Here is a 72,089-nt window from a genome sequence, read left to right as displayed (position 1 = left end):
GATGGTAAATGTCACTTGCTGGCGGAAATGCTGCCAACTTCGCTTTTGGCTCTGTTTCCTTCTTCTTCCGGTGAACATCAAAGAGCAAAGTCGAAAAATAATCGACAGCGACAAAAAAATCTTAAAATAAATTATCAATCGTATTATTTTAAAACACAAGATTTCAATTTTTAAAAGTCCGAGTTTAAATAGTTCTATCGGACTCAAAAAATAAAAATCCGAAAATAATTTTTATCTTGATCCAAATATATTTAAAGTCCAAAATCAATAGTTTTGCAAGGACTTATATTATAAAAGGAATAACAGTTTCAGTCCCTGCTTTTTACCGTAGTTTAAAATCATGGTTCAATTATAGTTTAAAATTAATATAATTTAACTATTTCGTGTCTGCCATTATTAGCTGCGTTCCAATGAAACGTGATCCAGGTACCGATAAAAATTTACATGCAAATGCAACAACACTGTGATCCTTATATGCATTGTGAATTCATAAAAGTGGCGAATATTTGAAAAAAAACGTTCACAATAGTAAGCAGCCTGGATCATCTGTTAAATCGTTGTTCGATTACTTAAATCATTTGCTCAATGGTGTTTTTCAAACATTTTTGTAGGTGACTAGTATATTGCATTATCCACATATTTTAAAATGTTTGCTTAACTGGCTGCTCATATTTTCTCTATTAACTAGAGTTTTTAAATGAATATTAACATGTACATAGTTTGATTTTCTGTAGACACATAAAAAAAAAGTTGGTTTGAAACACAATGGCACTTCAATAAAACAACCTTTCTTCGATTCTCTGGCCATTCGCGACAGCCGTTCTCCCTGTTAGTTATTATTTGACAGGTAGGTATGGCAATGGAGGAATAGAAAGATTTGTCACTTGTATGAATTCACAATAGCCATCATCCGGTGGCAAGATCCTGAGCCAGATAAATAATTTTGCATGTAAATGCAACAACAACGATTTGAGCCAGATAAATCCAGATAGAAGTCTGGTTCAATTTGTGAGCCAGATAATTTGTTCATTACTTATCTTTAGTTTAGCAACGCTGCCTTTAATAACCTACTTTTTCAAAAAAAAAATGTCGCTGCTAGCCTTTCGCCGTATGAGTTAAATGAAAAACAGCGCCGACATCTGCCTATCACATTTCATGTGTGCGAAAATATCACGACATCTGCTTCTCAAGTGTCTCAATGATCCAGAGCATCCCGTGAGAACTGAGCGTGAGCCGGAGCTGTAAAACTCACTGGAATGATGAAAATGACAAAAATTTAATTAAACATATTTAAAAATACTTACGAATTGTGCGCTTAATCTGTTCATCGTAAAAATATGCAAATTGTGCAAAAAATAAGATTCATTTGCTACCGGGCAAAAATCCTAAAAAACATTAAAATAAAATATGCACTTTGTGCTAAAATATACATAAAAGTGCTATCGGGCAAAATCATATTTAACATTAAGATGTTAATAAATACATGCAACATAAAAACAAATCTAATTAAAAATTAAAAGCATAAAAGTAAAACTTTCGTTTTACACATATAAATAACTTTTATGACACCATCATCAAAGTGCAATAAACGGAACATGTAACGGGATAGAGAATACCGTATATATAAATTCAAAAAATTCATATAACTGTACCGAAGACAAATAACGGGATAGAAAATATCCTTATATTTTAATGTACAGTCATGTACATATGACTAGAGTGAATATAATTTCTATAAAATATAACATTAAATAGACAGGAAATCCTTTTAAAAAATAATAAAACTGAAAAATAATTACCATAATTTAATGAATAATAAACAACTAAAGACAAATTGAATATAACCTGGCGTGGTGCCATGAAAAAACAGAACCAAATTGAAAATAAATTGAAAATAACCTGGCGTGGTGTCATTTTAAATACCATTTTACAAAGCACGGAGAGTTAAATACAAATAGCAAGCTGCTACACATGGTTCTGGCCATTTGGTATTGTACTAGTGGAGCCAAAATTACATACACACTTTGGAAAGTTAATCCAGAAATTAATTATTTTATGCATTGGACAATAACCTGGAACTGGGGCTTTCAAAGATAAGAAAGTCCTCCTCCATGCAATCAAATCTCGAAAAAAAAATCAACAACCCCTAAATTTTAGCTTTAAGTCTGAAAACAAACTATTAAGGTCTTATAATATTAATTATATTTATTTTAAATCATGATAGAAAAACTATATTTTTTTATTTGAAAAATACAAGAACCACAACATAATATGAAATTGCTTTTTGCACAAAGCTCCTGACGAAGGTTGAATGTTTAATATCAGCCTGAGAACAATCGTTATTTTGTTCACAACACTTAATTTGGTATCTCTTCCGACATTTTTGGACGTGTTTTACCTGCCGACCGTTATGTTAAGTTTTCTGTTTTTTTTAAGTGCGAAATTCCATACAATTGTAAATGGAAAATATATCGCATTTGTGGCATGGTTTAAAGAACTAATAATAGCTGTGTTTTTTTTTTTTTTTAAATCTATAGACGTTTACGCATAAACTTTATTGCCATCATCCGGTGGCAAAATCCTGATGCAGATAAATAATATTGCATGTAAATGCAACAACAACGATTTGAGCCAGATAAATCCAGATGGAAGTCTGGTTCAATTTTTGAGCCAGATAATTTGTTAATTACTTGTCTTTGGTTTGGCAACGCTGCCTTTTATAAACCTACTTTTTCAAAAATAGATGCCGCTGCTTAGCCTTTCGCCGTATGAGTTAAATGAAAAACAGTGGCGGCATCTGCCTATCACACTTCACGTGTGCGAAAATTTCTCGACATCTGCTTCTCAAGTCTGTCAATGATCCAGAGCATTCCGGTGAAAATTGAGCGTGAGCCGGAGCTGTAAAACTCACTGAAAGACGGCATATATGGACTGCTAAGCGTCAAACTTTAAATACACCTCTGAAATTGCTGCGCATAAAATTTGTACTACTAAATTTCAATACGCATTATACTCAGATGTAAACGAAATATGTTTCTATGTTTCACGCTATACACTAATTCTATGTATTCTATGCGTGTCCACTATTCATCGCAACTGATTCAGCTATATATTATACATTGTGGCCACCAGAGGTTTGTGTCTCCGCTTTTAGGTATACCCTGTTCTGTAGCTAATTATTTAACCACTGTCGCTAGATGGGTCTCCTAAGCATCATCGAAGCGAGGATAAGCGTTTCTTTACGCGCAAACGTCAACGTATACGCTTGTAAAAACAAAACACGGCTAATACTAGCTATTAGTTTGATAATTTCTTTTAATTTTGAATATAAAGTGTTATGGAGCGATTTGGGAAAAAAAAGGTTGAAAATAAAAGGCATCCTATCGTGTGTACACATTAGTTGAGTGCTGCCAACTCTCATTACACTGATTCGGATCATTCCAATGAGATTTCATTGTGTTCCAGGGGCCCTATTCGCTAACTGTGAGTTTTAAAATGTACACAAGAGATTGTGTAAACTTTGAAATTCTGATTCTGTAAAGCAAAACTGTGAACAAAAAAACTCACTCATAAAAACTTCGTGAGTTTTTTTGGTAGCCAATGTACACTATTCTGACATTCAAAACTCATACGCACTGTTGCAGAATGACTTTTTTGTTTTCCTGGCGTTTGATGAATATTTTCTCACTGACATAAGACTTTTACATTCAGCGCTCATTCAGCAAAACAATGTACACAATAATTTCCAGAATCGCATGAAAATTTAAAGTGTAAATTGTGTGTGCAAATGAGTTTTCAATGAGTGTACATTTTTCAGTTTTTCACAGTTACGGAATTGACCCCCAGAGCTCGATGACCATGAAAAATTTTTTGAATGCACCCCTGCGCTAAAGAACTGCGTTGCCAGCGATCTGCCTTACCAACATTGGGAGCTTTTACGAATGTCATAAACAGCCCTAAAATACCAGCTGTCAAATGTACGGAATACCCCACATTTGCAAATACTAGCAGCATTGTTTACTGTATAGTTTGGTAGCTTAAGTAGAGGTTATGTTGCGGAAGGCAGTGGACTAGGTAGTCGAATGTCATATAATGAAGGAATGGTGTTCGGAATTTTTTCAAAGTTAAAAAAAAATTATAAAAGCTTTAATAATAAATAAAACTATTGATTTAATAACAACAAAAACGCCATACATATATATTCTGTATACAAAAATTTGTACGGATTATCCAACTTTAAAATTTTAATTAAATAATCTAAATTTTTTTTTTGAAACTGAGTCGAGAACTGTGCGTGTGAATGTGCGAATTTTCATCGATCAGCTGTTAGTTGCGCTACTTGGTAAAATTTACAATGACTAGCAGTGGGCTGTGGTTGGTTAAAAACAGATTTTCGTTTCCAGTCATTTCTTCTCCTATCTCTAACACCCAACCAAAAGCTCAAATACGAAGTACACAAATTCCTTGGATGTGAAATATCGATTTGCAGCGCAAGAAAGTCCATCGGCGCATTAAAAACGTTAAAAAAGATAATTCCAACGTAAAGAAAGCGGAAAATCAAACCAGAATCCACTTACCTCGTGCAAAGCAAAAAACGCAAAGGTTGAACGGTTTTTAGAAACCAGATATACGCGTAATTAAGCGCTTAAGTGAAATTCGTTTTGTGCATAGGCAAGCAGCCCCAAGTGAAAAAAGCAAAATTAAAAAGGATGGCGTTCGCAGGATTGAAAAAACAAATTAATAAGGCGAATCAGTATGTAACGGAAAAAATGGGTGGGGCTGAGGGCACAAAATTAGATATGGATTTCATGGAAATGGAACGTAAAACGGATGTCACCGTTGAACTGGTCGAAGAGCTACAGCTGAAGACGAAGGAGTTCTTACAACCAAATCCAACGGCACGTGCAAAAATGGCAGCAGTCAAGGGCATATCAAAATTGTCCGGCCAAGCCAAGTCCAATACGTATCCCCAACCTGAAGGTCTACTGGCCGATTGTATGCTCATGTATGGCAAGAAGTTGGGTGAGGAGAACAGTGTATTCGCGCAGGCGCTCGTCGAATTTGGTGAAGCGCTAAGACAAATGGCTGATGTAAAATACTCATTAGACGACAATATTAAGCAAAATGTATTAGAACCATTACACCACCTACAAACTAAAGAACTGAAAGAAGTAATGCATCATCGTAAGAAGTTGCAAGGACGACGCCTCGACTTCGACTGCAAGCGTCGCCGGCAAGCTAAAGACGAGGAGATTCGCGGCGCCGAGGAGAAATTTGCCGAATCGCTAGCTTTAGCACAAATGGGCATGTTCAATTTGCTCGAAAACGACACCGAACACGTGTCACAATTGGTAACTTTCGCTGAGGCGCTCTTCGAATTCCACTCGCAGTGCGCAGAAATACTGCGTGGCTTGCAGGAGACGCTTCACGAGAAGCGTGAAGAGGCCGAATCCAGACCTAGAGCTGAATTTGTACCCAAAACATTAATGGATCTCAATCTCGATGTCGCCGGCATCAACGATACGGATAGTGTGAGCACACCGGCACATAGGGCATCCGGTGCATCACCGTTACCCTCGCCTTTGCGTTCGCCAGCCAGATCGATGGTGCCGGGTGCCACTACACCACAACGTCAACAGCAACAACCATGCTGTCAGGCACTGTATGATTTCGAGCCAGAGAATCCGGGTGAGTTGGGCTTCAAAGAAAACGATACCATAACATTGTTGAGTCGTGTGGATGATAATTGGTTTGAAGGCTCCTTAAATGGCCGCACCGGCTACTTCCCACAATCATATGTGCAAGTGGTTATACCACTGCCAAATGGCAATTGAAGTGGGAAATGTAAGCACGCTTAAGCTACATTTGATGAGAGCAAAACATTTCATCACTCCATTAAGGAACTCGTTGGCAAACAATAATTAATTATTTAATATTATTATTAATTAACGGTTAATTAAATTTAAAGCTACTGCTGCAGTATAACAAAAAAACGTGAAAAGTTAAGTAAAAAACCCAAAAAAAAACTGCAAAAAATGTATAAAAATGTGTATTTATAATATGTAATTATTAAACTCGATGGACAAATTAAGATTTACTAAATTTCAATGATCAATTCATAAATGCTTCAATTAACGAAATTTACATTCGATTTTGTGATCTTGTAAAAGTTTTTAACACGGTTGTAATTTATTATGTACGTTGGCCAAGAACATTGATTGTGCTATGAAAATTATGTATATTTATGTAATTTATATATCTTATTGCCTACCTACCTAACTATCAACTCTTTATTACATACATACAACATTTAAGTATTCATCACAAACATAATTATTATTGTTGCCATTATCAAATCGCATCACCGGCTAAAGCGCATCCATACAAAGAGTGCAAACCTATTCGCTGTTCCAATTTTTTGATCTTAACACTTACCTATCATTGTGTGTGTTGTTTTGTTACTTATATTTATATATATTTATAATATATGTATATATATTTATTAAGCTTAAAACAATAATATTATGAGTGTACTATATTTATTATGACTCTTGCATTAAACTTATATAAAAAAATATGTATTCGATGCGAATTGAAACAAAACGAGAAGAAAAGAGAAGGGATGAAATAATAGTAAATAATAAACAAATAAAAAAAGAGAGTGAAAGCTCCTAAATTCCTAAATACCTTAAATATACCTTATACATACATTTATTGATAAAAAAAATTAAATAAAATTAATAACTGAATTTAAAAGCTAGAAAAACAAAAATTATTTCAACTATATAATATAATATGTAAAAGAAAAACCACTAATTTATAAACCAAAAAAGTGTCATAAGAAAAAACATTGACTAAAAAATATAAAAAACCTGTAAACAATAATAAATTTGCAAAGGTCGAGAGAAGAAAACGGAGAGGTTTTTAAATGTTGCTGTGTTAAAAGAAATTTTTTTTGTTAATTAATTAATATTGTAACTAAGCTATTAAAAAGTAAATAAAAAATAATATATAAAATAGACAAAAAAAAATAAAAAATTTACAAATGCATTTAAGTTGCCAAAATAAAGTCAGTCTTATTATTTGACTCATGTAAAATTACTAGATGCACTAAACGTATAACATACACCGATGTGCACAAAAATAGTGGCAAAAATTACAGAATGAAGGAATTCTATAACAAAAACCAGAATTAGTTGCAAGGATTACGATTATAATTATGACAACGATTACATTAATCGTGATTTCAGCTTTTTCAAAATAACAAATTACAGTAATGGTAATCGGACGAACGGAATCGATACATTACAAAATCAAATGTCTTCATAAAAATGACAAAATACTACAAATTTTTAAAAATTCTTTAGCATGTAGTTTTGTAGTCTACTTAACTTTGCGTGACAAGTTCGTAACTTGAATTGTAATTAAAATAAGATATAAAATTACACACTTTGTATGGAAGAAAGTCTAAAACACCCTCCAGAAATTTGAATTTCCGAAAATGCTGATCATAAATTTTTGAATTTTCACTAGGATTTACAAATTTTTAAATTGTTTTGGATACTTTGTACAATTCATTAAATTTTTATTTTATTTTAAATAGCGAAAAGTCAAGGTCGCTCTTCATTCCGTGTAAATAGCTTGCAACCAAAAAAAATAACAATTGTAATCTTTAATAATTTATACCTGGGCAATTTTCTCAGTCCAGGAAATGTAATAAACGTAGAAAGTATTCCACGTTTTATATAACAATTAGACAACGGTTTCGTAAAAAACAGATAGTTATATATATATGCTTTCAAAAACTTATAAAACTGACACAGAATTTTTTTTTTTATTTAAAATTTCATTTCCAGCATTCTTGTCACATTTATAAAATGATTGAGTATGGAAAATGATGAAACCGAAGAAACCGTAGAAAATTTTGCTGCGTGTATGAAACTTGGCAGTAAAATTGAAAACTTGCTACGTTTTCTATGGTTTCTAGGTAAAGAGAATGCCCTTACTGCTATTTTTGTTCACACTAGTGTATAATAAAACCAACAAGCGGTTCTTGGCAAACTTTCAAACCCTTTTCACATGCAAACTGATTAGAAGAGCTTGTGAAATCAACTTAAGTAAACGTGCTGTTTCCCTGCAAAAAAAGGGGTACTCCGTTCAATCTCAAAATTAATACTCCTTAAGGAATATAAAAGTGCCCAGGTGATGATGAGTTTGCGATGTCCTCGGAAGGCTCACCTACCCCAGCTCAGAGTAATGTATTTCTCGGTTTTATATATAATTGCAAGTTTTTGACAGATAGATTATAGAAGTTATGTCGAAAAGCTCCAACTAAATTTAAAACCTATTTTATTTTGACTATGACTATGAGCCATTATCTTTAAAGTCACTTCTCTTGCATTTAAACTAAATATCATCATCTCGTAAGCGCTATTACAACTAAGTTAGTGAATAGAACAATGGAAAAAAAATCATTCGTTATAAGTTAGTTTATTTCACTTCTGGAGTATATCATACATATGACAAAAAGCTATTTTTGCAGGGCCACGCGATGGCATTGTTTCGAAGTTGACTTTAAATGGTTCTGGGGCCTTATTCTGTAACTCCATACAAAAAGAAAAGCGATTCGAATCTGCCGAATTTCATTCGAATTACAGATAAAGACTTCTGGGGGAATTGATGTTCTTTGAAGTTATAAAATGAGAGGAATTTTCATACATTTGAACAAATTTTTGTTTGATATTTTTTTTATTTGATCTCTTCACAAAACGTGAATTGCCATCTACTATTTAAGTAATCGTACAGAGTTATATGTAAATATGTTCATTTTAAGATTTTTTTAGATGTCAAAGCTGTTAAAAATAACTTTGTATACCTACATACATAATTCTAATAATTTTGTGAAAGTTCTGCTGCCTTTTATAAAGAGCTTCTAAGAAATAGTTGGTGACAAAAATTGCGAATAAAGTCATTTAAATATATTTTTAAATTTTATTTATTTGTTTTTATTATATTTATTTTCTCCGCTTTATAGCTGTTATGTTTTAATTCTTATTGTTTTTTAACTCTATTTTACAGCCACTACTAAAAAATTTATAAAATCATTCAATAAAACTAAGGTAGTCACGAACGAAATGTACAGCAGCAAATCCGACCGTTTATGAAAAAAGTGGTAAAGTTCAAAACGAATCTTTTTCGATCTTTCAATAGTTTTCATAACCACATTTTAAAATATTAAGTCATAATTTGTTAAGGTAAGCTGATTTTGTGTCGATAATGATTCGTGGCATGAAATGGCGATACCGTACCCGATATTGAAGAAGGCGCTATCGATAAAATAAGGATATGTGGGAAAAGCAGAAACCATTTGCTTGACTACTATGGTATAGTTATGACTAAGAATTTATGGTATGGCACGAATATATGTATTCTCATGAAGTTTGTTAGATCAACTCTTTGAGATATGTTAAAGGTGAGATTAACTTGACTTTAATTATAACGACAGAGAGATGTGAACTTCACGAACAACGTATTTCGGGACTCAGTTAAGTACCGTGTGGAACCCATTTTACTTTTTAATTGAAAAAAAATACCCTACAAGAAGACATTGTCATTCAATGCAGCATCTGTTAGTCAGTGCCGTGAAGCCAACAATCAGTGCTCATAATCTTTCTTTTTCTTGAATCATTGCTGACACTTAAAATATTGCAACTGACTATTGTGAAAGCCTGTCAAAAATTATTATTTTCTTTTTATTTCAGTTTTGACATTAAGAGTATTACAACTGAATATTTTCATAATTTACTAAATATTTTACAATGTTCATTGTTTTTACATATTGAGATTTTATATGATCATTTTTATTATAATATATTTAAATATTTTTATTATTGCCTATATGGCAAGGGTTTATTTCCAATTGGATTTCAAGTTTGACATACTCACGAAACAAGTTTTTGTTTATTTTTGAAATTATATTGAATCTTTTTTTTTTATCACACATCTCATTTTTATGTTGCATGTTTTGGTTAAGTAACTGTTCGCTATTCCAAAAATTACTCTAAAATAAAATCAGATTTTTTACTCTCTATAGGCATACCCTAAACTTTTTTATTTCCGTTGCACCGATATATTTTGAAGGGAAAGGAAGTTTTCGGTTTCTATTTATTTTATGTGACTGGTTTTACTTCGAACCAATCTGTTTTGTTTTTTAAACACAGTATTTTAATTCTAGTTTTAAGTTTACTTTTAATACATCTTTTGTTTTAATCTTAGTGCTACATATGCTTTTTTTATATACCGTCCGTATCGCTAGAAAAGCTTGTCTGTTTTATATTTTTCGTGAATGGCACTGCCCCGATAACTACAAGCAATTTATAAAAGTTTTCTGGATCAAAATAAATTATAAAAAATATAATTTTTTAAATAATGGACGTTGGATAAATTTAGAAGGATTTGAGTTGCGGTTTAGTAGTCTCATGTTGGAAAACCAAAAATTGAAGAGGCAATTTAAATAACAAAGTATAAATTATGTATGTAAATACATATATACATACAAATATAGATGAAAAGGCTAAGCAAAACGAAAAACAATAAACAATAATTAAATTTAAAAAAATATATACATATACAGTAATACATACATACTTACATATATGCAACTTGATGCAATTACGATGAATTATAACAATAATTGTAATGGAAAATTTACAAAAGTAATAATGTAACAATTGCCTACCCCTTAACATACCTATTATGTAATGAAAACTACTAAAGAGCTAACGCAAAAAATTAGTAACAAAAGGGAGAGGTTAGAAGGCGAGTCAAAATGTTTATGATATGCTGATATTTAAATGGATATACATACGTACATATATACACAATATTAACAACGTTATGCTAACAAAAAAGACATACAAACATAAATGCAGAATTATTGACGCAAAGCGAAAAATATTGAAGGCTAACAAGACTCAAAACAAAGAAAAAAAAAAGAAATTAATAAAATTTTATTTTTAATGTGTCTTTTGTTCCATCGTAAAAAGATTTTATTTATAAAGGTCTGTTACTTTCTCCTCGCATATTCTCTATGTATTTTTGCATGGTACTTATAAGGTCGTTCCATAATTATTTGTTAGCTTTTGAGTGGACCGTATCGTAATCTTCAAAATAGCTTTCCAATAATTGTACCTATTTTATGGTAGAACGTTAGATTCTCTACAAAACCATGTCTACAGTAACCCGTACGTGTCTGACGACACCAACTTGCACCCACAATTTGTATGTAAAATTGAAAAGTGCGATGCTGACGTTAATATTAATATAAGGTACTCATAATTTTAGACATTTTTTTAAGCGCTCTGTGTTTATGTTTTATGTATTCTTAACGAAGTCGTTGATCTGAAAATTTTCAATCTGAGTATTTACTAAGCTGTACTACCAGCTTTCATTAGTGTTGTCTACCTATCTATTAGAGGTTTACGCTGATCACTATCGGCGGCGGCGGCGGCGTTATTTTGAAAAACTTAATTTTTCCGTTATAAAATAATATTTAGGATGGGTTTGGTTTGTATGTATTTAGACAAATCGACGTTTTAGCTATTTCGGAAAGATCCGTAGGTTTTGCCTTAAAATCTCGAGGATCATTCAAAAAGTTTCAGGAGTGGCTCCTTGCGGAGGGACTGTCCTTCCTTCAGGTACCCCAGGGAGACTTCGAACCTAACCTCGGTCTTAGGGACTGGTACTTAAAATGGTCACACTTTTGTCTGTATGTCTCGTTCAAAGCGTAGTTTCACCGAATGAGATGTTCTGGGCTAACTCCTAATACTCGTCGTCAACACGCCTTCTGTAACCCCCAGCGGGTTAGGGGGGTCAGAATATACCCGCGGTAGGTATGCCTGTCGTAAGAGGCGACTAAAATACCAGATTCAAGGGGCTGTGTAGCGCAACCCTGCAGGTTGCCAGCGCAACATATAGCTTCTCCAAACCCAATTGTCAACCTCACCTATCCGCGGCGAATCCTGTTTCACTAACAGACGAGGCTCTGGCGACTCTAAGCTCCTTATGGAACTTGGGGTTGGGGAGGGAGGGGATGGCCTGAAGGTTTAATGTGGCCACATAAATCGTTCCCGAGATGGTCGGGCCAGCACCTTAATTGTGCTGTGGTACCGGAGCGTACCGGATCTGTATCCGGCAAAGGACCATCACATCGATAACACTCCCCAAAGCCTTCGGAGAGCAACCTTATCGCTACAACAACAACAACAACAACAACGACTTCTGTACATCATTTGTGGATCCTTGCTGTGCACGCAAAAAGTCGGCTTTCGGCAGCTATTAATGCTCTATTAATAGTCATGGTTCTCGTGGCACAGTTTTAACGATTAGCATCATTGCTGACCTATTGCTGATCGCGCCAATGGTCGCCTCCACTTTTTTCGGCTGTTTTTAAGAGCGAACAGTAGCAACCCTGACCACCACCACACATATGCCAACACAGAAGCTAATGGACTGCGACTTCGAACTCTTACCTTCGTCGACGTCACTTTCCTAGAAGCTCAAGGTGTAGCTCCCAGGTTTTTCTGCCACGCTATACTGCCAAGCTACAACAGAGAAACACTTTGAGATGTTAGGGAGCAACTATTCGGCCAAGGATGCCGCCCTTGAAATCATAAGCTCTCTAAGTGGATATCATTGCGTAACTCATGGGTGAAAATCGTATAATCCTCGGAACATCTATTTGGTTTCAATTTTACAAGGATCCTGGATACAAATTTTTAAAATGCAGGCCACAGTTTGCATACGTTTGTGTTCGAAACATTGATTTCCATAGTCTTCGTTAAATCAAAACGATATTTTAAAATGAACGTCAACCGATATTAAGTTGAAAGATGTTAAGGTTATATGCTCAGTCCAAATTGTTGTTTTCCGGCCCTATGATATAAGAGTTCATTATGGATGACCACTTAGTTTCAGTTTCCGGTCATTTGTTGACTGTCTTGGGAAAGCTTTTGCCTCACCACTTCTTGGGATGGGCAAAGCCTCACCTGGTATATATATGTACCTACATATTCACATTTGACACAGGAGCCGTAACGTGTAGGTGATATTTAAACTTGGAATGTGATTCACTCCAAAGGAGTAGTAGGGGATAGGCCCGCCAACTTTAAGAAATGTCAAAACGGAAGACTTAGGTGTTGTATGATGAAGTGTGAAAATCAAAATTATCATTTCAGACGCTATCTTATAGTTTCGAAAATAAACAACAGAGGTTCGAATAAAAGGCCGATTGATTTTTTCAAACCCTTCTCATACAAACTTATATATCTTCAACTTAAGTATGAGGTGCGAATCATTTCGAAGGAGTATATAAGCCCCTGGAAACATTTTAAGGATTTTGCATAGGACTTTTGAAAAAATCGGCACCTTTTTTGGATAAGTTGCTTTTTTAATAACTCGAGGACATGTTCCACTTGTGTCATTATATTTGAATTCATTGTTCCTTATTAATTTTTTGAAAAATTATTCAGAGTGAGCATTTAAATTTATTATATAACTTTTCTTTTAGTGTTTTGTTTTAATAACTTGGTGAATTCGGTGATGCAAAATCCTTGTTGAGCTGGCGCCTGTTTTTTAAAATAACTTTATAAAAAGTTAAAATTCTTTTAACTGGCAGCAGTGATACGCATCCGTTGATACCCCTTTTGACCATATCGGACCAATTATCGACTGAGTAGAAAATATAAAAAAAACAAGTAAGGAAGGCTAAGTTCGGGTGTAACCGAACATTGCATACTCAGCTGAGAGCTTTGGAGACAAAATAAGGGAAAATCACCATTTAGCAAAATGAACCTAGGGTAACCCTGGAATGTGTTTGTGTGACATGTGTATCAAATGAAAGGTGTTAATGATTATTTAAATAAATAAATAAAACGTAGTGGACCTTAGTTCTATAGGTGGACGCCTTTTCGAGATATCGCAATTAGGGTGGACCAGGGGTGACTCTAGAATGTGTTTGTACGATATGGGTATCAAATTAAAAGTATTAATGAGGGTTTTAAAAGGGAGTAGCCCTTAGTTGTATATGTGAAGGCGTTTTCGAGATATCGACCAAAATATGGACCAGGGTGACCCAGAACATCTTCTGTCGGGTACCGCTAATTTATTTATATATGTCATACCACGAACAGTATTCCTGCCAAGATTCCAACGGCTTTTGATTCCGCCCTGCAGAACTTTTTCTTTCTTCTACTTAATATGGTAGGTGTCACACCCATTTTACAAAGTTTTTTCTAAAGTTATATTTTGCGTCAATAAACCAATCTAATTACCATGTTTCATCTCTTTTTTCATATTTGGTACAGAATTAAGGGATTTTTTTCATTTTTCGTAATTTTCGATATCGGAAAAGTGGGCGTGGTTATGGTGGGCCATATTTTATACCAAGATAAAGTGACTTCAGATAAGTACGTGAACTAAGTTTAGTTAATAAATATCGTTTTTTGCGCAAGTTATCGTGTTAACGCCAGAGGGGAAGGACAGACGGTCGACTGTGTATAAAAACTGGGCGTGGCTTCAAGCGATTTCGCCCATTTTCACAGAAAACAGTTATCGTCATAGAATCTATGTCCCTACCAAATTTCACAAGGATTGGTAAATTTTTGTTCGACTTATGGCATTTAAAGTATTCTAGACGAATTAAATGAAAAAGGGCGGAGTTACGCCCATTTTGAAATTTTCTTTTATCTTTGTATTTTGTTGCACCATATCATTACTGTAGTCGAATAATTTACTTTTATACTGTAAATATATTAAATTTTTTGTTAAAATTTGACTTAAAAAATTTTTTTTTAAAAGTGGGCGTGTTCATCATCCGATTTCGCTAATTTTTATTTATTACACATATACTAATAGGAGTAACGTGCCTACCAAATTTCGTCATGATATCTTCAACGACTGCCAAATTACAGCTTGCAAAACTTTTAAATTACCTTCTTTTAAAAGTGGGCGGTGCCACGCCCATTGTCCAAAATTTTTCTAATTTTCTATTTTGCGTCGTAAGGTCAACGCACCTACCAAGTTTCATCGCTTTATCCGCCTTTGGTAATGAATTAGATTAGATTAGATTATTTATTACGGCCAGAAGCCTAATTCGTAAATTTGAAAATATTACAGTTTGTAGAAAATGTTCTGTTGATCAATTTCAGTTCTAAAAAACGGCAATTTGAAATTACGTTTGCTCCTCGTATTTATGTTGTGAGTCTGCTCAACTAATGCTATATTTTTATTTAAATACTCAGGTCCATGTTTGATATTAAATATGAATTTCATGGAGTGGAAAAAAATCTTTTGTTTCACACTTAACCAGTCTAAAGTCTTCAACATGTCAGCCGTTCGTGTATCTCTATGTTTCTGAAGAATAAATCTCATGCATCTATTTTGAAGCTTTTGTAGCTTGTCTACTTCTTTATCCGATAATATGAAAAGAATAGACGGGCAGTACATGAAGTGCGGTTCTATAACTGATTTATATAAGATTATTTTGTACTTTTTTTGAATGAATTTAGTTGTTCTCTGCATCACTCCTATTTTATTAGCAACTTTTTTAATTGTATAATTTGAGTTTATTATCAATTATTATTCCTAAGTATTTTATACTGTTAACTCTTTTGTATGATTTCATCATTTATTTTTAGCTCGGCTATATCCTCCTCATTGATATTCCTCCTTGTTACTATCATATATTTAGTTTTATTTATGTTTAGTTTCAGTCTATTACCACACAACCATTTATACAAGTTATTTAGCTCATGTTGCATTTTGGAAAGTGCAGTATTAATATTATTTTCACTTATCATAATTAATGCATCATCCGCAAAAAGTCTAATTTCACAACCTTCGATTGCATTGACTATGTCATTTATGTATATAAGAAATAATATAGGTGCCAATACTGAGCCTTGAGGTAACCCTATGGGTACCTCTAATTCATCCGACGTCACAGCATTTATAACTGTTTTCTGCTTTCTCTGCTTCAAATAGTTGCGGAACCATTTAAGTTCAATATCAGTTATGCCAATCCTTTGCATTTTTTTTATTAATCAGCCCTATTCTGCATTTCGACTTGGATTGGAATTTTTCCGATTTGGCAATTTTGGTATTCTGTGTTCCAATCTCTTTCGATCCAACTTCGAATCGTTCGATTTTTTGTATTCTGCATTTCGATCGTAGTTCCGTTTTTCTAAGTTGCAAATTAGTTGGCGGAAAAATATTTTCTTTTTATTTTTTTATTAATTTATAACAGAATTTTAACAAAAATGTAAGTAAAACTTGTTAAGAAACGTAGAAGGCTTGATGATGATTGTTTTTTATATGTTTCCAGGTCAAAAACAACATGTCGATGTCGAAGTCCTTGAACGTATTTGCGCCGCAAAAGTATCTAACACATACTTGAAAGCATCCTTGTTAAGTCGAAAGTTTTTTATGAACCTAAATAAGAAAATAAGTCATTAAACTATACCACTTTTAAGTTCAATTTCTTACAATTCGTCACTCATCTCAAATGGATTACACAAATCTCGCAATATTTGCCTTTCCATCCTCGCCTGGCAATTTTCGTATGCGTTGCTTTCCAACTCCATAAATAATGCCGCGACCATTGATTCCATTATAATAGACAGCTATAATTTGTGTCTGTTCGTTGGGTCCAGATATATGCCAAAGCAAGCTGCCGGAGTAGAGGAAGGTGAATCGAAAACGTAAACAATCCTTGCGGAAAGAATAAATAAATCTTCATAAAGTATTTTAGGGCAGTGCAATGAAATTAGCATCCTTAAAATTCAGAAAATGTCAACTATATTCGTGCAGGAATCCGTTTTAAAAAAACTTGGTGGCCACGGCTGGGAATTGGCCAAAAGAACGACAAAAACACACTTACAATTATGAAAGCACTTCACTCGAAAAATATAACACTGCGGCAATATATTCTATTGCTTTTTTTTGTACAAAATGGCGTGGATAATAAAATATAAACGTTTTTCAGTATTTTTTTTACAAATTTTCTTTAATTTATTTTGTTCCAATGTTCACACATTCCGTACCAACAGCTGATTTCGAAAAAATCATTTGCTCTTCCTCTTCTCTTTACAATTCCGTTGTAATGCAGAATACCAAACTTCGATTGAAGCGGAGCGTAGAACGGGAACGTAATCGAAATGCAGAATAGGGGTGAATATCTCTCTATCCACCGTTTCAAAAGCTCTTTTGAGGTCAAGGAAAACTGAAACCACTACTTTTTTGTTGTTTAGCTCTTCTTTCCAATCAGATATCACCAAGTTCAGCGCTGTCTCACAGGAATGTTTTTTCCTAAATCCTGACTGTTGGTAGACTAGTATATTATTTACTTCAAGATGATTCACCAACTGATTATTAACAACGACTTCGAGAATTTAAGCATCACTTGGCAGGGTATTTATAGGTCTAAGTTCTTCAAGTTGCATTGTCTTTTTAACTTTTTCCACAGGTATTATTGTTGACGTTTTCCACATTTCAGGTACCACACCATCTTCTAAGCTGTTATTGATTATTTGAGCATAGAAATATCCGGTATACGATATACAATCTTTTAGTACACCTTCGGATAGCAGTTTTCTTCCACCTATTTTATATTTAAAGTCTGTTAGGATATTAATAACATCATCGGTGGTAATTTCAGCAAAATTTAATTTTGAATGGACTTGTGTATCCTCTAGTGCTACTTGACAGGTTTCGATGTTATTATTAATTTCAATCACACTGTTTACAATAAATCTATTTAGACCATTCGCCAGATCGGTTTCGTTTTCAACCAGTATGCGGTTTTTCGAAATTTTCGATATCGAAAAAGTGGGCGTGGTTGTAGTCCGATTTCGTTCATTTTAATTAGCGATCTGAGATGAGGGCCCAGGAACCTACATACCAAATTTCATCGAGATACCTCAAAATTTACTCAAGTTATCGTGTTTACAGACGGACGGACGGACATGGCTAAATTAAAATAAAAAACCTGTTTCTCTCAAAGGATAAATACAAAACTCTCAAACAATTTATTAAAATGATAGTAAATTGTATATCTAATACGTGCGCATATTCCATGCTCCAATATGTCGCTAATCAGATTAACCTTTTTTGAGCTATTAGGATTGAAAAAATTGATTTCGATCACGGATCGTAAAACACGATATGGGCCTAAGCCTTCTTGAATTGATTCGCAAATAACGTTCGGAAAAATCATTATTTTTCAGGAGAAAAAAAAACTTTATGACGGAAAATATCAAGTTTTCTTCGTATTTCTAAAGCAAAATCATGATAGCAAAAACTTGTATACAAAAAATATTCAGTTTGAATTTGAAATCATATCTCATTTTACTATTCCAAAGCGTTGTCGGTGGAAACACATTTTATGTTCAACGCTACGCAGAACCAACACAAAAATCGCTCAGAAACTTGCATTTTCGCTTTCGCTGTTACTTTGTTTTGATGTCTCACAATTTGTGAAAACTCTTTACATTTCTATATTCCCTTTACACTTCGGAAGATATCTGTGTCGTTGAAATTTAAAAATGGATTAAATGTTTATACATATGCACTTCAACTTGTATGGACTGCTGAGTGCATAACTTTATCTACACTTATGAAATTGTTACGCAGGAAATTAGTACAGTTAAATTTCAGTTTTCATTATACTTAGTTGCAACTGAAATGTGTCTCCATTTAATCTCGGATATTTTGTGTGTTCGAGAGATATTTGTAAAAAGAGTTGTACTTTGATTTTGATGTAAACATACTCTTACGCAGAAATTAGTTCTGCGGAAAATTTGTATCGCGAAAGAAAAATGAAAGGTGCTTTTCCCAAGACTCTCCAGATACCTCCCCTGATTACGAAGCGCCCCGGAGACGTTTTCTATTCTTTGAGAATAAAATTGCAAACAGGGGTTGACTGCTTATACCCGTCCGAATACCTATAATCCGTAGGGGGAAATAGAAAATTGATGAAAAGATATTTACAAAAAACCGAGATATATTTTTGCGCAGGACACCTTCCGGTATTAGAGGCATTCTGTCGGTCTTTCGAAAAAATACCCTGGATAGGTCCAATACCGGTTTGCAAACCAAATTATATCTACGCAAAAAAAAAATGTTTTCTGTGGAAAAAAACATCGAAATTCCAACAATCAGATGTAAATTTTTCATTCTTCCTGCAAATATCTCTTGACCAAGTTAAAATCCTTCCTTCCATAGGCGGGTTCCGATAGAAACACTTTCTTGGTCGGAGCATCATCAATCATTCGCATAACATGGTCTAGCCAGCACAGTCGCTGCGTTTTAATTCGCTGGACTATGTTGATGTCTGCGTATAGCTCGTACAGCTCATTAAATCTTCTTCGGTACTCGCCATCGCCAACGCGTAGAGATCCATACATTTTTCGAAGAACTTTTCTCTCGAACACTTCCAAAGCCGCTTCAGCTGCTGTTGTCATTGTCCATGCTTCTGCCCCATATAGCAGGACGGGTACGATAAGTGACTTGTAGAGTAGGATGTTCGTTCGCCGAGAGAGGACTTCAATTGCCTACATAGTCCAAAGTAGCATTTATTAGCAAGATTAATTCTTCGCTGGGTTTCAGTGCTGATGTTGTTGCTAGTGTTGATGCTCGTTCCCAAATAAACGAAGTTTTTTGCTATTTCGAAATTATGGCTGCCAACAGTAGCGTGGTTGCCAAGGCGCGTATGCTTTGCTCGATGACAGCAGGTACTTCGTTTTGTCCTCATTCAACATTCTTGCGAGCTAAAGTAAAGAATTCCCCTGGATTATTAGGCTGTCTTTGTCGAATTGTTCTTGTGGGGTTTGTTTTGTTGTATTTTGTAAAGTGAAATTTGGTGGCAGCGTCTGACGTGAAGAAATATGGCAACTATAGTGCTGTCAAATAGTCCAATTGGAAATGTCATTGCAAAAATGCCGATGACGTTTTATTCCTCTAATTTTCTTATTGGAGGAGGAACAAGGTTGTGCATATTTGTGGTTGCACGGAGATAAAAAATTCAATGTAAATATTCGGTTCTTAATTTAATAAAGTTTGTGTAACTTCAAGGGCTTTAATTTAATGTTGCGTTTGTGTTTTTGAGATTCAGGAAATGCACCCGTAGTGGATTTATAGTGCATTATATTGGTGTAGAAGTACAAGGGCGGTGGTGAATAAATTGTTGCTTTGCTTGTGAAAGATCGGGGCGGAATAGCTATACAAATAGTAGACGCGGCATAGTCTAAGTACATAACCGTGCAAGTGGAAGAGAAAATAGTGACGGAATTTTTCCAAAAATAAATTTGTATGCGTGTGTGACTCAAAGCAAAGCAGTATTGGATGTGCACTTCCAATCCAAATCAAATAATTCAAGTGATTTTGATTTTTTATCTCATAAATAATTACAGCCTTTCGTTTGAAGTGAAGACGACGTCGCCGTGTGAAATTCCAGCTGCTAAAAAAGTATTAGCGGTTTGCGTTCTAGTTGTTTAAAATAGTAACAAAATGTTTAGTTTTCTGAAGCGTGAGAAAAACCATCAAGAAGTAGTAGAAAATGTTGTGGGTGAATTAAAGAAAATCTATCGCAGCAAACTTTTGCCTTTGGAAGAACACTACCAGTTCCACGACTTTCATTCGCCGAAGTTGGAGGATCCCGATTTCGATGCAAAACCAATGATTCTGCTTGTCGGTCAGTACTCCACTGGCAAAACGACATTTATACGTTACCTGCTAGAGCGTGATTTTCCTGGCATACGCATTGGTCCCGAACCAACAACAGATCGTTTCATAGCTGTAATGCACGATGAAAAGGAAGGCGTCATACCTGGCAATGCGCTCGTTGTCGATCCCAAAAAGCAGTTCCGTCCTTTGAGCAAATACGGCAACGCCTTTTTAAATCGTTTCCAATGCTCCACCTTAAACTCACCGGTATTACAAGCGATATCTATTGTAGACACACCCGGTATATTATCAGGGGAAAAGCAACGTATTGATCGTGGCTATGACTTCACTGGTGTATTGGAATGGTTTGCAGAGCGCGTAGATCGTATTATATTGCTATTCGATGCACATAAACTGGATATCTCCGATGAGTTCCGTCGTTCCATCGAAGCACTAAAAGGCCATGATGACAAAATACGTATCATTCTTAATAAAGCTGACATGATTGATCACCAACAATTAATGCGTGTATACGGCGCGCTGATGTGGTCTTTGGGTAAAGTGTTACAAACACCGGAAGTAGCGCGTGTATATATTGGCTCGTTTTGGGATCAACCACTTCGTTTCGACGCCAATCGCCGCCTCTTCGAAGATGAAGAGCAGGATCTCTTCCGTGATCTGCAATCACTACCACGTAATGCAGCGTTACGAAAACTCAATGATTTGATTAAACGCGCCCGACTTGCAAAAGTTCATGCTTTTATTATATCAGAACTGCGCAAGGATATGCCTTCAGTATTCGGTAAAGATAGTAAAAAGAAGGATTTGATTAAAAACCTAGGACAAATTTTTGATCGCATACAGCGTGAACATTCTATTTCACCCGGTGACTTTCCAGACATTAAGAAAATGCAAGAGGTCCTGCAACATCAAGACTTTAGCAAATTCCATACTTTAAAACCGCATTTACTGGATGTTGTAGACAATATGCTAGCCAAGGATATAGCACGTTTAATGGAGATGATACCACAAGAGGAAATGACACTTGTGTCAGAACCGGTGGTTAAGGGTAAGTTGCAGATATCAGTTACATGCGTACTACACATCTATGAATGTAAATGCTACTTATGTGTTATTCATCCTTTATGGTATGCGGTGTGCCAGTCTTTGCTTTTAGCACTTCATTGTTTTAAATATCCTTTTAATTTAATCATTCATTTACTACTACTAATTTACCTTTGTACAAAATTCTTCTACATTTATTTTTTAAACACTCAATTTAATATATTGAATTTCTTATGTTTATTTATATGCTGATGTATGCGATTCACTCACTATACTTGTTACTAATCAGAACTCAAAGGTAAATGACACCTTAATATTTGGAATATCATTTTTATATACCTAGGGAAGCTCAACAAAAAACGCCCTCCACAGTGAATAAGTATTTAAATGCACTATAATTACGTTTTATGTATATAACTGCCCAAAAATTTTGATTTTACGCAAAGCTTATTTCATATCATGACATGAAGCCTGCAATTTTTAATATGACTAGGTTTGAATCGGCTTCAGCATATATCATTACTTATGTTCTTCCCTGCAAAAATCGCGAGTACTCCATGCATGCATGTATGGAGTACTCGCTATGGACCAAGCGAGTGCTCCAAAATTAACCACAATTCATACAAAAAATATGGTCCAATTAACATTGCGATGTCCTAGGACCGGACCATATACTCCAGCTCCGCATTACATCAGAGTAATCCATGGAGTACCCACAGTCCAAAAAACATCGTGTAGTGATTACAATCGTTAAAAACGAGCAATGATCGGCTTACAACATGTTCGTGTAGAAACATGAGTTGGTCCATCTCTGCATTACAGTGGAGTAGAATGGTAAGTACTCCAGTGGACCACATGGTCCAACGATTTTTGCAGGGTTATTACAACTCAGTCCTATATAGCATATGCTGATTGAGCTAATGCTCTGTTGTATCCTCATATACACTACCCCAGGCATCATTGGAATTTTGCGTATAGGGAAATTGATATCTTGTCGTTAGGTTTTTGACAAGGCTCATACGGTTGAGCGGAGCTTACCAGCACGAGCAGAGAGGTAACAGTTTTTGAGATGCTCTACCCACGTATTTCGTTTGTGTTCCTCTACAAGCTATCTGATCTCCGAACTAAGCTCACTCATTTGAAGGTCTTGTGGGTTTAGTAGTGGCACAAGAGCAAGTTCTTTCTACAAAGCTGCAAATTTGGCTGCAAAATTTGGGATTTACGGGATCCTTCCAGCGGGATTTAAAGCGAACCAAGACTGGGGTCCTCAGAACTTACGATCTCCTTGTGAACGAATGGGAAGACAGATGCTTTCAAGTGATCATGTTTCGTTTTTTCAAAGTTAAGGGAGGTAGTTTATGAAATCGGCTGGTCGATCTATAGTGAGAAGTTTTTGTAGGTGGTCGGTTGTAAATGTTAACTTGAGTTACTAGTCAACGCAAATAATGAATCCTCCGTTCTGCATGGTGATATCCGCTTGGATTATAGGATTTTTACCTCAGAGTAATGCACATAAAGGGTCGACATCAAATCAGGCAACATGCATCTATCACGATCCAAAAGCGTATATATACCGGTAGTGCCTTATGTGCTCTGAGTATTGCAGGTCCGCCAAAAAAAGTTCAACTTATCTGTCACACCAATATAAAGCTAGAATAAGCCATGTGATTTGTCTCTCGTTTGCCAATTTCTCGCAGACTAGTTGATAAAAGCAATTTCCTCATATCGCTTTTGCAATAATCAAGAAAACTTCAAATATTTACACATCTAAAGTAATTGACCCAGTTTAGAGCAAAAAAAAAAAAAGAGAATGAAGGCAAGACTATTTAGTGACAAAAACAACAATCAAGCAACTCATTGCTGCTTACTCATCGTCGTGATTTACCAAGTCGACAAAATAAGCTTTGATTGTATTTGTACTTCTATACTGGTATTGTGACTACCGGCAAAGTAAAGCACGAATTTTCATCGATAAAACTGAAAAAGTACCCCATGGCATACATATCTATTAACGTATACCTAAACATGCGCCGGTATGAAAAAAAAACGAAAAAGTGCCACTGTGTTGAAACAAATTATACTTTAAATGTGGAGTTAGTTAAACAAAAATCTCTACAACCTAAAAAACGGATTTGCAATAAAAAAGGAAGAGCAAAAAATCATGATGAGCGAGCACAACACTTTTTCCAAATCAGGCAGCCATGCTTCGATAATTTTGTGTTTTTAAGGCACATGCTATATGTTTGGTTGTGTAAACACTTAATGATTTAGCATTCATTAAACAATTTCGCACTAAATACTTTTATATATGTATATACAGTTGCAAACATGAAAAAAGCAGCGCCAATTTTTATTAATAAAAAAACATTTCGTGAATTTTGTTACTGAAACAATATAAACCAATTTCAGAAACGTTTTTGAAAAGAATCGAAATTTCGAGGAAATTTAAAGAAAATTTTAAAATTTTCAATTCGAGTTTTAGAATTTTCTTCAGTAGTTATGCAGTTTTGTAGCCTAATCAATTCTCAAAATTTGGTTTGATTTTATAAAATTTTGTTTCCTAAGGGTGTTTCAGATTTTTTTTCTATATTCTTTGTCATCATTAAAAAATAGTTTTTAATTGCATGCAAATAACTAATTACAATAAATTAATATAAAAGGACTGGAAAAAGATAGTCAACAAAATCAATAAAGTTCAGTTTAAATTTGGAAAATTAAATAAATAAATATTCATTTTCTTACATTAATGCCCGGTTTTCAGTGCGAGTTTATTCTACAGTTAAAGTTGACCTTGCCACTTTGTCCAATAGCATAAAATTTTGGAAAAAAAGTTTCGTAAATACTGATGTAGGCAAAGAGCTACCCATATACCAAATTTCAGGCAAATCGAACAGAGAATAGAATTTGTTCGAAAAGATCGGTCCCTGGTCCACTTTCGGGAAAGAAACTTCACAGGAACACTCTCCGGATTGCTGTGAAGCTATCCAGCAAATTTTAATAAAATCGGCGAAGTGCTTTCGGAGTTCATAAGTTGCATACAAACATATGATAGATTAAATCTCCTTAGTGCACAAACATTATCATACATGCACCTTAGAGCGGGTCAAATTGTATGGATGGATTTTTTCCCATCAGGAGTATAGCAAAAACGTAATCTATAGATGATTCTAAGAAAAATTACTGAAGACACCATAGCTCTAAGTCCGATTTCGAGGTCCCCACTTTTGCAAAATAGATATTTTGCATTTGAAGTTGGGTTTGGCCAAAAAATCTTCATAGATTCTGATAGAATTATAGGAAAAATATCACATTGGGCTTACTTTAAAGGTATTTTACGTACATTCCAGAATCTGTATTATTATCTATAGTGTTTTTGAGTATTAGTAAAGCTATTAGGCTTAAATTGTGAGAAATTAATTTAAAAAAAAAGTTCCACTACGCATAACCCAAAAAATTATTTTCAATCCTGCGAAAAAAATGGCGAAAGGGTAAATTTTTCGACCAAAACAATCCCCAAAACCCAAAAAATATTTTTTTCAAACAACTGTTGTAAAAACGTTGGCGATAACAGTTTTTTGAAAAAAAAAAAATATTTTTTTGGGTTTTGGGTAGTGTTTTGGTCGAAAAATTTACCCTTTCGCTATTTTTTTTCGCAGGCTCGAAAATTATTTCTTTGGGTATGCGTAGTGGAACTTTCTTCCTGAGCCCACATCCCATCGAAAAATAGATGGCGCGATATCGGTTAATAAATCGACCCAGTCTAATGCTCGTACAGCTCAAAGCAAACAACCACACGAACTGCATTTTCAACCTGTTAGTATTGTGTTACAACCTGTTAATTTTGTGTCACATTTTAAAATTTAACTCTAATCATTTTTTCATAACGCGCCTTAAGGAGTATAGACTCAAAAACCAAAGTTAGGCGTCCTTCGTGTGGAGGAAAACATGTAAAACGCTCAAAACCCGTCAAATAACAATACGCGTTTTGAAAGACCTATAACTTCTACTTCGTATTAAAATTGGTTGGGCTACAAAACTGCATACTCAAAATAATTTTGAAAAGTGAATAAAAAGTTCAAAATTTTATTAAAATTTTCTCTGAGATCTCAGGTGCCGTATTTCCTCTAAATGATTGCGGATATGACTTCCAAAGTACCTGGGAGGCTGGGCCTATTCAGTTGGCGTGCCTAGCATCTGGGTGTTCAACAGAAACTATTTGGTCAGCATTTCATTTGCCTTCCTAATGGATAGTATTCTCTCCCCACTATGTAGGTGATGTTCTGCGGACATAAGGTACCCCGTAGCGGTTCTGAGAGCGGTGTTTTGGCAGGCCTGTAGTTTATTCCAGTGCATGCTCCCCAAAATGTAGATCCTTATCGAACTTCACACTCAGTATTTTTGGATATAAGACAGCGTAATTTCATCGACGTGGATGTCCAATATGGTCGACGTTGCTGTGTGTATGCTGTAAATAAGGTTGTTCACCTCAACTCGACATCCAATGTGGGATACGAATTGAAAAAATGAGCTGAATATAGACTTGAGAATTATACATTTCTAAAAATTTCTGAAGAATTGGATAAGGAATGGAGAATGATGTGGGATATAAACTTTAGAACTTTATATTTCTCGAAGGCTGAAGGTTTATTATTTCGCTCTGTTTTACGAACTGATGAAAGATGACGATGAATACAGGGCGTATGAGTAATATTAGTTGGATTTTCGATATAAAACTTTTTTCAAAAACATGAAGAATAAAAAATGTTTATAATTCTACGCACTTCTATATCAGCTTCTTACATGACTTATACAATTTATAGGCATAAACAGGTGAAATTAATGAACACGTATGTATATGTTAGTCTTCTCTAAAAGAAGTGTAATAACTTTGTATTAAATTGTTAGCTCATCTTTTTTTTATTTCAATACTCTCCGTTTTTAGACGCCAAATCCCCGACTCTGATAAGCTAAATAGTTCTGCTGCTGATATAAATTTATTCAACAAATACCTTAGTAGTTCATACTTCTATGTAGATACATGCGTAAATGTGGATATGAATACCCATCAAAAAATGATATCTTAATTTTATTGTTCAACATAACAATTTGTTATTTATAACTGCTTAGTTTCTAATATAGCACAAAGAAATATTATTGGCTTTGTAACCACAAAAACCCTCACCGAAGATTTATGAGAGTGTTACGTATGTGGACAGTAATTTTCCTGATATGGATCTGGCACATTTCGGTGCAACTAGTCTGTGGCCCTTTTTGGTCGGTGACGGCAAAAGTTATATGTATATCTGCCATCATCCAGTGATTTTTACAGCTCCGGCTCACGCTCAATTCTCACGGGAATGCTCTGGATCATTGAGAGGCTTGAGAAGCAGATGTCGTGAAATTTTCGCACACGTGAAATGTGATAGGCGGATGTCGCCGCTGTTTTTCATTTAACTCATCTATTTTTGAAAAAGTAGGTTTATTAAAGGCAGTGTTGCCAAACTAAAAAGAAGTAATTAGCAAATTATCTGGCTAACAAATTGAACCAGACTTCTATCTGGATTTATCTGGCTCAAATCGTTGTTGTTGCATTTACATGTAAAATTATTTATCTGGCTCAGGATTTTGCCACCGGATGATGGCTATCATCTCCGTCCCCTTCATTTTGATCTTCCTTTTCCTTCCTATGAATGCAGATGTTTGCTTATCAATCTTAAGACTCTGAACTGCAGGAGAACTTTTCTCTCTTTATTATTTGTTTTTAATTTAATACGTGGGGCTGTTGATTGTCCCTACCTTTTAGAACGTATTTTCCTTGCGATTACACATACATATATGCCTAAGAAATAATGCGTATTTTTTTGTGGGATTCGCAAGAACTAATTATGCTGCAAATGCTCCTCTTTCTAGAGCTCTTAAAGATTTTAATTTGCTCTCAAATTCGTCAGTTTTGGATTTTTCCTACTCTGAAAATAGTTTTAAATTGTTCCTTAACCAAATGTTAAATAAGTGCGTAAGTCTTTATATATGGCATTAGTCTGTAAGAAATGTAACAATTTCAAATAAATAAATAAATAAAACTAAACTCCAATTCCAAAACTAAAAATATGTGATGTCAACAGATTTTCATTGGAAGAATTAGTCTTTTCCGAAGTTCACTATAACTGATGTTAATTTACACTATGTCTCTCTTAAATGGGAGACGATTCCGTACATGGTGGAAAAGTAGGTTAATCACATAACTGTAGCAGAACCGCTAAAATTTATAAAAACAAAACCTGTTAGTTCCAACAAAATTATGAGAAGCTGATAACCCTATAAAATATCAAGTCAATTTAAAATGTGGAATGGTTTTAAAATAAATTTTATCCGTCGATAGAGACATGGATGCAAAGGCTGGAATTATTTCTTGGATAACAGCAAGTTCTTCGTCTTGTTCTCATTTGACGCAAGATCCACTTGTTATGCATCTTTAACAAATATATCTACCAACAATATGAATTTCAGCAGCTTACGCCAGGAAATGTACTCTTCTTTAATAAATAGATTGTACCATCGATGTTTAGATTTGTTGCTAGAAGATAGAAGATAATCTCCAGCAAGTTCAACCTAAACCTACCTAGCAGCATTTATCGTGATCATCAACGATATATACTATTTACACTAAAGAAAAAACACCACCAAACAAGAAATTGGGTACGATTTTTCGCCATGCAAATTAATTAATCAATTATTTCGCAATGCGCTTTATGAAAGAAATTTTCCCTTATTTTTGCATTATGTCCTTTGAATAAAAAGTTTCCCATTTTGTAAACACTGGGACTGTAGCGTGCTACACTATCCGTGATCGAATGCCACAATAGCTCCGAAATGATAAACCGGAATAATGAAATATGTTAACTAAGAACAAAGCGTACTCAGTAGATCCATAATTTATTATTTTTTTTTAATAATTTGGCAATCTCATTTCGTCGACGATGCGGTAAAACCTGATAACTCCATCCAAAAAAATGTTACAGTAGAACGAAAAAGATATATCGAACGACAACGTTGAAATTTTTAAATGGTTTGAAAATATATGAAGTTAGTAGCTTTTCATTATTTTTTGAAGCTAGCTTGTTCTAATTTACGTAATTTTTAGCGACTGTGAACATTAAATTCACATTTTTCTTTTACAACCATGTGCAAAAATCGTCCCTCATACTATCTGTATCAAAAGGTTGTTTCGATTGAAAAGTGGAGTTAGCCGCCTTTACAGCGCCGCTGACGATATTTACCGTGTAAGTGAAATGATTTTCGATAGGTAATCGTGAGTGCCAATACGTACCCTGTTTTTTTTTAAGTACATATCACAGCTTAGTAAGCAGCAAGCATTATAAGAAAAGTAAAGGAAGAATTTAAAATACTGAACTAAATATCTCAGTAAGACTACTATAAGTTTGACTGCCACTGTATGTTTGTTAACCTTAAACATAATCATGAACCGTTGTCCAGTTTTTTAAGTAGAAACATGCTCTAGAAATGCTGGCCAGGAGCAAGTAGGTCAACGGCAGCATAATGAAGATCTAACGTAGGCTATTTTTATTTATAAGCGAGAACTTATCAGAGTAAATAATCTTCAAATTCCAACTGAAATCGGTTGAAGCCCTACATTATTGAGACCGGTTGCATTCGTTTTTTTTTTTAATCTCAAATACATATAACCAAATTAATTACTGTCATACTAGCGCTTTACGGTTCCCTCGCTATTTTGTGTTCGGTTTTATTTTGTTTTTATTCATCAAACCTGTTGACTAATTTCTACAATATTTACGCAATTCACATTAAACTGGCAACAATTCAACTCTGACTCAGTTTATTCTCTTTAATCCAAAAAAGTACAAATTCACACTTCAAAACGTGTGTAAATTCAAGACGGGAATAAACTAAATGTACAAACTCGACATATACGTTGAATGTAAACGTATTTACCTATATATTTAAGCCGTCCTGCATTAGAGTGTCTCAATTTTCATACAAAATAAAAATGGCTCAAATCTGCAGTTTGAGCTCCAAATTCTTAGTACGTACATACATATCGTTTAATTCATTCATTTATTTAGGAAGTATTTGTGTAATTAAGCCCAATTGTGGTTATTTTTAGAGCAACCTTTATATATGTTAGCATAGTCTAAAGAACTTTCCTTTCCTACACACTTTTTTCTACATATTCTTAACTTTGACTCCTGTACGACAAGCCCAAAACCGTCCCCAATCGGGACCAAAATTTAAATGTGAATTCTGCATTTTTGACCGTAATTTTACTTTGAGGACGAGTCTGAAAAAATCGTTCCTCTACATTTCAAAGGCCATTCTAATGTATATTCGTAAGTATATGTAAATGCAACACGTGAAAGTACATGAGCTGTTTTCAAGCAAACGTGTAATAGCAGTTAATTTGACCGGAACAATATGCCCGGCATACATTTTTGTTTGATATCATTACCGAAACGGCCAAATTACATATTGTTAGATTGTAGCTTTCGCAATGACAAAATAGCAGTGGTCTAAACTGAAAATATTGTTTTAATGTAGTATTTTTTAGTTACTACTCCCAACGTCTCATGGACAATATTTCTTTGCATTTCTTGGTAACCAAAGTATTAAAGTGCATACGAATGTGTAGCTCCTTCATATATGTAGCTGGTACGCATAAATACAATTCGGTGGTTTTGAGCTCTTTTTGAAAAGGTGATTGCCATGGGAAATGATTGCGAATATACTCGACATCTACCGATAGAATTCATTCAGGACCAGATGCAGATTGAATATCAATAAAAACAAATTAATACAGTACTTAACTGTAGCCAAGAACTGGTCTTATTAAGTCAGTCATCGCTGTACATACATATGTACTTGAATAGATATGTTTATTCCATTATTAACAATTTGTTGGTGTTTGGGGTTGAAAGCGGAAGTAGAGGCCAACGGTTTTTTTTAAATTTTTTTGTTAGTAACGCAGTACTAGTGGGAGAAATTTAACTTCATGAACAAAGCCACGTTTCAAATAAAAGCAAATTGTAAAGCTAGATAGGCCAAGTTGTAATTTATATTAAAATTTTAGTTTGTTTAGAGCATAATCAGGTACAGTGGACTGAATTGGTAGTGCATTGAACATTCCACTATCCGTAAAAAAAAAACAGGGAAAATATGTTAATTATTTCAAACTGTGAAACTGTCAACAATATAAAGTTGACCTTTAAAGGGATGTTCACAGTTTTAACTTGATTATGTGGTAAATTTTTATCATTTTAATATTAAAAGCGTGTCGTTGAGTACCTAATATAGCTAAATATGACAACAGCCATGATATAAGGAGTAGGGAACCGCTTTGCGTGTCGAGAATCCTAGATTCTGTTATCAGAAGTGATTGAATACATTGAAATATCAAATACATCAAACGATTTATGTTCATAACTTCTAAATAGGCATTATTATTCATCCTTCGCTAATTATTAATTGTTACATCGAAGCCCGTTTTTTATATTTCGCCAAACATTTTTGACCGCTTCTTGTCTGTGTGAGTTGTTCTGGCTCCCGTTTAATTACATTCCAGCTGAAATTCTGGTTTAAAATGAATTAATAACCAAACGTATAGTGCAAATAAACTTAAAACACATAAAATTTTGTGAATAAATGTTATGAAACGCATTGGGGTACAAGCTAATAACAATAATAGCAATTTTAGTAGCTGAAATATTTGTTAGGTGACGTAATTATAAGATAACAGGTAATATGTATGTTCTCTATTGTATGCACTGATCGTCAAGTCACCGCCTTTCGCAAATTAAACGCTTATCTATTGATAAACTTTTGACAGCAAACAAGCGATATTGCCAAAATGAATAAACACATGGAGGGAAATATTTCCTTAAAAAACTGTACAAGACTGCATTTCTTCAATCATGCCTACAAGTACTTTGTACATACTCGTAGACATATGTATGTACTATGTATGTACATTTCAAAATGATATTGTTTCAACAAGCTATCCATCTTAACAACAAATACTTATAACATGTTTGTCATTAATTAAATTTACATTTTTATTGCAACGGAATTTTTTTGTAAACTTTAGGGTGAGTCAGAATCTGAATAGGTTTCGTTATATATTTGGACAGGTGCAAGTGGCTAAAGGTTAAAAGTACTTTCATGAAGCATATTTACCTCAGGGCCTCATTCTCTATTACGAAACGAACGTTCGTTTCGCCTCAGATACGAATCGATAGTGTATTTGCACTATGTTAAACTATGGCAACATATCCTTTGACACTTGCCTCGCCTTTCTGCTTTACATAAAGTTACAAACGTAAAGGCCGAACGAAAATGATAGGGAATAACATTGCTAAACGAAATGGTTTGGATGCGAATCGTTCGTCTGAGCTATCGTTCGCAATACGGAATGAAACCCTTAATTTTAAGTTCACGAACTGAACTATTTTTATATCGTCGACGAAGCGGCAAAAGTTACAAAGTCCATTCAACAAAGTTTCACAGTAGAACCAAAAACTGTAATAAAAGTAACTCAACATTCTAAATTTCGATATGTATTGAAAATGTATTTAAATTTAGTAATTTGTAGATATTCTGGACAACAAAAAAGTACTTTCCTTTTACCAATACGTGCAATTAGTTAATACTTATGAAACAGGTTGTAACCTTAAAAGAAGCTCATTGTTCTCTAAGTACTCGTTCCTTATTAATTGGCGCTTTAACATTGTTTTTGCTGTTAAAGCTGGTTCCCAAATAGACGAAATCCTTTACATTCTCGAATCTATATCCGTCAACAGTGACGTGACTGCCAAGGCAGCGATTATTTCTTGGATGACAGCAAGTACTTCGTCTTGTCCTCATTTACTGCAAGACTTAATCTTTTTGTTTCTTTATCTAATCCCGAGAAGGTAGAACTCACTGCGCGTTGTTCAGGCCAATAATATCAATATTATCAGCATACGCCAATAATTGTACGCATTTATAATAGCTTGTACCATCACGGTTTAATTCTGCTGCTAGAATTATCTTCTCCAGCATTACGTTAAAGAAATCGCACGAAAGGGCGCTCAGATTTCATATATGAGGACATTTTGGTGACAGACAGAGTGGCAGAGGGTGTGGGAATGGGAGGGGGAGTGGTGCTGGAAGCGGGATTGATAGTGGGATAGGGTTTGATAATGGGAGGGATATAAATGAAAAATAGTATGGACAAGAAGAAAAATAGAAGATCAAGTATAAGAGAATGGATTAGACAATGAAGTGGGGAAGTGATGTTCACTTTTTAAATGTGGGCAAAACAATTTCCGGTAAGAACAAAGTCTGCCGGGTACTCTAGCTCAATAAACTTGCGCATCGACACATAACTTCTATCTATGAGATTTTGAATCGAAAAAATATATTTTCTCATGAATAGCTTGACTTGTATTACAGGATCATCGCCTAAAAATATTTCTAAAACACAAAATAAAACAATTGACAGCTTTAGCATGTGCTCAAATTGCATCGACTTTAGCACCGCTATTACTCACAACACATTTAGCATTTTAGCCGCATTTTTAATAAACTGGTTTGCGCACATCGACTAACAACTTGCATGCAGCAAAGTTCAAGGTCTCGAACAAAAAGTGCACCTCCACAGCTGGCTAATACACAAGTATGCATATATTAAATCAATTCAAATAAGTTGTGTATTTGTGTTTATTCTCTGCTTTCTTCGGTTATTACGCCGTTTTGCACACAGTCATATTTGAAAAGTCGTTTTTTTTACACGAATCCATAAACCATCGATAATAATTACAACTTAGGTTGAACTTTCAAGTATCATATATATTTTATCAACCATTCTTACTTACTTACTTACTTACTTAATTGGCGCTTAACCGTCTAAACGGTTATGGCCGTCCAACAAGGCGCGCCAGTCGCTCCTTCGCTCCGCCAACCGGCGCCAATTGGTCACACCAAGGGAGTTTAAATCGTTTTCCACCTGGTCCTTCCAACGGAGTGGGGGCCGCCCTCTACCTCTGCTTCCATAGGCGGGTTCCGATAGAAACACTTTCTTGGCCGGAGCATCATCTTTCATTCGCATAACATGGCCTAGCCAGCGCAGCCGCTGCGTTTTAATTCGCTGGACTATGTTGATGTCTGCGTATAGCTCGTACAGCTCATCGTTAAATCTTCTTCGGTACTCGCCATCGCCAACGCGTAGAGGTCCATAAATCTTTCGAAGAACTTTTCTCTCGAACACTCCCAAAGCCGCTTCATCTGCTGTTGTCATGGTCCATGCTTCTGCCCCATATAGCAGGACGGGTACGATAAGTGACTTGTAGAGTATGATTTTCGTTCGCCGAGAGAGGACTTTACTTTTCAATTGCCTACCTAGTCCAAAGTAGCATTTATTGGCAAGATTGATTCTTCGCTGGATTTCAGTGCTGATGTTGTTGCTAATGTTGATGCTGGTTCCCAAATAAACGAAGTCTTTTACTATTTCGAAATTTTGGCTGCCAACAGTAGCGTGGTTGCCAAGGCGCATATGCGCTGACTCTTTGCTCGATGACAGCAGGTACTTCGTTTTGTCCTCATTCACCATCAAACCCATCTTTACCGCTTCTTTTTCCAGCTTGGAGTAAGCAGAACTAACAGCGCGGGTGTTTAGGCCGATGATATCAATGTCATCAGCATATGCCAGTAATTGCACGCTTTTATAGTATATTGTTCCAGTGCGGTTAAGTTCTGCAGCTAGTATAATTTTCTCCAGCATCAAATTAAAGAAATCGCACGATAGGGGGTCACCCTGTCTGAAACCTCGTTTAGTTTCGAACGGCTCGGAGAGGTCCTTCCCAATTCTGACTGAGCTGATGGTGTTGCTCAACGTCATTTTGCACAGCCGTATAAGTTTTGCGGGGAAACCAAATTCAGACATAGCGGCATATAGGCAGCTCCTTTTCGTGCTGTCGAAGGCGGCTTTAAAGTCGACGAAGAGGTGATGTGTGTCGATTCTCTTTTCACGGGTTTTTTCCAAGATTTGGCGCATTGTGAAAATCTGGTCGATGGTAGATTTACCAGGTCTGAAGCCGCACTGATAAGGTCCAATCAGCCGGTTCACGGTGGGCTTCAATCTTTCGCACAATACACTTGAAAGGACCTTATATGCGATATTAAGAAGGCTGATTCCACGATAGTTGGTGCATTTTGCAGTATCCCCCTTCTTGTGGACTGGGTAAAGAACACTTAGATTCCAAGCGTCGGGCATGCTTTCGTCCGCCCATATTTTGCTAAGAAGCTGCTGCATGCGCCTTACCAACTCCTCGCCGCCGAACTTGAATAGCTCCGCAGGCAATCCATCAGCGCCCACGGCCTTGTTGTTTTTCAATCTGGTTATTGCTATTCTAACTTCGTCATAATCGGGCGGGGGGACATATATTCCATCATCATCGATTGTGGGATCGGGTTTTTCATCTCTGCGCGGTGAATTGCTGCCTCCATTTAGGAGAGCAGAGAAGTGTTCCCTCCATAATCTAAGCACTCTCTGGACATCAGTTACAAGGTCGCCGTTTTCATTCCTACAGGAGTTTGCCCCGGTCTTAAAACCTTCCGTCTGTCGCCGTATTTTTTGGTAGAATTTTCGGGCGTTATTCCTGGTGGCTAGCAGCTCAAGCTCCTCGCACTCACGCCTTTCTGCTTCTGCTTTTTTCTTCCTGAAAAGGCGTCTCGCTTCCCTTTTCAACTCACGATAGCGTTCACACACTCCTCTTGTCGCGCTCGCTTTTAACGTAGCCTTGTAGGCAGCGTCTTTTCTTTCGGTTGCAACGCGGCATTCTTCATCATACCAGTGGTTTTTTCGTGGCCGCCGGTAACCAATTTTTTCCTCGGCGGCAGTATGAAGTGCTTTGGAGATATGCTCCCACTGCTCCTGTATTCCTTCAGGATGAGTTGTGCCCTCAGAGAGCAGGTGTGAGAGTCGAGTTGCGAAATCATTGGCAGTCTGTTGCGATTGAAGCTTTTCGACGTCTAGCTTTCCTTGTGTTTTTTGTTCCTTGTTTTTAGCCGCGTTGAGGCGGGTGCGTATTTTGGCTGCAACGAGATAATGGTCCGAATCGATGTTAGGTCCTCGGATCGTTCGCACATCTAAAACACTGGAGGCATGCCGTCCGTCTATCACAACGTGATCGATCTGATTGCGAGTATTTCGATCAGGAGACAGCCATGTAGCTTGATGTATCTTTTTATGCATGAACCTCGTGCTTGATATGACCATGTTTCGAGCACCGGCAAAGTCAATCAGCCTCAGTCCGTTAGGAGAAGTTTCATTGTGTAGGCTGAACTTTCCGACTGTAGGGCCAAAAACACCTTCTTTGCCCACCCTGGCGTTAAAGTCGCCAAGCACGACTTTTATATCATGACGGGGGCAGCGCTCGTATGTGCGTTCTAATTGTTCATAAAAAGTGTCTTTCACCTCATCGTCTTTCTCCTCTGTCGGCGCATGGGCGCAGATGAATGATATATTAAAAAATTTTGCTTTTATTCGAATAGCGGCGAGACGCTCGTCCACAGGCGTGAACGCCAGCACTTGGCGACAGAGTCTCTCTCCCACCACGAATCCGACGCCGAAACTGCGCTTATTCGCATGGCCACTCCAATATATGTCACAATTTTTGATCTTCTTTCTTCCTTGCTTCGTCCAACGCATTTCTTGGATGGCGGTGATGTCAGATTTTGCTTTGACGAGGACATCAACCAGCCGGGCATCTGCACCAATCCCATTCAGGGAGCGGACGTTCCAGGTGCATGCCCTCAATTCATTGTCCTTCAAACGTTTGCCATGGTCGTCATCAATAGAGAGTGTATTTATCCGAGGCTTGTTGTTATATTTCATTGGAGTATGGTTTTACGTGGCGGGTCCCAAGCCCAGCGCACAACCCGCTCAGCGGGGGTGAAAATATTACTTGGCACGTTTATATAGCGAGCCGCTTGCTCCAAGATAGACGCCCGCTTGCAGCCGCACCTAGAGGTGTACAGACGCTGCCGATGAAATCGCCCCCGGCTAGCCCTTAAACCGATTATGTCAGAGTGGCCTAGCCAGGTTGTCGCCTTCTCACATTAGCTCACCGCTAAACGGGTGTTTAGCGGCTACCCAGAGGATACTTGGCCGCAAGCGACCGGCAGTAGTGAGCTGCTTGAACCGCATGCAAAAGAATCGCTCTGGCCATTCCCAGGTGAATGGCGGTCAGAAGCTTTCCCCACTTTCGTGGACTTCTACACACGGCCCCACCCTCCAAATCTATCAACCATTCATTCATATTAATTTATGTAGATATAATTTGAACGTATATAGCCAAACTTGCACATACCGCGAAATTATTATTTAGCTATTCTTTATCAAAGTGTATTCAACTGTTTCATTTGTGCTAATTTGATAATATTTAAGTGCGAGTGGCTGTATAAATATTTCTAACAAATAGACTCACATGCGTATTGACATATTGACTACACAAAATTACAATAGCAACGTCTACTTATTTTGTGACTTAATGAGTCCAATGTGCATTACGATTATGTAGTTATACTTATCGCGAGAACTTTTTTAGCACGCTTTTATTAGCTTGGCCTGTATGTAACGGAATCTTTGAGCTTAATTTTCACCGGTTTCTAGAAGTCTGATTAATTTGAAACTTTGCATACGTATGAAGGATCGATGACAATGCATTAATGTGATGGTGTGGTGACATAAGGTCAACGGCCATAAGGTCAATTGGCCTTATTACCACTTTGAATGGCCATAAGTTTGATTGAAACTTTGCACACGTATCAATGCTCGATGAAAATGCATTAATGTGATGGTGCGGTGACATAGGGTCAACGGCCATAAGGTCAATTGGCCTTATTACCACTTTGAATGGCCATAAGTTTGATTGAAACTTTGCACACGTATCAAGGCTCGATGACAATGCATTAATGTGATGGTGTGGTGACATAAGGCCAACGGTCATAAGGTCAATTGGCCTTATTACCACTTTGAATGGCCATAAGTTTGATTGAAACTTTGCACACGTATCAAGGCTCGATGACAATGCAATAATGTGATGGTGGGGTCACATAAGGTCAAGGGCCATAAGGTCAATTGGCCTTATTACCAATTTGAATGGCCATAAGTTTGATTGAAACTTTGCACACGTGTCAAGGGTCGATGACAATGCATTAATGTGATGGTGTGGTGACATAAGGTCAACGGCCATAAGGTCAATTGGCCTTATTACCACTTTGAGTGGCCATAAGTTTGATTGAAACTTCGCACACGTATCAAGGCTCGATGACAATGCAATAATGTGATGGTGGGGTGACATAAAGTTAACGGACATAAGGTCAATTGAACTTATGACCACCCCAAATGGCCATAGATTTGAAACCTTGCACATAATGCGAAAAACGCATTCCTTTATTAAAGATAGAAGTTGATACATGGCACATCTACGAAAGAGCATACTGGAGCCCTTTTTTAACACGCTTTTATTGGCTTGGCCTGTATCTATGTAACGGAATCTTTGAGCTTAATTTTCACCGGTTTCTAGAAGTCTGATTAATTTAAAACTTTGCACACGTATCAAGGACCCATGACAATGCATTAATGTGATGGTGTGGTGACATAAGGTCAACGGCCATAAGGTCAATTGGCCTTATTACCACTTTGAATGGCCATAAGTTTGATTGAAACTTTGCACACGTATCAAGGCTCGATGACAATGCATTAATGTGATGGTGTGGTGACATAAGGTCAACGGCCACAAGGTAAATTGGCCTTATTACCACTTTGAAAGGCCATAAGTTTGATTGAAACTTTGTACACGTATCAAGGCTCGATGACAATGCATTAATGTGATGGTGGGGTCACATAAGGTCAACGGCCATAAGGTCAATTGGCCTTATTACCAATTTGAATGGCCATAAGTTTGATTGAAACTTTGTACACGTATCAAGGCTCGATGACAATGCATTAATGTGATGGTGGGGTCACATAAGGTCAACGGCCATAAGGCAATTGGCCTTATTACCAATTTGAATGGCCATAAGTTTGATTGAAACTTTGCACACGTGTCAAGGGTCGATGACAATGCATTAATGTGATGGTGTGGTGACATAAGGTCAACGGCCGTAAGGTCAACGGCCGTAAGGTCAATTGGCCTTATTACCACTTTGAGTGGCCATAAGTTGGATTGAAACTTCGCACACGTATCAAGGCTCGATGACAATGCAATAATGTGATGGTGGGGTGACATAAAGTTAACGGACATAAGGTCAATTGAACTTATGACCACCCCAAATGGCCATAGATTTGAAACCTTGCACATAATGCGAAAAACGCATTCCTTTATTAAAGATAGAAGTTGATACATGGCACATCCACGAAAGAGCATACTGGAGCCCTTTTTTAACACGCTTTTATTGGATTGGCCTGTATCTATGTAACGGAATCTTTGAGCTTAATTTTCACCGGTTTCTAGAAGTCTGATTAATTTAAAGCTTTGCACACGTATCAAGGACCGATGACAATGCATTAATGTGATGGTGTGGTGACATAAGGTCAACGGCCATAAGGTCAATTGGCCTTATTACCACTTTGAATGGCCATAAGTTTGATTGAAACTTTGCACACGTATCAAGGCTCGATGACAATGCATTAATGTGATGGTGTGGTGACATAAGGTCAACGACCACAAGGTCAATTGGCCTTATTACCACTTTGAAAGGCCATAAGTTTGATTGAAACTTTGTACACGTATCAAAGCTCGATGACAATGCAATAATGTGATGGTGGGGTCACATAAGGTTAACGGACATAAGGTCAATCGAACTTGTGACCACCCCAAATGGCCATAAATTTGAAACCTTGCACATAATGCGAAAAACGCATTCCTTTATTAATGATAGAAGTGGATGCATGGCACATCTACGAAAGAGCATACTGGATCCCTGTTTAACACGTTTTTATTAGCTTGGCCTGTATCTATCTATGTATCTATGTATCCACGTATGTATGGAACGGAATCTGGAGTGGAGCCGATAGCCCCGGTAATGCAGAGCTCCGAACTCCGTTGCACCTTTTGAAGCATTTTAAGATAGGTACTTTTAGCTAGTGCAGGCCACCAGACCAAGGCCCCATAAAGAAGAATCGGGCACACGGTTGCTGTGTAAATACAGTAGGTCACCTTAAGGGAGAATCCCCAGGAGGTGCCAATTGCCCTCTTGCACGGTGAACAGCTCTGCTGCTGCCTTCTTGGATTGCTCCACTATATGGTCACTCCATAATAGCTTCCTATCCAGAATGACTCCCAAATACTTGACTTGATTGCTAAACGCTAAGAACGTACCCCCAATTCTTGGCGATGTAAGATTTGGTACTTTGTACCTCCTCGTGAAGAGAACAAGCTCGGTTTTATCCGGGTTGACTTCCAAACCTGTGGCGGGTTGTACTCCTGGAGCAGCTCCACGATGTCAGCTGGGTCCGTTGGTGTCACTGGAACCCAGGCTCTAGCCCTTGGTCGTGAGGGCATATCACGCGCCTCCACTACCTTGAGGCGCGCGCCCGGATATACCACCCCTATCAGCGTGACGGCGGCCCTATAGAGGTTGACCGACCTGACGTCGTCACAGGCAATTAGCTTGACATTGCCCAGGAACCACCCTGCATCGGTGTAAGATGGCGGTGGACCAGGGTTGTCTTTTTAACCTTAACGGCCACCGTAGCGAGCGCGGCCTCGATCCACTTCCACTGTTGTTTCGGGATCCTGCCATATTCTCTGCTCTCTTCTATAATGCCAATGATATGCCGACCCTTGGCAATCGCGGCGAAAGACCGCGTCCAGCCTCCCTGCGTCTTGGCCCTTTTCGGTGCCGTGGGGTTGGATTCATCCATGGACCGCTGGCGTTTCGAGGTTTCATCACTCCCGACTAAAACTTTTAAAATTACTTGAACTAAAAATTAAAAATAAATAATAGTTTAAAAAAACTAAAAAAACACGCTTTTATAGCAAACCGAACTAAAAAATAGAAAATAATTTTCAATTAAACAGAGGTTATATAACAGTAGTAGAAGGTCAAACAATCGTTTATAGTTAATCACCTTAAAATAAAATTATAATAAAATTTAAGTTATTAAGAGAATAATTAAATTCACTGTAAAAAGCGCGGGGTGCTTGATATTGAATGTTACAATCATTCTATTGGCAACTATCTGAGAGGAAAGATATGAAATGTAGTCAAATGCACCCCACGCTTTTTAATCTGAATTAAATTATTCTGTTAATAACTTAAATTTTATTATAATTTTATTTTGAGGTGATTAACTATAAACGATTGTTTGACCTTCTACTACTGTTATATAACCTCTTTTTAATTGAAAATTATTTTCTATTTTTTAGTTCGGTTTGCTATAAAAGCGTGTTTTTTTAGTTTTTTAAACTATTATTTATTTATACAATAGATTGAGAAGGACAACGTTTATTTGCTCTAATTCAAAGAGTTACAACTTTCAATGAGAATTTTAATAAGTGACAAATAGCAATTCAGTGGCTATGTAAATTACATTTAAAAAACCATATAAACTGATTAAAATAGTGCTTCCATATAATCCGAGTCTGATCTTAAAATTTCTTTACTAAGCCTAGCTCTAACAATTCGATCTTAAAGGTACACATAAACGACTTTCTAACAATTTCTCGCATTCAAATTTGATTATACATTTACGGTTTTTATGCTTACAAAACTAATTAATGTGCTCCAGCTCGTAGGTTTTTTCAAGACTTTTGCCTAATTAATTGCAAAATAGCGTTCTTCCCGTTTAGTAGTCAGCTGATCCTGTCTAGCATTTAATCTTCAATTACTATAACGCTCTAGTCTACCTTGCAGCCGCGCACTCACATGTGCAAATTGTCTCGCCTGTGCGCAGCGTTAATTGAAGCATTATTTAACTTGACATTGTGTTTACGAGATATCAGCAATGCAAGTACAATCCCAGCAAAAAATCTTGCTTCTAGTATCTAAAGAGAGTCATCGCGGATCCACCTTATCAGGTTCAGTTGAGCTATAATTACCCAAACAAATAGTTAGTTTTCGGGTAACATTTGTATTTGTTGTTAATATGTCTTATTCTTTTTATATTTGAAGATCGGTCATGTAATTAATTACATATTTTTTGCTTATTATACAAATTCTAGTCATTTGAAATATCCAAAATGCTGGCTCCTAAGACTTTGAATTTTTAAAAAACACCTCTAGAGTGCAGAAAAATCTACTGAACTTACTTCCGTACTGGTATAAAATGGTTCACTTAGTCAATTTATAGACTAGAGCTTACGATTTCTTCTCGAACACAAGCGAGATTTTCGAGGCCCGAGAAATCAAGAACTCGACTTCTCTTGAGATTCTCGTGTCTCTAAGTACTCGTAAATCTCGCGAGCTTCTCGTCATAAACTTAATTGCTGTATGGACAGTATTTATACACTTAGTTTTTTTTACTTGTGAATTTTTTGTTGATTACATTGCTTTTCAATGACATTTAACTCAAAACATATTTATTATACATATAACTTTGTTCACAATATTTTATTTTCTAAACGAGACATCGAGAACAAGGTTTCTCACGTGATTCTCGAATCTCGAAATACTCGCGAGCTTCTCGACTTTCAATTCTCGCGAGATTCTCGAATCTCGACATACTCGTAATACTCGCGAGCTTCTCGACTTTCAATTCAGTCGCTGCATTGGCAGTATTCTATACATTTCGGTGTTTTTAGTTGTTGTTTTGTAGAAATTTTCGCTTGTGCTCCAGAAAAAATCATAAGCTCTATATAAGACAGCCGATGAATCGATAAAATTGAATGTCGAGAAGCTCGCGAGCCTTACGAATCATTCTAGATTCGAGAATCTCGCGAGAAGGCGAAACTCCCGAGAACTCTCTTCTCGAACAAGTTCGAGAAATTGTAAGCCCTATTATAGACATGCATTTTTAAAAGAAATCAGTTGCTGAATTAAAATTAAGGTCCCTCCCCCCACTAATCTTCCACTAATCGCATTTTTTCACGGTTGTTTTACTGTTTTTGTTTTTGCATCAATATGCCATCGTGCCTAATATGGGTTAAATACTCGCATACCTATTCATAATATACTTACTGATTTGCATTCCTATTTTATATTGCATTGCAACTTGTCACCATGGCGTCGTACTCATATCTCACAAGTACACTAATAATGTGAAAAAACAACATCTATGCAAATTATTTAATAAATGTTTGTTACACTCAGCAAAGTTAATCGAAATGAATTCAACATTGCCGGTGCTTCTAGTTTTCGAACCCGGTTTCGGTTTAGTGCATCCGCACCATTTATGTAGATTGTGTGTTCATTTGATGGTCAGTGTCACTTTTGGCAGCTTCAAGTTGAGCTCTAATTTCAATTATTCACGCTGACTGACTGACGCTGCAATTTCTGATAGGTCGACATTATTTCTTTGTTCACCTCAACTGACGGCACAAGTTCCATGTGCTGGTGTCACTATTGTGACACTTGTTGAAAATCTACGTAAATATATAAATTTAAGTAACTTTTGTAATCAGTAAAAAACTACAACCAGGTATATTCAGTTAACTTATTTTATCTACAGTTTAGGGCATCAACTGGTTTTTTAAGTGTTTTGATGTTACCTGAACTGGTTCTTGGAAAGCACATAACGGTTTAACGCACCGCAAAACGAACTCTTATTTGCCTTCCTTAACCTCAATATTATTTTGCTTATTGTATATTTACTTTTACATTTAACAGATTGTTTTGGTTTTCTGACAAATAGGAAATACACTAACAGAGTTAGGTCCGGTTTTTCAGTGCTAGTTTAAACTCCAGTTAAACCTGCAGTAAAATTTTATGTTATCGAACAAGGTGGCAAGGTTAAACTCTAGTTAACTTTTACTATAGTTTAAACTCGCACTAAAAAACCAGGTCGAATAATAGAAAATAGGGGGCTCGTGAAGTCTTGTAGGGTGCATGGATTGCTTATATTTTGCAAAAAATATAACTATATTCAGTTTGCGGTGTTAAATGCATCATTAACAAGTGACAAATTATTGGCAGGGAAATCGCTCTTGTTTACAATCGATTATTCGGCTGGTTGATTTGTCGAGTAGTCATTTTGCTTTGATTGAAAACCGATCTACAATCATTACTATAATACTGACGGTTTCATAAATTAGATTTTTTGTCATAAAAAATTAAATTCAAAAATTTCATACATACATTTTTTTGCCAAAAAAATTATTATGGCAACAAAATAAAAAATAATTTCGTGGGTATGAAATTTCTTTTCAAAATGCGAGATATGTACGTGAGCTGCAGACGACATAAAACAACTCCACAACGTTTTATAAAACACAGAATATTCGAATAGTCGAATCTGTCACTAATAAAAAACAACCAATTAGTGGGTAAGCGATAATCGATTATTTTACTAAACAAATTTTGATTATCGATGAATCTATTATTCGAATGGTCCATTATCAAAAGCTATAAGGGAAACTAACGATATACGATGAAGGCCTTGAAAAAAAAATTGCTCAATCTTTGTGTGAGCGAAATGAGAGGATTGAGAGGAATACCGTTGAAGCCGGATTATATTTTCATTCCTATTATTTTGTGCACTATAATATACATAGGTAAATTATAACTGAACTTGAGGTACAAAATGTTGAAGTGAGAATGTCTAATGACTTATCATCACAATTTGTGACTAAAAGTACGATCTAATGCCATCTAGTTGCGAAAACACTGAATACTGGAATACATTTAAATCATAAAGTTCTTTATGGTAGCTTATTTTAAAATTGCCTGGTCCTCTCCAGATTAAATGTGTCCATAGTTACCAGAGAATTGCTCCACGACAAAACTTAAAAACCAATTAAATAACCAGAATAAATATTATAAAGTAGCACCACCCTCTGAACAAATACTAGAAGCTTTCCGCGACCTATCCTACTTAATCTGGCGACAGGACACAAAAACAGAACTTGTAAAACCCTTTCCTTCTGCAGCCCGCACTTCCTACATCTACTACCAATGAGGAAGTCTAATTTAGGAGCATCTGATGCTGAAAGGCACTATGGGCACTAGATTCGAATATCATGAATCCTCTGTCACACCTTTTTAGTAGTAAGAATGACTTTATCAGACCCACATATGATCTGATCATAAAGCATGGGCAACCCTAAGCTTTAGTAAATAAGTAATTATGGGTTAGAAAATGATTTTTAGATAAACGATATAAGTAAAAGCAATGCAAAATTTTATTTTTCTTGTTATATTTAACTTCTTAACTATTAAAAGAAAGTAGCTTAACCATATTTCATTTTATTCTTTGATTTAAAATGAGTTCACTTGGCTAACTTATTTTGTGTATGAATGTATGTGGTACCTATTTACTCATGTAATGACAAAAAAGTTTCTACTCATGCTTTAACTACATTTTTCCTAAATATTTGTTGGTACTCATCACATGTTCTTCTGACTTCACCCCGGCACATCGGGTGGAATTGTGTACTTCGGGTATTCCTTGGAAAATCGATTAATTTGGCTGATTTTCTCATTGCTCTCCTTATTGACTTTCAATCTCAAAATATTGACAGTAATATTGTGATGTACCTAACTCTTCAGAGGAAAAATAATTCAAAATTATTTAATATGAAGCTTAGGTTAAGTTCAACTGGCCGGTCCATGAGGACTACACATAGTCTGAATGAGTCCGTAGTGTTAACGACCAAACTGAAAAACCCTAGCAAAAACTGGGAACTACATATGTTATAAAATAACTCCGTCCTCTTGGAAAATACTAAAAGTTTTCTAGGACCTATGCCACTTGCTGCTTCCAGATCTGATAGTTGTATTACTCCTAATAGCTGGAGCCTTAGACTGTTATATGAAATAAATAAATAAAAAAAATTAAAAAAAACCGGCATAGAAAAAAAACTGAGAAAATCATAATTTGAAAACTGAAATAACCACATAATCGTCCCGTACAAAAGCATGCTTATTTAGGATCTTTCACACTCAATTACGAATATTTGAAAAGCAAGTTTCTATTTTTGCTTAGCCATGTACCACACAATATTAAAGCACCAAATACTTTTTCTTATAAAGGTATGACGTGCCTTTAGTTGAGGACAAAAACTGTATAAATGCTTAAAATGTGTCCTACACCAAACGTGGAATGCTCCACGTACAGGTACATATAAATTATTTATCTGTAGTGTTCTATTTGCTTAAGTGGTTATGTAGAAATTTATATGAAGTTTTTTGGCACTAGTTTTTTAGTATTTCCCGCCATCATCTTATTAAATCGTACATACGAGTATCTTATCAGTTTATTTCCTTTTTGGAATGTCCTCTTGATAACCGACAACCTTATCAGAAGCTGCCACTGCTAACAACCTATATAATTGCCAAGACTTGGACGGTTTGTATCTGATTTGGCGGATAAATTTTATGAATTGATAAATCATTGTCGCGAAGACACAACCAAGCCGGAAAGGCACAGGGATGAAAGGATTTAATTTTTGGTACCTTTACCTTTCTTACCTTTATATAAAGCGGCTTTATATAAAGGTTGCACATAAAGAGAGAAAGTGATAAGTGCCAAATGTTTTTCCATTGATTATTGTTTAAAAATCTTTATTATTGCGGAATTTTGAAGGCTGGTTACTTTTGTTGATGAAAGGTTTTTTATCTTTAACGAAAGACATTTTCGTCTTATTTGCATTTTTTAAATTCATAGCTACTTGAGAGAGCTGGAACTCAGCTTAACCCGCATTTTTATTATCCGGAAAATATTTTTTTCTTATCTAACAAATATTCACAATACCTTCAAAGATCGTGCCAGTATCTCAATCCACTGGAAGATTCTTGCCTCGAGAAATTTGTTGTATATGTGCAACAAAAGCTCTGCGCAGTTATTTGCACCTGATCTAATTGCCTTTAGTATTCCTCTCATAAGTTGCATGCTACGCAGGACTGTTTTAATGTCTTCTTTGTAGAATGATTCCACTCTGCGGTTTTCTTAGTTAACATGCTCATGCTCTCTGTTGGTAGGAAAGGGGAACAGAACACCAACAATGTTTCTCACATTCTTGTCCTCATCCATTTGATGGATGCAATTTCTTCATTATTATTATATATCCTTATCACCAGGAGTCTCGATACACTTCCTAACAAAGTGCTATCCAGCACGTAATGTTTGTTGCTTGATGGCAGCATCGAAAGATTACTTCGTTCTTTTGTATGCTTCCGGATTTTCCAGAGCCTACCCTGTGTGCGAGTTTTTTTCTTTACATCCACAGATCCTCGACTTAGACTGGCGTGGAAGGACTTAGTTGCATTTGGGGTTACAATAAGTGTAATCTTCGCAATCAAGAAACGATGGGCTCGCTTTGTTGCGATGCGGCCAAATCGTCCAGAGGCCCGGTCGCCATTCAGTGCATCAATCGATTTTCTTGGTGAAATCAGGATTTTGGCGATATTCTTTCTTCTCAAACAGGTTTTGGACAGGAACCCGATTTTGACCTATTATGATGATGACTCTTTGGTAAAAAATAAATTGGTACTTGTATGTATGAGTGTATAAATAATAAATATGTATACAAATGGAAAAAAAAAAACACCAATAGACTCCTTTTAATTACCACAACTCAGGAATGCTCTTTTATCAATAAAAACGTTCTTCAATGCAAATGCAACGACGCAAATTTTTTAGCGCAAGTCTCACATGTAAATAGGCAAGCAAATCAATTATATTGTAATATAGCAATTGGGGTTAAATTGCCATAAACGCATGAAGAATGAAAGTAGCCGCTACAGCGATGCTAATTTTCAATGCTTGTCGATGAGATGAGAAAAGTGGAATGTTGTTGTTGTTGTTGTAGCGATAAGGTTGCTCCCCGAAGGCTTTGGGGAGTGTTATCGATGTGATGGTCCTTTGCCGGATACAGATCCGGTACGCTCCGGTAACACAGCACCATTAAGGTGCTAGCCCGACCATCTCGGGAACGATTTATATGACCACGTTAAACCTTCAGGCCATCCTTCCCTCCCCACCCCCAAACTTCCATGAGGAGCTGGGGGTCGCTAGAGCCTCGTCTGTTAGTGAAACAGGATTCGCCGCGGATAGGTGAGGTTGACAATGGGGTTTGGAGAAGCTATATATTGCGCTGGCAACCCCTTGAATCTACACAACCCCTTGAATCTGGTATTTTAGTCGTCTCTTACGACAGGCATACCTACCGCGGGTATATTCTGACCCCCTAACCCGTTGGGGAAGAAAAGTGGAATCTTGCGCTCGTACGCAAGTTCATTTTCGCAAAGTTGGCTGTTGTCACTGACACACAATGAATGAAAACCGGACTACGTATTTATTTCAGTCATCGTAAGTAGCAAACGCCTGACAGTAATTAGCTATCTGATAGATCAAGCGCTAGAGAATGTACATACATGCACAGAAAGCTGACAGACGAGGAAAAAATTGACTTAAATCTCTTGAAATTTCGTAGGTGTTCCAAAGTTGGGCCGGAAAAGGTCCGCCTGGACTATTATAGCTGCTTAACAAGTAAACGTGTAAAACTGTTCAGAGCACTCTTTATATTTATCTAAAAACGTATCAAGCACCCTTGTAGATAAATACATCGTAATTTACTACTCACTACTTACTTCCTAATAAAAATACATATTAATATTACTTTGATATTATCATGCACATTTGGACCCATTTATTTTTTGCTTTATTTTTAAGGTGGCGCATTCGCTGGAGTAATCGACGATCATGTTTCACCGTTCGGTTATATGAAAGGTGAGGGCATCGACGCTGGCTTTGGTGAACACGACTGGATCTGTAATCGGGATAAACCGCGTACAGATGCCATCTTTAATGCACTGGGACCAGTGGAGGGACGTATATCGGGAGCGAGTAAGTATAAAATATTGATTATTTCTTAAAATATGTGATTTATATGATGATTTTGTATTCCATTACAGCTGCCAAACAAGAACTTATTAAATCCAAGTTACCAAATTCGGTACTCAGCAAAATCTGGAAATTATCTGATGTCGATGGTGATGGCTTCCTTGATTCAGATGAATTTGCGCTCGCTATGCACTTAATCAACGTCAAATTGGAAGGCAATGAGCTGCCGAATGTTCTGCCTGAACATTTAGTGCCACCGGCGAAGCGTTGCTAATAATTGAAAAATTATTTTCGTTTTTTGGTTTCAAATTGATTTTGGCGTTAGAATGAACTATAATTCACTTCGTTTCCTATTAAATTGATGCTAATCTATTAAAGTAATATGAAAATGGTTCTATGCGCTAAGTTAGTAAATACATATAACTACATACATTTTGTACACCGTAAAAGCAAAACTCGTACGAATAAGATATCAACACAATCCAAATACGCTAATCGTTTAATTTAAAGTAGATAGCGAAGTATGAGTGGAATATCACCCTATCTAGACTGCCAGTTCAAAAACGGCCTATTTCTAATATGATTGTAAATAGACGTATTTCAGAATTTGACTGAAAAATGCACCATCTCCTATTTTTTTCAAAAGTGCCCTACCTCATCTCGAAATCTATTTAATTTATACTGCGATAAATAGAGCGTTTCTGAAAAAATGTTTAAATAAGAGATTCTTCAACCGAATTTCTAAATAAGGCCTAATCTAACAAAATTCTAACAAGGACATTTTTAAAAAAGTATCATAAATAGAGCGTTCTTAAAATTAGTTCCGATAATGATCGTTTTTCAAAGCTTGGTGAGATAGTATGTTTGACGGCAACCGAGCTAAGGTGGTATTGCACTCAGCAGTCGATACGGAAATGTAATTTGTTATATCCTAAATAAGCTATCCCAACTATTGAAGACCCAACTATGCAATGAGCCTGCTAATATGTAAATACATATATATTATTAGTATATACAGCATACGTACATATGCGAATTGAAGGCTTTCCTTTTTGTGTGTGTAAACATACATACATAATAAATTAAGTAAAATTTGAGTTTTTAATACAATCAGTATATCATGTAAATGTAACTAGGACAACATATTTTTGGAAGTTTCATATACATACATTTGTCTAAAAATTATCTAAATCAAATAAAAACATATATTATTTAATAAAAAAAAAAAAAATCAATTTAGATCAATATACATACATATATTAAAAAAAAAAATAATATGTAACCTCTGGATTCATGAAACGACGCTATTATGCGAAGATACCGTTCTTCACTTTTTGAGTGATTCTTATAGGAAATTTAACGCTCTTTTCAATGGAACAAACCCCAGTTTTCAATCTTTCTTAGTTTTTTCACAAATCGCATTTCAAGCCAATTCGGACCACAAATACAATTTTTTTGAAATATTTAGATCCATGCGCCACCTATCGGAGTTTTTTTCTTATTCTTGCATTGTCATCGGGTTCTTATCGGGAATTTAATTAAATTTTAATTACGAAATTGGTTCACAACGGCCAGCCGCTACACAGAGTCAAGCTAAACATTGAATAAATAAATAAATAAACAAAAACTTTAAACGCGTTTCTCTCGGAAACTTGTTTTCGCGCAATAGGGTCGTTTAATGATTCCAGGTAACATATATTATTTATAATATGTCTAAATGTAACAGTTTACTTGGAATTTTAACAGATCTGTTCTATTATGCTGGTAAAGCTTTTTATAATCATCATGTTTAGCATCGTCCTGATTTTTTATCGTAGATTTTAGCCCACAGAGAAAGCACCAAATGAGGCGAGAAGCTTTTTCCCGCCAAAAAAAAACTGTGCTTAAAATATTGATGTTTAAATTCAATGTCGTATCCACAAAAAAAAGCAATTCCTGTGAACTAATTTATTTTCCTTTGTTGGACTTTTATTAGTTTGTTGTTTGGCTTATACCGACTAACGATTTAACAATTTCGTTGTAATACCATTAATGTGTTTATAAATATACAATAATGAATGCAATAAGAGCAATGATATGGATTTTAATTTCATCAAATATCGCCATTCTTTCCAGCTTTTATTTGAGTTTATTTTAGCTTTTTCATCTTTTGTGCAATGTTTTTAAAAAATTAAAAAAAATTTAAATTTAAATAAAAGCAATGCATTTTTATCTTAAATGAATCGCAGTAAATTATAAATATTTAGTAAATTCTGTAACGCAAAAGCTCGTCTATATGTATGCATAACAGCCGCAGAAGCAAAGTTGTAAAGAAATTAAATGATATTTTATATACAAATGTGTAGATATAAAGATAAATTTAAATAAACAATTTTCGCAAATCATAATTGAATTGTACTGCTTTTTAAGTTTACATGGCGCTTTACTCTGTACCGCCATGCGAAAGGGAATGTGATTTGAAAGCTGTCAAATTATATAATTTTGTTTGCAACGCGAAAGCTATATCTCTGTTGTTGTTGTTGTAGCGATAAGGTTGCTCCCCGAAGGCTTTGGGGAGTGTTATCGATGTGATGGTCCTTTGCCGGATACAGATCGGGTACACTCCGGTAACACAGCTCCATTAAGGTGCTCGCCCGACCATCTCGGGACCGATTTATATTGCCACATTAAACCTTCATTTTTTTAGTCGCCTCTTACGACAGGCATACCTACCGCGGGTATATTCTAACCACCTAATCCGCTGGGGGTCTATATCTCTCTGAGGTGACTGTACGCTGCTTTATTTAAATTTGAGCTCCTTGCAAAATGGCGTTGAGTAACACAATAAACTCTGTATGTGTTGGGAAGGGCCTCTTTGAGTCATACGGAACCAAATGAGGCTTCATACAAAATCGATCCTGGAAGGGACATCGAACATACGAACAGATTTAAACCACAGTTACTATCTATTATAATAGCGTTTATTCGCTGGCCAGGGCGTACATATATAAAATCGAAACTGGAAGAACTTCGTCTGGAGACTACTATTATTAACAACGAGACAACGCCACATTGAAACCGAACAGATAATCTTTTCCATAAGTGATACTTTGGTTTGAGTTGAAAATTGAAAAATAAATCACACTCTATAAGTCTCTCATTACAATTGGCATTGTTGTTGCTGTTGTATTAAAAATAAAGACACTCCGAAGCGCTTCCCAAGGCAGCCGGTTCTATGTACCGGAACGACTCGGGATTTTTCCCGATCAAGGACTGTCATTTCAGTGTAACCCCATTTAATGTGTCCCTCCCACAAATTGTCATCCTCCCAGCAGCTCCTTGCAGCGGGACTGCGCCATACTCTCCTGCTCCTGGAAGTTATCGAACCCAATCCGGGTCCGTCTCCTGACCGCGGTCCTGAGAAATGGTTTTACTGCGTCTGCCGAAAAAGAATCTTTTTAGGACGGCCATACTCTTGTCAGTGTGACGTGCAAGGGATGGTTGCATCGGACAGGTTTTTCTGGGCTAGATCCCAAAACCAGACGTCCTCCCGCTGCACTTCAGAATTATGCAGTGTAATGGATTAATCGGCAAGATCACGGAGATAGTCGATTTCATGAAGCGCCACATCATCCGCATTGCTGCGATTCAAGTGACGAAACTCACAGCAAGATCTGTTCTGCAGACCTTTTCTGGGTATAATGTCTACAGAAAAAATTGCGAGAGCGGAAATGGAGGCGGTCTCGCATTTATCATATACCACTCAGTGCAATATCATATATTTGATCCCGACATCGGCCGCTGGGACAATGTCCTAGAACGTCACGGCTTATCTGTCCGGTCAGGCGATGTAAACTTAGAAATCATCAACATATACATCGCTCCTGCCACCTGCGGCCCTAGTGGATATCGCCCTAATATTAGCGTCTTACTGACATCGCATTATCTTAGGCGATTTCAATGCCCAACACGATCTATGGCATTGAAACTTGAGGTGGACAGCAGGGGTGAGATGGTGGGGGATCAAATAGAAGATACGACGTTCTGCACAATAAACGGAGATGCCCCCACTTGTATGGTAGGAAGCTGTCACAGTTCGCCAGATATATCAATCGTGAGCGCAGGACTCGTAAACTGCGTGAAAGAAGGAAGAATTCCCGAAATTCTGCCTCATTTTCCGGCAGAGACCGCAAACTTAGTGAGAGAACGTGACCTTATAAGACAGCTCGATCCCCGCGACCCCCAAATAAGGGATATAAACCAACGCATCCGATTGATTGTGGATGAATACAAGCGGGCGAAATGGGAGGAGCATCTAAGTAGTTGTAACCTCTCTGGTGTATGTAAGCTTTGGTCCACCGTAAAATCACTATCGAATCCGTCCAACCACAATGACAAAATTTCCATCGCCTTTGGCGATAAAGTGCTTTCGGATGCGAATAAACGCGCGAGCGCTTTTTGCCGACAATATATAATGCATTCTACAGTTGACAAAGTTAGACGGAGGGCCAACAGACACGCACATAAGCTAAAATTCAACGCGTTCCCAATTACCATCACCGCCAAGGAGGTTGAGGATGCCATCGGTGAAGCTAAACCATCTAAAGCAGTGGACCCAGACGGCATAGCCATGCCGATGCTTAAAAGCCTAGGAAAAGAGGGTTTCAAATATTTAGCACATGTCTTCAACCTGCCCCTTTCCACCTTTATCATTCCCGAAACATGGAAAATGGCCAAAGTGGTCCCGCTACTAAAGCCTGGGAAACCAGCTAACGTAGGAGAGTCATTTCTCTCCTATCGCCAGTAGCCAAGTCATTTGAAGCCATTTTGCTCCCCTATTTCAAAGCAAATTTGCAACTAGCCTGTCATCAGCATGGCTTTAGAAAACCTCATAGAACAACCACCGCGCTAAATGCCATTAGCACCCAGATAAATTGCGGTTTAAACAAAACCCCCACTATAGAACAGTACTTGTTGCGCCAGACATTTCAAAAGCTTTTGAGACGGTCAACTATGACACGTTACTGCAAGACCTGGAAGGGCCTACCCTTCCCCCAAGTCTTAAAAGGTGGATCGCAAATTATCTGGGTGACGGGCAGGCTTCGGTGCATTAGAAACGCAACATCAAAACCAAGAAGAATTAAACAAGGGGTGCCACAGGGTGGTGTCCTATCCTCACTTTTGTTTACCTTCTACATATCAAAGCTACCTTCGCCACCAGAAGGAGTTACTATCGTTTCTTACGTTGATGACTGCACAATAATGGCTACATGCCCAGGACCACAGATCGATAAGCTTTGCAACAAAATGAACGGCTACCTCGCTGATATCTCCAGTTTTTCACCTCGCGAAACCTGACATTATCACCGACTAAACCATTGGCGACCTTATTTACAACATGGACGTCCCAAATGTCGACTATTTTGAACATGCACGTCAATGGCACTACGCTACCGACTGTCTTAGACCCCAAAATCTTGGGTGTGGATTTTGATCAGGATCTACTTTTTGGTGAGTATGCAGTCGCAATTGTACCGAAAATCCAGAGGCGTAATAAAATCCTCAAATTTTTTCTGGCAGTACTTGGGAAAAAGACAAAGAAACGCTCATTACCACTTACAAAGCAATTGGCCATCCGATTGCATGCTACACGTCCCCGATATGATCGCCAAGCCTAAAGACAACTCCCTGGATGAAGCTACAGGCCTGCCAAAATACTGCCCTCCGACCCTGCACGGGTGGTCTTATGTTCCCAGAACACCATCTACATAATGAGGCGAGAATACTCCCCATCAGGGAGAGAAATGAAATGCTAACCAAACAGTTCCTGTTGACTACCCAGAAACCTGGGCATCCCAACATATATCTGATTGAGTCATATTCGTAAGCATTATGAGGAAATACGGCACCTGAGAACACAGCCGTATGAAGCCAAAAAACACAAGCAGGTCCTCAGTGAACTTCACAGACAGGCGTCGGACCTGGGATTCAAGGGGTTGTGTAGCGCAATATATAGCTTCTCCAACCCAATTGTCAACCTCACCTTCGTGCGGCGAATCCCGTTTCACTAACAGACGAGGCTCTGGCGACCCCAAGCTCCTCATGGAACTTGGGGGTGGGGAGGGAGGGATGACCTGAAGGTTCAATGTGGCCATGTAAATCGTTCCCGAGATGGTCGGGCTAGCACCTTAATGGTGCTGTGTTACCGGAGCGTATCGGATCTGTATCCGACAAAGGACCATCACATCGATAACACTCCCCAAAGCCTTCGGGGAGTAACCTAATCGCTACAACAACAACAACAACCACAGGCGTCGGACCTCTATGTCAAGAACTGCCCGGTGAATCCTTTACTCAAAGAACAATACCCTAAACTTGCAGAAAAGAAACGCACACACCCTAAGGAAACGAGAGTCACTCTAGCTCAACTTCGATCTGGATACTGTAACAGGTTAAACGCTTACCTATCCAGAATCAACCCCGACATACAAAATGTATGCCATGCTTGCAATGTGTCCCCACATGACACCAACCATCTCTTCAATTGTAATGTGGATTCAACGCCTCTAACACCCCTCTCATTATGGTCCACCCCTCTTGAAACAGCAAGTTTCCTTGGACTCCCATTAGAGAATATTGATGACAATTTGTGGTCGGTCACACCTATTGGATGGGGCGAAGCACTGCTACAACAACAACAACACCTGCCGAAGGTTTTTGGGGAGGGATTCAAGGGGTTGTGTAGCGCAATATATAGCTTCTCTAACCCAATTGTCAACCTCACCTTCGAGCGGCGAATCCCGTTTCACTAACAGACGAGGCTCTGGCGACCCCAAGCTCCTCATGGAACTTGGGGGTGAGGAGAGAGGGATGACCTGAAGGTTTAATGTGGCCATATAAATCATTCCTGAGATGGTCGGGCCAGCACCTTAATGGTGCTGTGTTACCGGAGCGTATCGGATCTGTATCCGACAAAGGACCATCACATCGATAACACTCCCCAGGGCCTTCGGGGAGTAACCTAATCGCTACAACAACAACAACAACAACAAAGGTTTTGGGGAGTGCTATCGATGTATGATGGTCCTTTGCCCGATATAGATTTGGTACGTCCCGGTAGCCCGACAATCTTGGGAACGATTAATATGACCACATTAAACCTTATAGGCAATCCCGCCCTCCTCCACCCCCCAGTTCCATGAGTAACTTGGGGTCGCCAGAGCCTCGCCTACTAAATATGAGTATGATGCATTCATATTTGTAACAGGATTCCCCTCGCGTAGGTGACGTTGATAATTGGGCTGCGGAAGCTATAAAGCATTGTATTCCGCTTATCACCCTCTTGAATACCCTGGCATGTTAGACCAAAACCGCCTAGGGACTTACACGCCAATTAATAAGTGTTGATGATGAAAAGGCTTCGGACTTAGTAAATCTACTATCGACAAGATTTTAACGATACGTAAAATCTTTAAGAACAGCTACCACTGGCTTCAGAACACCTTTCTGCATTGGCGGTTTCGGGCACGCCTACAAAAAATTACCCTGGATGGGCCCTACAACGGTTTTGGAGAGCAAATTATGTGTACAACAAATTCATCATTACAAACCACGTGAAAAATTGCAACTTTGGTAATAGTCTAGAACAGGGGTCGACTGCTAATATACACGTAATGTCGGCAGAGTTGTCAAACCACGCGTCTTGACATCAGCATTAATAATCCGAAGGCGGCAAATAGAAATGTTAACTCGTTCAAAAGGTATTAACGAAAACCCGATAAAAGACCCCGGGTCCCTCCGAAACCGGTGGTTATTGAAATATTGGGTAAAAGTTTAGTTGAGGGGTCGACTGCTAATACGCTGTCAAAATTGTTGTATACAAAAAAAATATTTGTGTACAAAGGGATTTTGAACGGATTTAATTTTGATCCCACGTCGGTGGACCGCTTAGGGTAATTTCCTATAAGCAAGGAGGATGTTGTGCGCATAAATACTATTGATCCCACCTCGGTTTCGGAGGGACCCTGACAATTTTGTGGTTTTTCGTTAATGTCCACCCCAAAAATATTTCCACTTTCGGATCCGTGGTTATGTAAAGAGCTATCACTGAATAAAACATAAACATTTTTGAACAATAAAATTCAAACAGCGGAGTGAACGCACAAATCACCTACCTTGTGCGATTTGTGGAGTGAACGTACACATTCAACGTTACGTTCAGAAAGTGCTAACTCAACAGTTGATCGGCAGCTGTGATTTCTGAATACGCTCGTTCCAGTTTATATCTGCCCATTGTTTCCTATATAGTTCGGCAGCTTAAATTGAGGTTAGGTTGCGAATAGAATGGAAGGCACTCGAAGGCCGTGAAAAAGAGACACGAATGAAGTATTATGAAGGAATTGATGTTCGGAGTTTTTTCAAAATTTGCCAGAAATCCTGAATTGCATAAGGGAGTGTAGTTACCCTGTAAATATTGTTGGATTACGTGTTCCATTTTCCTCATGTTGGAGTACGCTCTTTGCAATGCGTTTGCGGACCACTATCAGCCGATCATTGCTCGTTTTTTAACGACCGTGATCACGACACGATGACGATCGAACAGAGTTGCCAAAAGTAAAATATTGCATACAAATAACTGACAATAAAATTTTACTTTGGCAACTCTGATAAAATGCATGTATACAAACTATAGTATAGAGAAATAATAGTTTCTTTATTCACGCAAATGCTAAATAACATAAGAATATTCGTAGTATAAAATATAAAAGTTGTATTGCCCCTCTTCATTTACCTTCATTTTAAATTAAATTCATTCCGATAATTCTTTCCGACAACACAATTCCTCTTTAGTACTTTGGCATACTGTGGGTGTGTGGTGTGTGGGTGCTCCATGGAGTACTACAGTGAAAGTACTTTGGAATGTACTCTCACGTATGTACTCTATGGAATACTCACAAACAAAGCGAGAGTGGGATCACCTACTCCTCTGCTAGGACATCGCAATGTTAATTGGAGCACATTTTTTGTATGAATACAGATTAGATTTGGAGCAGTAATATACTCCCAAAGGACTATTCCTTACATTATTTATAGAGTACTCGCGTTTTTTGATGGGTTATCGGTAACCTTATAACAGCTGATTCTAACGTAATCAGCTGTTTATCGTTACGTCGGTAAACCAAAAACCAATTGGTTGGCTACGATACGGTTACGACCTTAGCGGCACCAATAATCGATTGCATTGATTCTCATAAAGTTGGTCGAATCAGCTGTTATAAGGTTACCGATACGGTTACCGATAAAGCACCAATGCATTGTAAATTTTACCAAGTATCGCAACTAAGAGCTGATCGGTTCGCACATTCACACGCACAGTTCTCGACTCAGTTTCAAAAAAAAATTTAGATTATTTAATTCAAATTTTAAAGTGAGATAATCCTTACAAATTTATGTATACAGAATATATATGGCGTTTTTGTTGTTATTAAAACAATAGTTTTATTTATATTAAATCTTGTATCATTTTTTTTTACATTCCTTCATTATATGACATTCGACTGCAGCTTAAAGCTGGAGACATTGGTGCTTTATCGGTAACCGTATCGGTAACCTTATAACAGCTGATTAGACCAATCTTATGAGAATCAATGCAATCGATTATTGGTGCCGCTAAGGTCGTAACCGTATCGTAGCCAACCAATTGGGTCTTGGTTTACCGTCGTAACGATAAACAGCTGATTCCCTGCAAAAATCGCGAGTACTCCTTGCATGCATGTATGGAGTACTCGCTATGGACCAAGCGAGTGCTCCAAAATTAACCACAATTCATACAAAAAATATGGTCCAATTAACATTGCGATGTCCTAGGACCGGACCATATACTCCAGCTCCGCATTACATCAGAGTAATCCATGGAGTACCCACAGTCCAATAAACACCGTGTAGTGATTACAATCGTTAAAATCGAGCAATGATCGGCTTACAATATGTTCGTGTAGAAACATGAGTTGGTTCATTGCTGCATTACAGTGGAGTATAATGGTAAGTACTCCAGTGGACCACATGGTCCAACGATTTTGCAGGGTTACGTTAGGGATACGGATACAGCGATACGACATACGGCACCAATGACTCCGGCTCATTGTAAATTTTACCAAGTAGCGCAACTAACAGCTGATCGGTGAAAATTCGCACATTCACACGCACAGTTCTCGACTCAGTTTCAAAAAAAAATTTAGATTATTTAATTCAAATTTTAAAGCGAGATATTCCTTACAAATTTATGTATACAGAATATATATGGCATTTTTGTTGTTATTAAATCAATAGTTTTATTTATTATTAAAGCTTTTATAATTTTTTTTTAACTTTGAAAAAACTCCGAACACCATTCCTTCATTATATGACATTCGACTGCCTAGTCCACTGCCTTCCACTCTATTCGCAACATAACCTCTACTTAAGCTGCTAAACTATATAGTAAACAATGCTCCGGCTTAAGGCAGTCGCTTGCATACTAGCATTTCATTATTTAAAAAAATGAAAAAAAAATTAAGTTCAAAAAACGTTATCACGTGCCTTCTCAAACACGGTTACCACACAAGGCGAATTCATTACCGGTGGTGTTATCCCATCAGCTGATTGCTTCTTCTTGATAATTTTCCATACAGCGCCTTGTACTACTACCTAGTATAGATTCGCCTTGGTTACCACACCATGGTTTCATTTGGGACCAAAATTCAACGAAAAAAGGTCCAAAAGGTCTTTTACAGCGACAATTCTTATCAGCAATTTATTTCGGGAAACGTACAAACGTACAAGGCGTTTCAGACATTCCTTCAATTTAATATTTATAATAGGTATCAAGTTTACTTACCGCAACGGTAGTATTGCAATAAAACAATAAAACATGGCTACTGTCACATACGAAGAAGTGAAAGATGTGCAAAATCGGCCAGGAACCTATGTAATTGATGTGCGTAACAAGGACGAGTTGGCTAGAACTGGTGTTATACCCGGTGCTATTAGTGTAACAAGTAAGTAGCTTTTATCACCATGTTTCTGGCAGCCGTTTTTTAGTTTCCGCTTTCGGATTCGTGGTCCTGGGTCCGAAGCACGTTTTTAACACCTCTTCTTATATATTTAGACGAGTTTTAGCAGTTGTGAGCTAAAGAAAATAATTACCCTTGGCTGTATGTGTGCATTAGTGCACCATTAACGATTCAGGGTGAAATGTGGCATTTTTGTTTTAAATCAAATTTGGTGGAGAAACTAGTGTGAATATAATCACCAGATGGAGAATAAGTCACGAAACTGTTAATTTGTCCATAGTATCGGATCAGGTCCAACTTGGTCTTTAGTTGGGAATTAAAGTAAATTAATGGGAGGCTCAGGGCGTTAGCCCCGGTGGGGTAAGCCGCGGAGCCCCTCTACGCAAAAATAAATAATGTTTTTTTTTGTACAAAAACTAGAAGCTTGCAAAAGTTTTTGCATCTAGGAAGACCCCTCCACGAACTCTTATTTATATTTATTGTCAAAGCGTGGTGCACTAATGGAAAGATTTACCCATGTCTTCAACTTGTAAATGCCCTACTTATATAAGTATTAAGGTCGGTAACAAGCGAGAGTCGCATCAACCTATATCTCTCCGCCAAAAGCGAAAACACTCCAGACAATTCTCTTTCTATTGGCCAATCATCAGAATGCTTTAAATTGTATAGGACTACCACCGCGCTAAAGCAACAAGCACACAAGTCAAGGTCATAGGTCAAAAAACATTAGTTACAGTTATTGGCGACTTCGTCATAAATGTAGTTCAATCAAAAACAATCGAGGAAAATCATAGCCCCAGTGGGTTAGGGGGTTAGAATATACCCGCGATAGGTATGCCTGTCGTAAGAGGTGACTAAAATACCAAATAGATTCAAGGGGTTGTGTAGCGCAACCCTTTCAGGTTGCAAGCGCAATATATAGCTTCTCCAGACCCAATTGTCAACCTCATCTATCCGTGACGAATCCTGGCGACCCCGAACTTCTAATAGATTTATGGGGTGGGAGGGCGGTACGGCCTGGAAGGTCGCATGTGATCGTAACAAATCGTTCCCGATTTGGTCGGGCTTGGTACCGGAACGCACCGGATCTACATCCGACGAAGGACCATCAACATCGATAACACTTTCCAAGGCCTTCGGGGAGTGTCCTTATCGCTACAACAACAACAGGTAGAGCATAGTGCGACCAATTACTATTTCGACCATTAGAATTCAAGTGCGTACAGTTTGGCAGTCACTTCTACCAAGATAAAGATATTACGTTATTTTAACCAAATAATAGATTTATGAAAATGTACGTACATACAAATTATTTATGTATCTGCTCTAGTGCCTGAACTGGAAGCCGCCTTTAAAATGTCTGGAAACGATTTCAAAACTGCGTTTAATCGAGAAAAGCCCAGTGAAGATACTATTCTGATATTTTCGTGCCAAGCTGGCGGCCGTGCCAAGCGAGCTTACGAATTGGCTTTAGCCAATGGTTATAAAAAGTGAGTATAATTGCACTCATTTATCAGATAAGCACATTTTCATATATTAATTAAAACGCTTAACATTTTCAGCGCGAATTACTATCCCGGTTCTTGGACTGAGTGGGCCGAAAAAGAAGCATTGAACAAATCTTAAATGGATTCAACAAAAGTAGAACAAATTTAAAAGCAAAATGTGTTGGTAATTAAGAGATATGTTAAGTGATTTAAGATTAACATCATAACGTACTAGTTAGAATAATAATTAATAATAATCCTTGTAAAACAAGAAGAGCTGATAATGTCGCACATCATTTCAAAATTGGCGCATTTGAAGTATTTAGATCACAATCAAGCCCCACAAGTTTATTGAATAAATTACCATACTAAATATTATGTATATCTTTAATATTATTGTTAGTCATGCTGGAACAATTTATTCAACTAAATCTAAGTAACTTATATATTAAAATACTAAAGCTGCTTAATCTTATAACTTAATCTCTTGTAGCTCTCCCCAGCTCTTCCCCATTTTCAATTTAACTTTCAGTGGTACGCTGATTTTAACGCAGTTCTCCATGGTAAGGCTTAAAATTTTTGCCACTTTTTTCGCCTTATCTGAAGGCACTTCAAATACAAGCTCATCGTGTATGTGCAAAACAAAACGTACTGCGTTTGTGCTAATTAATCCTAATTTGTTACGATATTTTTCGAGGTTCTTTTCCATACGTAAAATAGCATTTTTCGCGATATCCGCAGCAGAGCCTTGAATTGTGGAATTTATAGCTTGACGTTCAGCTTGATCTACAAATTAACATAGATATAATTAAATGAAAACAGCAAACACCTTTTGATTTCACTGACTTTTCTGTTGTGGTTCTTCACTACAAATATGTTCCAGATAGCGACGACGACCAGTGATGGTTTCAATATAACCATTATTGCGTGCGAATTTTACGACTTTATCTGCATAAGATCTATTGAAAAAAAGTAAAAGAAATTTTTATTTTGACCAATATTTTAACATTCCATTATAACCTGATGCCTGGATAAGCCAAATGAAATTGCTGCGAAAGTGTAGTTGCTTCCTGCTCAGTGCATTTAAGTGCTTCAGCTAAACTACGTATACCCATGCCATACACAATGCCATAACAAATTTGTTTAGTACCATTACGCAGCATCTCCGATACGGCGCTTTCTGCTAATTTGTGCCAGCGTGCTGCAATTACAGTGAAAATATCGCGATCAGTGTTCATAACTTTGAGCAAAGCGGCATCCTGTGCAAAATAACGACGTTAAATGAAAATCTGCTGTAAAATCCTAATGCATAGTTACTTGAGACAAATGCGCCAATATGCGCATTTCAAGCTGACAAAAATCCGCTGATAACAAACAGCGCCCACTTTCGTTTGGGAAGAATGCACTGCGACAGGAAATATTGATATTTTGGAATCCTTAAAATCATAATATAAAAAATATTTTATTTACAGTTAAAAGACGTTAAAAAAATTTAATTGTTAAATACCTTCAAAATTCACTTCAAAGTCCTTGGCAACATTCTGCAAATTGGGTTCGGCCATTGATATACGCCCTGTTTGCGTGAAAGTAATACTCTGACCATGAATTCTTTATTATTCAATGGGAAACAAATATAAATTGATTAATAAATTAAGGCTACGAATATATGTATGCAATATCCCTAATGTTGTCCAAGCTAATATAGCTAATTTTAATTTCGTAAAATTTCAAAAAACAATTACTTTAGGATTTTTAAAGCTATTTCAAGTATACAGATTTGTAGCTTATTCGATTTTTTTTTACAAAAAAAAAGGAACTTATTAATCAAACTGCATATTCCAATTAAGGTATAAAGGTGCGTGCTTCTCTACCATGCGGAAGGTCCTTGATTAGCAAACGCGTTGAGTGTATTTCTTGCACGAAAATCTCTCAGACCATCAAAGAACTTTCACGCTGGTGAGAAATGAATATCCCTTAAAAATATGCAATATTATTAAGAAGTTCAGTGGCTCTATTCTTAGTTAAGTACACTGCACTAAATTTTTATATCCATTAAATTGAGTGGTCGAGTTTTTTCAAACAAATATTAAAACTTTGGCTACATAGCCACTATTTACCGATCCATTTTCACGCATTTTAAAAGTGGTTGTATGTTTTTACTCAATGTGGTGCCTAGTTTGCGATAGGCAATGATTGCTTGAGAAATTGGTGAATCGATCTTTTCGAGAATTTGTCGTGAAGTGCTGATGCGGCCACTGGCTTTGCGATGCAGGCCGACAACCTGAAATTACAAACATTTGTTGAGGCTAAACAAAATCTTATATATTGCTAATTTGTTGGACTTCAGTATTAGTTCAATTAAATACAAATGCATTTATATGTATCTATTTATTAATACCTTTGCCACTGCAGCAGAGGAGCCTAAATTAAAGCGTCCACCATGCATTTCATATATTTTTAATTCCAGCTTTTTCATCGTTTCCAGCATAAGTTGAAATAAATTTCGCAAAGCAGCTTCGTTCGCCGGAAATCCCGTGAGTTCCATATTGAAAAGTGAGCTCTGTAAAGGCATTTCTAGGTCTGCAAATAAAAAAAATATATATCTACCCTGTAAATAAGTTCAACAGATTTAAATTTTTGTGAATTCACCTTTGAAAAATTTATAAAGTTGCCCTGAGCCTATCCGTTCCAAATTTTCTATTTGCGCTTTCAGAATATGCATCGTGACGCAAGCTTCAACTGAACATCTGATCATACATACATAGATAATTTCAGTCCTTGAAATGCTTATCTATCATACAAAAATACATTACCTAACCTTGGCCAAAATAGCACTAGCATTATCTAGGCCATGGCTGCCATAACCACGCCCATTGCCACATAAACCAGTCAGAGCAGTGCACTCCGGTGCAAATTGTTGTGTCTAACAAATATTTTAATATATTTAAACTAATTGGCATACAAAAAATCATTTAATTCACCATTTGTTGAAAGCTCATAAATTTATCAGGCTGCAGAAGCCAATTTGCCACCTTCGGATCTTCTAGCTGAATGTGTACGTCGTTGTGTTCATCCAAAACATGGCATAAAACCTTCAATTGTTCTTTTGCATCGACACAAAGTATAGTGCATTCTTTGGATCTTAATAATGACAGCAAAAACTCGCATTTTTTTGACGTCGTCACTTCTCTACATGAGCCTTCCATTTGCATATTCATATAGTAAACAATGTTCTCCGTGATGCCAAAAGCGCAGCCAGCTAAATAAGAATTGTCATCGATTTGGAAGTCCTTTACCGTGGTCTCATTGTGTGCCTCATCGCGCGCTCCCTTTTGATTTATTAGTAGATTACCACCTATAAGTGGTTTGCGCTTATTTTCATGCTGTTGCAATCCAAGACAAAAACCAAAACGTTTCACTTCCTTGAGCTCACTCAATGCGGCATCGAAAAGCTGTTGATCACCACAGATATCTATTAGTTCAAGACGTTTAAAATTAGTCGACGCTGTATCAGTTTTTGAACAATTCAAAATGTGTGAAGCATTCAATTGTAATGGATTCTTTAACAGCGAATTCTCAAGTGACATATCTGATACTTCTATGGAACTTGTGGTTGGTGGTGAATGAGTAGAAGCATCTTTTTTTGATAAACTACTTTTATGTCCTCTCAAACGCTGTGTTGTGCGTAGTAAACGCGATGCATGTACCGAATGTTTAGCAGGCACAGGGGAATCGGCCACTGCTTGTACGATTTGCTGTGATTCGGGAATTTCATCAACCATGGCTTTGCAGTGTGTCGGCACGGTTGATGGATCGGTCGATGATTGTTTTGCACTGTCTAGTGCGGCGTTAATGCCAGTGTTTAATTCAAAGGAGTCATCGGGCATAAAAATTGATTCATCTAACTGATTATTCTCATTAGTTGTTAAAGCAATGGTTGTTGGTAGTGGTTTGAAATCTGTGGCATTGTATTTTGAGGCAACGTTGGAATTACGTTGATGATTGCGTGGACTGCGACGTAGTGCGGATTGTAGTCCATGCGCCGCTTTAGGTGAGGATTTTCGTGAGTGCGTAGATTGTTTAGCTGATATATCTTGCTCCACATTCACGGAGGACGACTTTTTGGTTGAACTATTTTGTGCAAGCGTTGTAAGCTTTGTACAGCCTTTCGTAGATTGCGGAAAGACAGCGTTTTGTTTGGAGTTTATTGAATTTTTGGGAGTCTTGTGTGAATCATATACTTTGTTTGTAGATTCAGTGGATTCTCGGCGCAAGTGTTTGTTTTTCTCGGTTACAGGATTTGAGTCTGCATTCGAAGTTTTTTCCTTTTGCATAATATTTCTTTCCTGCATCAAATTTGCAACTTTCTGTTGGTTTTGTAAAATATTTTTTGTTTCATCCGATGCTTTTGCTTTTGAATTCTCTTTATTATCTTCCTTTTGGATAGCTATTTTCAAATTCGAGTTTTTCGGGTCTGTTTCATGGAAATTATATACCGTTGGGCGGCTTGGTTTCTTTTCATTTTTATCATTTCTGATTTCGGTATTTTTAGAACTCGGAATCTTAATACTTTTCGCTGGGGAGTTTTCAGATCTATCTTTAACATTTTCAGGATTCTCAAGTGCTGGATGATCCTGCTCCGTCCCTGGCAATAGCTGTCGCTGTTTTAAAGCACGTAATGCTTCTTTACTTGTTGAAGGCTTTTCCTCGTAAAATTTTTGCTCATTGTTCTTTTTGATTTTTGGGGGAGTTACCTCAGCCTTTATCTCATTTAAGCTTGGCTCACTACTTCGTTTTATGCCATGAAAATTATTATCACCCTCATAAGACATGTGAAAATCATTTGCCGAATTATTCGCAATTGCATTATCTTGTGTCCACTTAATGCCACCCACACCAATTTCATACTGCACAAATGTGCGTGCCTCCGTTACTAACAATTTTGCACCTTCAGCCACAGTCAAACCTAACTTTCCGGTTATGAAAAAGTCCCTTGCTTGTTTTCGCTGCTCTGCCTCGTAGTCTGCTTCATTATCATGCTGTTTAGCTGAGTCGAAGCTCAATGCATTATACAAAACTTTTTCTACATCGAAAACATCTGCATTTGCTAGATCTACAAGTGTTTCTATGCCAGCATCAAAGAGCGCACGGGCTCGTTTGTGACTGAGATCTGGCAAACGCATCAAATCAATTAAGTCGCGGTGTATACCAAAAAAGAGACGTTCCTTGAATTGTGACACAATCAATGATAAAGTTGGCCATTGTAGAGAGTTACAAAATGCGGTGACTATGCCAGCAAAGGTGGATGACATTTGCTGCAGACCTTGTAACATACCTCGTGTACATTTATATTTAGCTGCAACTTTATTGATGGGCACTTCATTAACCAGTTCTTGTAGCGCTAACGCAGTGTAAAACCTATATGATGGAGTAATAATCAATCTACTTCAAATATAACACAAATGCTACAAATTTAGTAACCTCTTATGTATCTGCATTAGTTTATAGTCCAATTTGCTTTGCCCGCGCATAGCGCGCACTAGAAACGACTCCTTTACACCAACTAATTCACCGACTTTCTTCATAGCTGGCGGTAGTTTTTCCCACATATCGAGGAAGAGCAACCAATCCAAATCCTGCATTTGATAACATACTGAGTATGGGGTCACTAAATATACCGCATGTAGTTCTGATTCAAGTACAAAGCAGCGACGTGATTTCTGTAGTTCAGCAAAAAGTATGAGACCATCGGTGGGAGGCATGGATGCAGCTGGAACACAAAAAAGGTTTCTTGAATAAATATGATTTTTGGTATTATCAATGCAACATACCCAAACACGCCTGACCCAAACGTGTAGCAACGTAAGTTTCTCTTTTTGTTTCATTATCCACCTGCAGACGCACAAATTCATATTCAATAAGAAAATTTACAGCATCTGCTATAAAAGGTCTATCCTCCTTTGTTTGTTTGTCCTTTCCTTGCTCACTTAATAGCTTTTCTGCACTCAAAAGCGTGCAATTAACGAAATTCTCAATATCTTCTTTGGTTACTGCAACGCCGGAAGAAATCACTTCGAGCAAGGCGCGTTTTAGATGGGTCTGTAAGTTAGTTCAGTAACTGACATGTCATATATGTAAGTGTATCCAGTTTGTTTTTTCTATCGAATACTTACACTGCTTTCCTGCTCTAAGCAGGAGTTTATTCCCTTCATATCAGCTTGCATCAGTTTTTGACCGATGCGTGAATTGGCAGCCGTACAGATAAGAATAGATTCTCCTAAAGTATCCTACATATACATTAAAAATGTTTAAATGGACACATTTTTTTTTTAACTATTAAAGTAATAGTTGCCTTTCCGGTGCGTCCTGCTCGGCCAATCATCTGACGATAAGTTAGTGAACTCATTTGTTTACCCCCAAAGAGGGGAGTACGTATCAATACACGACGTGCCGGCAAATTTACTCCAGAGCTGAGGGTACTAGTAGCTACTATTATTTTCAAAGCACATGATTTAAAACTAGCTTCAATAATATCGCGTTCCTCACTTGTCAGACCTGCATGATGAAATGCGCATCCACTTGTGATTGTTTTGTCGAGTACAGCATCAAGACCTGTTAAAGTACAAATTGTAGATGCTACAGTGTAAAGGAACATAGCTTGAAAACATGTTTGCCATACCTGTGGGTATATCTCGCAATTGCTTTTTTACCTCTTCAATAGATTCTCTTTTGATCTGTATACGCAGTCTTTTACCTAAATTATTATTGTTAGACAGTAGCGCTTGTATGGTATTTGCCAGCTGATTTGCCAAATTTTCGCACCAGTCCTTCGATGGACAAAATATAATCACAGAACAACCCTCCAGTAGAGTTTCAATACATAACTGTGCTACGTGGTCAGGGTCATTTTGAAATGTAGGAAATTGTTCATTTCCCTGACAAGGTTCGGTAATATCGCGCAGAGCACGCATTTTGCAATCATAAATCTGATTGCCTATTTTGATCATCTCCTGTAGTGCCACAGGACGAAAGTTTGTAATATATAATTCTGCATCCAACCAGTGTTTAAGCAATTCAACATTAGCCAACGTCGCTGACATAGCTACCACTTGCAGCTGGAAACCATATTTTCGTGACATGTACAATAGTTTGGCAATTAATAGCTCCAGTATATAACCGCGTCCGGGATCCGAAATCAAATGCACCTCATCAACGACCACGGTTCCGATATCAGAAAGTTTGCCCTGCTCCAATAGTTTGTTAACTATTGAATTTGCCTTTTCGATAGTACATATGGCTACATGCATATTATCAAACCCACCAGGTGGGGTGTAGCCACCAAAAAATCCTTCAACGCGGTATCCAGCAACAGTTAGCAAATCTTGTAGATAAAACATTTTTTCACGTACAACCGATATGAATGGCAGAATGAAGAGTACTTTTTTGCCACGCTCAAGCACAGTTTTCAGTAGTAGTATCTCACTCACCAGTGATTTACCAGCAGATGTGGGAGCTGAGTAGACGAGATTGCAGTGCTCAAATAATACCTGCAACCAAAATATTGTACATAGTAGGTTTGATATGGTTATATGATAGTAAACTAATTGCTTACCTTGGGATTACTTAAACATTCAATTTGCCAATCGAACATTTTAACAACGCCTTTCTTTTCGTATTCTTGTAAAATGCTACGCGGTAGGTTCCAGTCACTTATACGCTTAAGAGATTCCAAATCTTTTATGCTTTTATTTACCACGATTGACGTTGGTTGCTTAAAAGTGGTACGCATACGTTTAAGTGCATATTCCGCAGTTTTGTCTTTATTTGATAAATTTGGCTTGTATACCCCGTTTTCTTTAGATATTTCACGTCGACTTATCTCTAATTCATTTATGATTTGATCTTGTGACTCAGCATTATTCATATTCGTGCATATAAACCTGCTTTGATCCAATTGGTGTGCCTCCATTTCATCAGCAGTTTTCTCTTTTTTTGTCATATCATTTGTGTTATGTATGGTTAACACTGAGGTATCGCTATTTTGGTAAGAATCATCAAATGCACCATTTTCTGGGTCCATATATCTTACGTTTTCTAAAATGCCTTTTAAATCCTCAGAACAAACGTGCCTATCTAAATCATGACTTATTGATCCGGTACCCAGTTCATCTTCAACATTTCCCCCAATATCTATAGGTTCTTCTGATATTTTCTCAAATGCAGCTACGATTTGAGAAACACGCAACACTGAAGCTTCAATAGCGGTATCACTTTGTTGTCTATCTTCTTCTATTGAAAATGTGAAGCCGCTCCGAAATAGTTCAGCATAGTTATCAGCAGTTGCAGCTGTATTTGACACCCCATGTTTTGGTAGTGTGGAATCTGATTTACTTTTACGAAGTCGGCGACTTCCGTTGTCTTCCATTGTGCTGGAACAATTTGTGTTGTTGTTGCGAGTCAATGGGCGTTGTGTGCGCGACCTGCTGAACATGGACATGCCTGTAGCATATCCTAAATGCTTAGAACGTGGCTCATGAACTGGTGATTCTTGTATTACTTCGGCAGGATCTTCGCTAATACTGGAATTGTTTTGACAGACTTTTTGTGGTGGCTCCATTGATTCATGCCTAATGACTTTTCGTGCTTGGCTTTCTAGGTTCAACAATGTACTATTGCCAATATCAAGTGACTGCGAAAAGGCCATTCCAAAGAGGAAGAAATGCAAATTAAACAAACCAATTGATAGGGTATGAATTAAATACAAACAATTCAAATAAACAAGCAAATGCCAATTGATAGGCGCCTGAACTGCTTTAACGACAGTAACCTACATTATCACTCACCAAACGTTGTCATCACGAAATAATTTAATATTATGGAATGTTACCATACTGCACAGAAATTGTGGTGAATGCCGAAATAGACTCATACAACTGGGAGGCTAGGGTCTCGAGATATAGCCTAAAACGTGGTCCAGGGTACCCCTCGAATGTGTTTATACAATATGGATATCAAATGAAAACTGTTGATGAGTGCTGTAGTACAGGATAATTTTCATACAACTGGGAGGCTAGGGTCTCGAGATATAGCCCAAAACGTGGACCCGGATACCTCTAGAATGTGTTTATACAATATGGATATCAAATGAAAACTGTTGATGAGTGCTATAGTACAGGATAATTTTCATACAACCGGGAGGCTAGGGTCTCGAGATATAGCCCAAAACGTGGACCCGGATACCTCTAGAATGTGTTTATACAATATGGATATCAAATTTAAGCTGTTGATGAGTGCTATAGTACAGGATAATTTTCATACAACTGTGAGGCTAGGGTCTCGAGATATAGCCCAAAACGTGGACCCGGGTACCCCTAGAATGTGTTTATACAATATGGATATCAAATGAAAACTGTTGATGAGTGCTATAGTACAGGACAGGATAATTTTCATACAACTGGGAGGCTAGGGTCTCGATATAAAGCCCAAAACGTGGACTCGGGTACCCCTAGAATGTGTTTATACAATATGGATATCAAATGAAAGCTGTTGATGAGTGCTATGTACAGGATAATTTTCATACAACTGGGAGGCTAGGATCTCGAGATATAGCCCAAAACATGGACCCGGGTACCCCTAGAATGTGTTTATACAATATGCATATCAAATAAAACTGTTGATATGTGCTTTAGTACAGAGTAAGTTTTACACCGCTAAGTGACTAGGGTCTCGATATATAGGCCAAAACATGGACCCGGATACCCTAGAATGTGTGTGTATTATGGATTATGTTGCTGAGATCTCTAAAGTTCATTGTGATATTCGATTTAATCGCATCAACCGGGCAAAACTGATAAATATGCATGCGAAGCCGAAATAAAGACAAGAATTAATAATACCCACATACCTGTTTACATGCGTCCTATTCGATTTGCCTGAAATTTCGTATAAAAATTTGCCTATATTAGTATTTACGATGCTTTTTTCCGGGAAGTATACCCGAGACGGACTGGGACTGGGATTAGGACTTGGACTGGGACTGAGACAGAGACTCGGAGCGGGACTGGGACTCAGACTCGGAATGGGACTGGAACAGAATACATACCACCTTCTGGGACTGGCAATATGAAGAAGAAGGAGAAAAACTTGAGAGAAGAGAAAAGAGAGGAGATTGAGAAAGAGATAGAATGAGACGAAGATGGAGATGAAGCGGAAAAGAAGGAGGGAGGAGTGAATAAAAAGACAAGGAAAAAGTGTAGAGGGGTAGGGCAGAGTTAGACGGAAAAAGCTTATTAAAATGTATGCAGATAGGCCAAATTTAGGGCAGAACAACGTCTGCCGGGTCTGCTAGTTATCTTATAAATATGCACGTAAACCAAAGTTGGGGCAGGATAACGTCTGCCACGTCTGTCTGTAGTTTTAGCAGTTTTAAGAAGAATGAGCGTTGATCTTACAAAACGCAAAACAATTGATTATGATTTTTGGTAGTAGTGCAATGTGTACTGTAAATAAAAATTAAAATGTTAATGTATACCGTTAAAATAAATGGGGTTTTCAGCGAAAATTATCCGTGCGATGCGCCTTTCAGAGATATACCATGGATGCTATTTAAAAAAATTTTTGCAGTACAGATATGCTTGTTACATATTACTCCTCTAAATTTCTAGAGCTACCAATTCATTATAAAAACACTACTATATCATATATGAATATCTGACAAACATGCAAATCCCATCAAATTTTCAGTTTAGTTTTCATTCTACACAATTCTTTGCT

The 72,089-nt window shown here is 37.1% G+C and overlaps 5 protein-coding genes across 7 annotated transcripts in view; 4 read left to right on the top strand and 1 right to left on the bottom strand.

Moving 5' to 3' along the window:
- The first annotated feature begins 4,353 nt into the window (after positions 1-4,353).
- Positions 4,354-8,994, top strand: EndoA (endophilin-A). Its single transcript, XM_067763471.1, has one exon. It carries the CDS (start codon positions 4,710-4,712, stop codon positions 5,832-5,834), a length of 1,125 nt encoding a protein of 374 aa, XP_067619572.1. The 5' UTR covers positions 4,354-4,709; the 3' UTR covers positions 5,835-8,994.
- Positions 8,995-20,003: 11,009 nt separating this feature from the next.
- Positions 20,004-51,191, top strand: Past1 (putative achaete scute target 1). 2 transcript variants are annotated; one of them, XM_067763470.1, is made up of 4 exons: positions 20,004-20,082; positions 20,466-21,787; positions 48,629-48,802; positions 48,871-51,191. In XM_067763470.1, the coding sequence occupies exons 2-4, from the start codon at positions 20,563-20,565 to the stop codon at positions 49,071-49,073; spliced, it is 1,602 nt and encodes a 533-aa protein (XP_067619571.1). In that variant the 5' UTR covers positions 20,004-20,082; positions 20,466-20,562; the 3' UTR covers positions 49,074-51,191. The 2 variants fall into 2 exon arrangements, with proteins under 2 accessions (XP_067619571.1, XP_067619570.1); XM_067763469.1 differs by having other exon boundaries at positions 20,011-21,787.
- Positions 51,192-59,480: 8,289 nt separating this feature from the next.
- On the top strand, positions 59,481-61,694 carry LOC137238453 (rhodanese domain-containing protein CG4456). Its single transcript, XM_067763468.1, has 3 exons — positions 59,481-59,814; positions 61,160-61,319; positions 61,392-61,694. Exons 1-3 carry the CDS (start codon positions 59,688-59,690, stop codon positions 61,453-61,455), a joined length of 351 nt encoding a protein of 116 aa, XP_067619569.1. The 5' UTR covers positions 59,481-59,687; the 3' UTR covers positions 61,456-61,694.
- On the bottom strand, positions 61,481-70,114 carry PolQ (DNA polymerase theta). 2 transcript variants are annotated; one of them, XM_067763467.1, is made up of 17 exons: positions 70,083-70,114; positions 68,929-70,005; positions 67,996-68,863; positions 67,669-67,928; positions 67,490-67,603; positions 67,148-67,415; positions 66,798-67,086; positions 64,298-66,734; positions 64,130-64,239; positions 63,966-64,063; positions 63,715-63,896; positions 63,434-63,597; positions 62,824-62,924; positions 62,634-62,752; positions 62,337-62,575; positions 62,163-62,275; positions 61,482-62,102 (listed from the first exon to the last, which is right to left on the bottom strand). In XM_067763467.1, exons 2-17 carry the CDS (start codon positions 69,931-69,933, stop codon positions 61,789-61,791), a joined length of 6,681 nt encoding a protein of 2,226 aa, XP_067619568.1. In that variant the 5' UTR covers positions 69,934-70,005; positions 70,083-70,114; the 3' UTR covers positions 61,482-61,788. The 2 variants fall into 2 exon arrangements, with proteins under 2 accessions (XP_067619567.1, XP_067619568.1); XM_067763466.1 differs by having other exon boundaries at positions 61,481-62,102; positions 68,929-70,096.
- A 1,969-nt stretch (positions 70,115-72,083) lies between these two features.
- Positions 72,084-72,089, top strand: part of LOC137241398 (sperm microtubule associated protein 2-like) — a 686-nt gene continuing 680 nt past the window's right edge. Inside the window, exon 1 of the mRNA XM_067768955.1 lies at positions 72,084-72,089. This exon is cut by the window's right edge and continues 346 nt beyond it. The gene's annotated coding sequence lies outside the window, so the exon portion shown is untranslated.

This window comes from Eurosta solidaginis, chromosome 1, assembly GCF_040869045.1.
Source record: "Eurosta solidaginis isolate ZX-2024a chromosome 1, ASM4086904v1, whole genome shotgun sequence".
NCBI classification, from domain to species: Eukaryota; Metazoa; Arthropoda; class Insecta; order Diptera; family Tephritidae; genus Eurosta; species Eurosta solidaginis.
This window is presented reverse-complemented; position numbering and strand designations above follow the sequence as displayed.

Bases quoted from the DNA above. Each gene is read 5' to 3' on its own strand.
- EndoA (XM_067763471.1), top strand. From the start codon at position 4,710: ATGGCGTTCGCAGGATTGAAAAAACAAATTAATAAGGCGAATCAGTAT.
- LOC137238453 (XM_067763468.1), top strand. From the start codon at position 59,688: ATGGCTACTGTCACATACGAAGAAGTGAAAGATGTGCAAAATCGGCCA. The intron at 59,815-61,159 runs GTAAGTAGCTTT...TATCTGCTCTAG, and splicing joins CGGTGCTATTAGTGTAACAA to TGCCTGAACTGGAAGCCGCC. The intron at 61,320-61,391 runs GTGAGTATAATT...TAACATTTTCAG, and splicing joins TTAGCCAATGGTTATAAAAA to CGCGAATTACTATCCCGGTT.
- Past1 (XM_067763470.1), top strand. From the start codon at position 20,563: ATGTTTAGTTTTCTGAAGCGTGAGAAAAACCATCAAGAAGTAGTAGAA. The intron at 21,788-48,628 runs GTAAGTTGCAGA...TTTATTTTTAAG, and splicing joins GTCAGAACCGGTGGTTAAGG to GTGGCGCATTCGCTGGAGTA. The intron at 48,803-48,870 runs GTAAGTATAAAA...ATTCCATTACAG, and splicing joins GGGACGTATATCGGGAGCGA to CTGCCAAACAAGAACTTATT.
- PolQ (XM_067763466.1), bottom strand. From the start codon at position 70,020: ATGGCCTTTTCGCAGTCACTTGATATTGGCAATAGTACATTGTTGAAC. The intron at 66,735-66,797 runs GTTACTAAATTT...TCCATCATATAG, and splicing joins CTAATGCAGATACATAAGAG to GTTTTACACTGCGTTAGCGC. The intron at 64,064-64,129 runs GTAATGTATTTT...ATGTATGATCAG, and splicing joins GCTATTTTGGCCAAGGTTAG to ATGTTCAGTTGAAGCTTGCG.